Source organism: Phyllobates terribilis, unplaced genomic scaffold (assembly GCF_046119375.1).
Source record: "Phyllobates terribilis strain yellow unplaced genomic scaffold, ASM4611937v1 Scaffold_9__5_contigs__length_417890890, whole genome shotgun sequence".
Taxonomy (NCBI): domain Eukaryota; kingdom Metazoa; phylum Chordata; class Amphibia; order Anura; family Dendrobatidae; genus Phyllobates; species Phyllobates terribilis.
The window spans coordinates 356126764-356198852 of NW_027362769.1; positions in this window are offsets into that span (position 1 = coordinate 356126764).

Below are 72089 nucleotides of genomic sequence, written 5' to 3' on the forward strand. Positions count from 1 at the left end.
CTTCAGTTCTCGCGCGCTTTCGGAGTCCACGCCCCTCTTCTTCCCGCGCGGCGTCCTCAAGATGGCGCCCAATGGCGGGAAAACTCCACAGATGGCGGGAAGAAGGCTGAAAATGGCGCCGGATGGCGGGAATCTTCACCGATGGCGGGAAGAAGGCTGAAGATGGCGCCGGATGGCGGGAATCTTCACCGATGGTAAGTTTAAAAGTCTCTTTTTTCAGGCACGCAGTACCCGGTGGTTGCGGGCACGAAATCCTGCCAACTACGCCAAAAGTTGACGCGCCCCTGGGCCTTCTATGTCGTGCGGCATCGCGTGCACGGGGGCTTACCCGGAGCCGGATCAGATGGGGGTAGTAGTCTCATGGCGGTGACCCGGTCCGTGCCCAGGGAGTCAAACTAAGTGGCGAGTCTATGGCAGTAGATGTTAACTTGATCGACTACGCCACCCGTTGAGTGCGGCTTTGCAGCCGCCGCTGCAGAACAGTCCTCTGAGGCCGGTGGTATGGGTGCAGCGATGATGTTATAACCCCCAACGGGAGGGGTATGGCCTCAGGGCAGCAGGGATAGATGATGGGGGTGATGGTGGTACACGAGCGCAACAAAGACAACTCGGAGTCTTGGTGGTGCAGTTCAGGGTCTTTACTCACGGTTACTCGGTTACTGCTCCAGGTCACCGCTGCAGAGGTGGCCGCCGGTGTCGCGCTGTGCTCACCAGGTGAGGGGCTCGGTTAACTCCCAGGTCTTTCTGGAGTGCTTTGCAGGACCCCCTTTATGTCCCCTGTCTCTGGTCTTCAACCCCACTAGTGACCACGCTTATGTCCAGCTGCCTCGGACCTTCTTGGTGGGCAAACGTTGGCCTGCGTTTCCCAGGTCCTATGTGGTGCCTTTCTAGCGGGTGTGGTGAGGGGCTGCTCCACATGTAATGTCGCAGCCTCCGGTTCTTAGTTGAGGGTAGTTTCTCTCCTCCACTAATTTGGGATCCGGTTCCCATCTTCTTGACCTGACCCCCCTACTCAGGTAGCGGCGGGCGTGTGGTGGCTACCAGCCAGTCCACACCCCTGGGGTCCCCTCTGTCCTTCCTGGAGCCCAGTCTGCTCCTCTTCCTCCTCCAGGCTCAGGCCTCCTGACAGGGCCTGCCTGTGGAGCAGAGCCCATAAAGCAGCTCTGCTCCCTGTCTTCTCCTCTCTCAACTCACTCCCTTTCCAAGATGGTGCCTCCCTTTATACTCCTGTACAGAGTGCACCCAGGATCTACTTCCCCCACGCACACACTACCGGGTTCCCTTCTCTAGGTGTTCCCTCCCCCCACTCCAGCCAGGGACATGCTCACTCGTGCCTGCATAACTAATGGGAGCACCGTCGAGCTGTCCCCCGGAAATGTGGTGTAGTGCATGTGGGTGTTAGGGTCCTGAGCCACACTCCATCCTTACCTGGAAGTGAGATATCGCACATCTGGGTGAGATGCAATACCTCTGTAGCAACCGAACCCTCGGGGTGCTACATATGCACAAGAAATGTACATCCAGTGAAAACTCAGCTCCCACATGTCCAAGTGCACCACAATCGATGCTGTACCACCTGGATTGTGCAGCATTTTGCAATATGATGGAATGCATTTTGCCTCAATGGAAATTATCTAGCCACAATATCTTTTGAAGAAAGCCATCTCTGCTTCACCATTATTTTTGGTAAAAATAAGAAGTTTTGGGGCATCAACTGGGGTGAGTTTTCCAGTTAGGACTCTGTATAATATAGGACTAATGTGCAGGGCTTGACATAAAAGGCAAAAAAAAATTCTCAAGTAAAAATTAATAGGATTTCATGACTAAAATGTTCTTTACAATCTCTGCTTCTCCATTAATGTTAGTAAAATTAAGTTTTTGGGTATCAAATGGGGTTGATTTACCCAGAAGGACCCGGTTGTGCTGAATTGGAAACAAAAGGCAAACATTTTTCTCAAACAAAAATTAATGGGCTTCCATGCCTACAATATTCTTTACAGTGATTACTTTTTCTTCATTTTTAGTTAAATTAAATTTTTGGCCATCAGTCCTGATTGAATTCCTCTTCTTGGACCCTTGCAGGATTGGGCACAAAAGGCAAACATTTTTTCAAGCAAACATTTTTGGTCTTCCATGACTGCACTTTTATTGAGCCAAATTCAACTTTTTTTTGTAAAACTGAGGATATTTTTTGCACTTTGACTTGTGTTAAGGTTCTGCAAAGGTGGAACTTTGTGCAGGATGGGTCCCTTGCCCCGGACCGGTAACATAAAATGCTGTAATAGTGTTACTCACGGTGGCTCAGTGGTTAGCATTTCAGCCTTTCATCACTGGTTTTCTGGGTTCAAATCCCACCAACGACAACATCTGCAAGGAGTTTGTATGTTCCCCCTGTGTTTGGTTGGGTTTCCTCCAGGTTCTCCGATTTCCTCCCACACTCCAAAGACATACTGATAGGGAATGTATATTGTGAAACCCAATGGGGACAGTGATTATATTTCTGTAATGTGCTGTGGAATTAATGGCGCTATATAAGTGAATAAATTAAATAAATATAAATAATTAAGTCTAATGGCTGGAGAGGGTGATCAAAACAGGAATCGGACCCTGACTCTTTGTTTTCTGTGGTCTATAGACAATATTAGGCAAAGAAAGCAACGTATGAAGTGGATAAGACACACAGTGAAAGTGATACCAGAATGGATGGCTGTAATCAAGTTCAGGACCCTCCATTCATACTTTAGAAAATGCATGGTCAACTAGGTTTGGCGTAGACCACAGATATAGGAAGATTAATTTTTAGTGGGCCCCATGCGCAGGAAATTTCAGTTGTTCTCTTGGTCTTACAGGCAGCGACAGAAATATCTTTCTGATCACAAAAGACTATGGGCCTAATTCATCAAGCTTGTACTCAAGTATTCTGGCGTGAAAAGCTTTGAAAAGTTGCAGAATTTTGGCACAACTCGAGGCTGCGCTAAAATTTGGCAACTTTCGGCTTTCCCATGCTGTTTTTGCCCAGCTCCTCCAACAAGTGACCACCATTTGTCGTGAATCCTAGCACAGACTGGAGTAAGATTTATCGCAAGCCACACTCGTATGCGAACGCCACTTGTCCAACGCTCCAAGAGGATCATGCCTCTTAATGAATCAGGGGTCTCTGACATCAGCACACCTCCTTATCAAGACTGACGTGAACAATGCCGGTCTTGATTAATCCAGGCCTAAGAGGGATAATTTTTGGACATTTTTTTTACCTTTAAAAAGCATATTATTAAAAAGGCTATTGATTACCACCAGCTACTATCAGTTTAGTGAGTTATTGTCTTTGTGTTAAAGGCTCAAAATGAAGATCATTACAGTACTAGGAAACTAGTTATACATCTTTTCTGGGTAAATAAAGGCTTTAGAAAAATTAGATGAAGCTGACAGATATGAATCTCAAAAGATTTGCTCATCTCTACCTTTATATGTATTGCATGAACTGCTTAAAAGGTCACTATTGTTCCATCAAACTATGTATAAATGAATAGTATCAGTGAATATAAGAAACTATACAATATGTATTTTTAGAGAGATGCTATATGTTTCTTTCTCTACTTGTGAGCTACTTTTCCTTCTGAACTCATTATTCATTCTAAAGAAAAAGCTAAAGTCCATCTTGGTCCAAACAAAAGAGGCTGCTAGTTAACTGAGGTGTCAGATTACAGCTGCCCATTGAAGTCTAGGGAGAAAGAAAGAGGGTAAAATGAAAGAGAGTGGCACATAAGGTGCTTCTGATTCTAGTAAGTGTTTTAACTCTCTCCAATGCTGGATTCACATTTACACTGCTCAGTACTGCTGTATAATATCCTGTGCTGGATTCACGTTTACACTGCATAGTACTGCTGTAAAATATTCTCCATACTGCTTCAGCTTATGAATATGTGTTACAAAGAGTGACGAAAGTAAGAATCATGACCATAAATAGTGCTACAAAAACAGGTGACAGCATATTTTGAGTTGTCACCTGAAATAACAGGTTCACTTTAAATCTGCAAGAAAGAACAACACTGGTCAGACTCAAACTAAACAATTTGAAGGAAAGTTAAGGTTGACTAAGTGTTATGTCACGAATAATGAACATATCATTAAGTCTGGTGTAATAAGAGTGTCCTCATACATAGACTTGACAAACAAACTCAATGAGTAAGATTTATTATTTAAGAATGACATATGGCGAATAGAGAATGTTTTCAAATACCATATGAATCGATAACCGTTCTCCCCGCAGCATGACATCATTCACATCCATTTAAATACATGACTTAAGTATTCTGCAAAGACGTCTACTTATCATTGTCACTACAACACTATTATAATTTATTAAAAATAGTTGGGTCTTATGTTCTTGTTCTGTTTCTCTTCAAGCTCCCATGCTCAGGTTACAGCTGTGCACACTGACCTGTCTGACACTACATGGAGTCCCTACTGTTCTGTACTTCCGAGCTGTTGGCACCCTGTGTACTTCTGGATGAACTATGCATATTTTATAGCGCCAAGTTATGGAGCTGATCTCCAACAGAAGCAATGTTTCCAACGGGAGAAAACCTCCACACTTTGGCACCCAACGGAACAAGCTAGAGTTTAATTTGTCTAGGATACTGTAAGAAATAGAAGTATAATATCGGCTTATGAACCTTTATAGGTGTCATACAAATGTGTCCAGCTTCTTAAATGCATATTCCTTTCTATAAATGTAGCCCTTTCATATCATCTTAGTAAAAGTGATATTTATGCCCCTATATGAAGATACAGTTAAAATCAAAATGCTTGTTGGGGAAAGTGTGGCAGTGTCGTGAGGCTCCGAGCACCCTCAACTTATCGACCCAACTCGGCCAAATGTCTGCTTCTATTGGTGTTATGCCACTGCTACTACCTGATGGACACAAATAGAAAAGGGCTGTTGTTCAAGAACAATATAAGGCACCTTTGAAGTCCTCTAACTCATCCTAACACTCAATTACCCATGTTTTGGAGGTGGAAATGGTCCCCTTACCTCTTGCGCCTCTGTATGGCTGCACAGGTTGCACCAATAGTGTCCATCCCTGCTGCTACTAATATATCTCCAACTTCAAATGTTATCACATCAACTAGTTCTGAGCTTTAAAGCTCTTAAAGGAAACCTGTTCTGAACAGGCAATAGGATCTGTGTGCAAATGTTTAAGATGCTGATTACATAAATGTTTTTTTTTGCTGGAAAAAAAATAATATTTGAATTTTTTCCATCTTAATTTCAGCACTTTCTGGGCCTAGGAGTCCAGCGGGAGGTTCTAATCTTAAGAGGAATGTTATCAATCACTGACTAGGACAGCCCACTGGACTCCTAAGCCCAGAATAAATAGAGATTTCACGGAATAAAATACAAGTTTCACTGAATCTTTCTCATAAAACTGTACGTCAATTTGTTCTGTTTTTCCTGATTTATTAATGGGGTGCCAACAGATTGGTCTGACAGCTAATTTACATAATATTCCTTCTTTGAGAACAATACTTTATATGTTCTCTAATTTTTTATTGGTGAATTCTAATTTAATAGCGCAACATCCCCTGTTCAGGACTTCTGAGAAGAAGAACTTCTCTCTCTGTCTCTTTCTCTGGAGTTAGGACAGGTCATCAATGTCTGATCGGCTGGGGTCCAACACCCTACACCCCCACCGGTCAGCTGTTATCGGCAGTCGCCGGCAGGAAGTACTCATTTGCCAAGCTGCTCCGTCTACTTGTTGTGGCTGCCGCAGGGTACTTCACCTCCAACTCTTATTGATTTGAATAGGAGGCGGATGTGCAGTAACCTGCAGCAGCCACTATATGTAGAAGGAGCAGCTTGGGAAGTGAGCACTTCCGGCCGGCGGCCGTCACCAATACTGATAACAGCTGATCGGTGGGGGGGCCGGGTGTCGGACTCTGGCCGATCAGACATGGATGCCATATCCTATGGAGCGTCAATGTAAAAGTAGTGGACCACCTCTTTAATTTCTCTATCAGCTCCATTCTGTGAGTCGGCATATATCGGACTGCACTCGTATGACATCCGATATTGTGTTGCACGCACGCTGCTAGGTTCAGATAGGGGCGAGACAGGTTACATGAATTCTTTGGAATCCTGGGGGAACCATTACTCAGGGTGACCATAGCGTCTCTCTCAGGCACACAAGGGTATTGACCCTCAGGCACAAACACGTAGGTTGTTTCACTTGCTGACCAGACACACTTGACAAGAGTCCTCATAAACATTAGAACAGTAGCATTTAATAAGAAGCCGCACAGTCAGTGCAAGTTAAGTCTTATGAGCAACAGGCTCCAGTGACATACAGTACAGTTTCCTTAGCAGCACAGCAGTTCACAGTCTTCCCAGTAGTACAGGACAGCACAGTTCTAATGCAAAGGCACATTAATGAACACACCATTCTTTACAGCACAGTGAGATGGAGGAGGGGGGGGAGGGTTTGCTGAGGGAGATGATCCCTGTGACACCATTTCTTCCAGTCCTTTTCTTTCTTCCTGACAATACTCTGCACTGTTAGTTCAGGAACTCTACCTGACCTGTGCTTAGCTTCACTCCTGACTTGAATCCTTTTCACTTGTATGGGCGCTTCTGTGAGATACAGAACACACACACACCTCCTTTCTCTTCGGCTCCAGCCAGACAGTAAACAACTTCCCCACAATCCACCTGGGGCTCTGCTAAAACACTCCCCTTCTCCTGTGACTGTGTTAACCCCTCTAGTTGCTGGATGCTTGTGGGGCACAACACTTCCTGTCTCATGTGCTAGTGTTACTTCTATTAGTTGCTGAATGCTTTTAAAGCAACATCACTACTTCTGCATGTCCTACTTGTATGGGTGCGCATCGTCCGATGTACACTGCTCATCACAGCTTCTTAGTTGGCACTGCTCTATAGTATAACATTGGAGCAAGTGTTATCCGATGGATCATTGGATAGCATTCGTCCGAGTTATTCGCTGGCTACATGCCAGTATAAATGAGCCCTGAATGTCTCTATAATACATCTCCGGCATTAAAATATTATAATGTAAGACTGAAGCTCGGTTATAAGCAGTTCTATTGATTGGGAGAATTGTGCAGGTTAACAGCGGCTCAGTGTGATTTCACTCTCTGAGTTATAGCTATGATTTTCCAATAATGTCTATTCATCTTCATTAATGATGTGTTAACATGGTGCTGCCGTTGTTCAATATTGCAATGTATAAAAATATTGGAGCTGTTTAGAGCCTATTAAACCGCCATATACCCAGCTCGTTAGTAAACACAATCAGGTACGGAGTGCGGAGACGGGGGAGGGGTACGGTTGGAGAAAATGAAGTGATTTAAGCCAGAGCAATGGTTTCTTCTAATCTGTTAAATTAGGATCTAATCACAAATATACATTGGGAACGTGTCTGAAGTTGTGTGTAAATTATTTTCCCTAAAATGTATTTATATACGGATGCAATTAGGAACCTTGTAGACATATGACATGAAAAGCAATTAGATAAATGAGGCAATGATGAGTTTAAGAAAGAGTCAAATACAAACATCTTTTGGGGTTTATGTTTTGCACTAATAATGGATCATATTCCGTTATGGAAGACTAGGAAAAGCCTAAAAAAATTAACAAATGCGCCAAAAATTGCAAAGGATTTCCTACATTTATAAGATGGGATACAGTTCCTATCCCAAACATAGCTTTAATTTATCCAAATGGAGTATGCCTTAAAGGGGTGGTCCTGCACCCAAAATGTATTTTCTAAATATCTATCGTTATACCCTAACCACTTTTGTAAGTGGGGCATCACAGGAAACTGGGGCTGCACTCATTCCCTGCAGTGTCCATAGTCCCTCCTGGAACAGGATGTCACAGGAGGCAGTGCTGCAGTTACTTGCTAGCTTCTTGCACTGCTGCCCCCTCTGTAAACATCCTGCATACATGCTGATAGACCCAGTGGGGGATACGAGTGCAGCGCTGGCAGTCTGCTTCTATCTCCGCCACTGCCATAGCTTCTAACTGAAAGAAGATGTCATCAGGGGCAGAGATAGAAGCGGTGCGTGACAGCAGCGCTGCCCCACAGCTTCTAGCACCACCCTAAAACAAATTCTCATTAGCGGGCCACACTGGCATCATTCACTGCTTCTAGCACTGTCACCCTGCTGACGAATAATTTTAGGTTGGTGTTAGAAGCAGTGAGTGACAACAACACGGCCTCCTGATGACAACTCATTTGAATCGGTGCTAGAAGCTGTAGGGGCGAGGCTGGTGTCGCTTACTACTTCTTTCTCCACCCCCTGATGATGTCTTCTTCAGTTGGAAGCTACAGTGGCGGCGGCGATAGAAGTAGAGTGCTGACCCTGCACTTACATCTCCCACAGGGTCTATCAGAATGGATACAGGACATCTTCATAGGGGGCATTGATGCAAGAAACTAGTGAATATTTCAGTGCTGCCCCCTGTGACGTCCTGTTCCAGGAGGGGTGATAGACGCTGCAGGCAGTGAGTGCAGCCTCAGCCTCCTGTGACATCCTATTTGAGACTCCTCTCAAACAAAACTTCACCGGATACACAGCAAAAAAAAAACACATTTAGGAATTAGCTGCATTAGGAGAAGTGTAAGGTGTTGTATAATAAAACAAACTACAAAATTGGTTAGGGTTAGTGATGGGCGAGCACTAAAATGCTTGGGTACTCGCTCGCGTTGAGCAAATTGGAATGCTCAAGTGCTCGGACCGAGTAACAAGCCCAATGTAAGTCTATGGGAAACTCGAGCATTTATCCGGCGGCTCCCCCCTGTGGTCTGCAGAGCGCCTAATATTTGCCCAAATCGATGGGAACAGTGCTAAAATGACATGGGAACAGCATGGGGAAGACCCCAGGAAGCATTTATGTCTCCCAGGTCACTGTTGTCAACAATGTTGTCAAAGGTATTACGCCACTTTAACAGACTCACAAGAAAATATACAAAAATGAAACCAAAATGGATTTTCCTGGGAAATATGTTAAGGAATATCCTTTCCGGGGTAATAACTTGTATATAAGGCAAAATAAATACACAAAAACAAAAATCCTCCACACCTTGCGCTGTGTTCACACGTAGCGTTTTTGATGCGTTTTTGCACTTTTACATTGCTTTCAACCAACACAAATGCATTCCCCGGGAAATGTCATTTTTGAAATTTTACTACTTTATCTGGCCATGTGGTGTGTGACACATCATCAGACACATCCTGCTTCATTTATGAAGGAGGGACTCTGAAAGTCACAAAGCCTATTTTTCTAGGGCCATCAGCCGGCCCTTACTATTCTTAAAGGGCCAGCAGTCGGCCCTCGCTATTGTTAGAGAGCCATCAGGCAGCTATGCTTTGTTGTTCCAATTATTAATGAGTGGGTCTCCTATACTGTTATTGCATATGCAGTGACTGCAACGGCTGCCAAAAATTTGAAGCCAATGCCCTTTGCAAGAGACAAAGAGGTTGGGGGGCCTCCTGCAAAAAATACTCCCATTATAAGGAAGTGGGTCTCCCATAGTGTTTGCCTATGCAGTGAAGCAACGGCTGCCAAAAAATTGGAGGAATTCTAATGACCCTTGCAAGAGACGTAGAGGTCAGAGAGCTTCCTAAAAACAATATTGCCATTATTAGGAAGTGGGTCTCCCATAATGTTTGTCTATGCAGTGAAGCAACGGCTGCCTAAAATTTGGAGGAACTCCAATGCCCCTTGCCAGAGACGTAGAGATCAGAGAGCCTCCTAAAAGCAATGTTCCCATTATAAGGAAGTGAGTCTCCCATAATGTTTGCCTATGCAGTAAAGCAATGGCTGCCAAAAATTTGGAGGAAATCCAATGCCCCTTGCAAGAGATGTAGAGGTTGGAAGGCCTCCTGCAAAAAATGCTCCCATTATTAGGAAGTGGGTCTCCCATAGTGTTTGCCTGTGTAGTGAAGCAACGGCTGCCAAAAATTTGCAGGAACTCCAATGCCCCTTGCAAGAGACATAGAAGTCAGAGAGCCTTCTAAAAACAATGTTCCCATTATTAGGAAGTGGGTCTCCCATAGTGTTTGCCTATGATGTGAAGCAATGGCTGCCAAAAATTTGAAGGATTCCAATGCCTCTTGCAAGAGACGTAGATATGTTGGTATGGTACATATGGTGGTGATATGGTGGTGGAGGATGAGGATGCAGAGAAGGAGAAGGAGGAGGACAAGAACAAATAGACAAAATCAGGAAGCGTATATCCATGTCTGGGTATGAAGACAGAGGTGCATGGGAATAGAGTTAGATCTCCCCAACGAAAAACATTGTATTTGAGTTTGTTACGCTGCTATCATTCGGTGGTGTTGAGAAGTCTGGGTGTGAAAAGGTGTATGTGAATACACCTCCCAAGAAAAGACACTGGACTTGAGTTTATGTTATGCTGCTATCATTCAGTGGTGTTGAGAAGTCTGGCCCAATCCAGCCCTTGTTCATTTTTATAAGAGTCAGCCTGTCAGCATTTTCAATTGACAGGCGGATGCGCCTATCGGTTATAATTCCACTGGCGGCACTAAAAACCCACTCTGACAAAACGCTAGCGGCATGGCAGGCCAGAACTCCAAGGCATAGAGAGCCAGTTCATGCCACGTGTCCAGTTTAGATACCCAATATTTATAAGGTACAGAGGAATCATGGAGGACGTTGGTACGGTCGACAAGGTACTCCCTCACCATCTTCTGAAACTTTGCACTCCTTGTGAGAACATCCCCCGCCTCAGGACCTGTGCGATGGGATGGTCTGAGAAAACTGTCCCAGAACTTTGACAATGTTCTCCTGCCTCTTCTGGATTGCATTTGTGGCTCTCTCGCCTGTAGTCCTTGGTTGTCCAGCGAACTGTGACCTCTGCTGACAGCGTTTTCAGATGGGAATTTTGTCACTAATTCCGAAACAAGGGCCTTCTCGTACTGCCCCATTTTATTAGGCCTGTCCTGCAAAGGAATAAGAGATATAAAGTTCTCGCTGTAGCATGGGTCTAGAAGCCTCACCAACCAGTAATGACTGTTACCCAAAATTTGGACAACGCAATGGTCATGGGAAAGGCAGCCTAACATAAACTCAGCCATGTGTGCCAGACTACAAAGAGGCAAGACTTCCGTGCCCTCACCAGGAGGATGACTGACTATGCTCTCCTACTCATCCTCCTCCTCTTCCTCCTCCTCCCTGTCCTCAGGCCATCCACGCTGAACAGACGGTATGACAGTTCTGCAGGTAGTACCATCTATAGCTCAGGAAACTAGCTCCTGTTCTTCCTCCTCCTCCTCCTTTTCCTTATTGTCACATAAAATCCACGTTGGGATGAGATGAGGCTGGGCTGTGTGTAATCACCCTGTGTGGTTCCTTGCTCCATCTCATCGTGCTCCTCCTGCAATGCATCCTCTTTAATTGAGAGAAGAGAGCATTTCAGAAGACAGAGAAGCGGGATGGTGATGCTAATTATGGCATCATCGCCGCTCACAATCTTGGTGGAGTCCTCAAAGTTTTGGAGGATGGTACATATCTCTGACATCCATATCCACTTCTGAGATTTTATGTGTGGAGTCTGACCTGAATACCGACGGCCTTGTTAATGCTGGTAGTCAACAACTGCCCTCTTCTGCTCATGAATCCTTCCCAACATCTGCAATGTAGAATTCCAACGTGTGGGGACATTGCAGATCAGTCGGTCAGCTGGAAGCTACAAACGCAGCTGAAGAACTGCAAGAGCGACGGAAGCTGTAGCTAGCTTTCTAAAATGGGCACACAGGCGGCGTACTTTGACAAGTAGATCCGACAGATCCGGGTAGGTTTTGAAAAACCGCTGAACCACGAGGTTAAGCACATGGGCCAGGCATGGTACGTGTGTGAGCTCACCTCAGATCCACCACCAGGTTTCGGCCATTGTCACACATGACCATGCCTGGCTGTAGGTTCAGCGGTGTGAGCCACAGATCCACCTGCTCTTTCAGAGCTATCCATAACTCTTCAGCATTGTGCGGTTTGTCATATAGGCATATTAGCTTCAGCACAGCCTGTTGCCTCTTGGCTAAGGCAATGCTTCAGTGCTTCCAGCTTGTGACTGATGTGGTCATTTCGAAAATGGAGGCTGAAATGGAGGAGGAGGAGGATGAGGTGCAGGAGCTGTAGACTGTGAGGGCAACCCTGATTGACCCAGGTTTCACAATCCTTGGCGTCGGGAAGACGTGTTCCCTCCCAAGGTCCAACTGGGTACCAGCTTCCACTATGTTAACTCAGTGTGCCATCAGCAAGATGTACCGCCCCTGCCCACAAGCACTTGTCTGTGTCCGTGGTTAGATGGACTTTCCCTGTAACGGCATTGTTGAAGGTACGGCTAATGTTGTGGTGGGACACGTGCTTGTGTAATGTCGGGACAGCACACCGGGAGAAATAGTGGCAGCTGGGGACCGAGTACCCACTGACGGCTGACGTCATCAGGTTGTGAAAAGCTTCTGTCTCCACGAGCCTAAAAGGCAACATTTCTAGCGCAAGCATTCGCGAACTGTGTGAATTTAGTAGTGTGGACTGTGGGGCGTTGGCTGCGTATTTGCGCTTTCATTCTAAGGTCTGGGGTAGGAACAACTGAACGCTGCACTGGGACAAGGACGTGGATGTACTTGTTGATGGTGCTACTTGAGAGTGTGCAAGGACTTATGCAGGGCGGGAGGCATCTTGGCATGTGCCATGGACAGGAGATTGGTGTGCACGCACAACAGCGGCAGAAGAATTGGTGTCAACTGCAGACACTGTTCGGCCCACTAGTCGGGTGCTTTGCTGCCATGTGTCTGATCATGCTGGTGGTGGTCAGGCTGCTAGTTTTAATATCCCTGCTGATGCTGGCCTGGCAGGTGGTGCAAATGGCCTTTTTGGGGTTATCTGCAGAATCTTAAAAAACAACCAGACTCGGGAAGACCTAACAGTTGTACTGCATGCAACTTCCATTGTGTTGGCATTACGAGGAACACCTTCCCGCCTTCTGTCTGCGGCCACCACACTGCTTCTTCCAGCCTGTTGTGGTGCTACGCCTCTCTCCCCCTGTGTGCTGCTGTCCTCGCTCTGTGTGTCCCCCTACCAGGATGGGTCAGTTACTATATCATCCACCTCCTCGTCTTCCACTTCCGCACCCTGGTCCTCCTCCTGACTTTCTGGCAATTGTGTCTCATCATCACCCACCTCTTGTAACAGTTTCCCACCATCGTCTTCATTTGACCGTGGCTGCTCAAATATTTGAGCATCTCTACATGCGATCTCCTCTTGCTCCGCTTCAAGTGGACCGAGCAAGAGGCCCTGATCGATAAATGGAAAAGTGAACAGCTCTTCGGAGTGTCCAAGTGTGGGATCAGTTGTCTCCGGGCACTCGGCATGGTGGGAGGAAGGAGAATCAGGGTGAGGAATATGCACTCCAGACTCATGGCTACTGAGACTTGTCTGTGTGGAAAACCGAGTGGTGGTTTTGGTGGGTCAGTGACTGGAAGCATTATCTGCTATCCAATCAATAACCTTTTCACACTGGTCTGTGTTCAATAGTGGTGTTCTGCGGTCCCCTATTAATTGGGACAGGAAGATCGGGCGAGAAGATGTGGGTGTTTGTTGTGGCACAATTTCAGCTTGCCCACGGCCTTGGCATCGGCCTCTGCATGCACCATCACCATCATGTCCACTTCCCCGTTCCTTGCCACGCATCTTGCCCATTTTAAATGGAGGAAAATATTTTCCACGTTAACTACAAATGGCTGGATTTGAACCACAGTGATATGTGATATGTGTGATGGAAAAGTACAATTTTAAATACCTGGCCTGTAAGTTACTATTTTTCACAGCGACCTGGTGTCAATAACTTCACTGACACACTGCAACTAAATTTAAATGGAAGCCAATATTTTCCACGTTCACTACAAATTTTCGGGATTTTTATCGCTGTAATATGGAAAGGATCTGGATGTATTCTGTTGTGGCTTTTTAAGCAAATAAAAAGGATTAAGATCAAAAAAATAATTATCCCTGGCCCCTGATACCTGGGGCTATTTCTAGAAATATCTGTAACAGCAGCAGCCGACAGAACTGGAATGGACCCTCTTGTGCTGTATGCACTGCAGTCTGCTTTATACACTGCCTGCCTAGCTCCTGCTATCACCTTCACCACTGAAAATATGCAGCTGGATTAGTCCTCAGAAGGACTGTTAGTTCAGATGGATATATATAGATGTTGTGGTATACTTACACTAACTAATAAACAACCAAATAAATCTCTCCTTAGCTCAGCAGCAGCTCTCCCTACACTGTCTGTTTCCGGAGTAGACTGATGAGCATGGCGGCTGCAGGTCTGATATAGACCTGATGACGCTGTGCGGCCAGCCAATCACTGTAATGCCACAACCAACATGGCTATGGCATTACAGTGAGTGGCAGGAAATCCCTGCATGTTCATTGGCTCTCTAAAGAGCGCCAAACATGCAAGGAGAGGACCCAAGTTTCCGCCGAGCAACCTGGAAATACTCGCAGAGTCCCGAGTATCTCGAGCAGTGAGATGCTCGGGCGAGTACTGAGCAGTGGCGAGAATGCTCGCTCATCACTAGTTAGGGTGTAAAAGTTTGAAGAGACATCTTTGGTGCCAAACCACCCCTTTATAATATATACCTATCTTATAACATAATGTCTTTAGGTCCAAAATTCTAAAACTCTTCCCCTAGATTATGCTGTTCTCAGATTAAATAGAAAAAACCTGCTGACTGATTCTCTTTCATAAAAGGCTAACTGACAAGCGGGTTCACCTTCACCCTCTTACACAGATCATGCCGCTGCCCAGCATATGTAATATGTGAATGGCTTTAGACAAAATTGGCAGAGGATAATGGAAACTATTGGTCCTGAGAGAAGGAGTCGGTCAAGTTGAGTCGGTCAAGAGATTTTGAGTTTTTGCATTTTTTTAAATGAGGAAAACAACCAGCAAAAACTGATAGAAATTGTGTTGTTATATTTAGGGTCATTGGGATGAATCACCTACGAAATTGCACGTTTAGTGCATGCAGCTAAAATTCTCCAAGTTACCTTTGCTCACAGTGAACAGCTGACTGCTGTGATTCTAAAATACCCTGTCTGAACCCAACCTTATGGTAATCCATTCTTCAGAAATCTGATACAATTTGTGGCTTTAGAAAGAAAGAAAATTTTGAGCAGTATTGTTATTTATTTTAGTAAAGTATTGTATATTTATAATTATGACATTTTTTTCTGGGTAGAAGAGAGAGAGAGGGAATGAAGGAAAGAAAGCAAGGCAATGAGGAAATAAAGTAGAAGAAAGAAGGAAGGAAAAAATAAAGGAGGAAAAGAAAAAGAAGGAAAGAAAGAAGGAAAGAAAGAAAGAAAGAAAGGAGGAAATAAAGAAAGAAAGAAGGAAGGAAAAAGGAAGGAAAATAGAAGAAAGGAAAGAAAAAAGGAAGAAAAAAAGTAAAGAAGGAAAAAGGGAAAAAAAAGGAATGAAGGAAATAAGGAAAGAAAGAAAACAGGAAAAAGGGAAGAAAGGAAAGAGAAAAAAAGAAAGGAAAGAATGAAAGAACGAATGAAAAAAGGAAAATAGGAAAGAAGTCAAAAAGGAAAGAAGGAAAACAGGAAAAAATGAAAGAAAGAAAGAAAGAAAGAAAGAAATGAAAAAAAGAAAGAAAAAAGGAAGGAAAGAAAAATAAGAAAAGTGGAAAGGCAAGGGAATGAACAGTTAAAACTCATAAAAGAATAGGCAAAGAGAGAATAAATGAAGGAGGAAAAGTCAGCAGAAAGAAGGAAAGAAAGAGAAAAAAAGAACTAAAGAGAAGAAAAGAAAATAGAGAGAAGAAAAGGGAAAAAATAAGGGAAGAGAAAGAAAAGAAAAAGAAATGTAAGAGGTAAAAAAGAAAGAGGGAATGAAGAAAGAGAAAAAGAGGAAAGAAAATGAAAAAAGTACTGAAGGAAATGAACAAATGAGGAAAGGTGAGAAAAAAGAAGGAAAAAAAGAGAATGAAGGATGACAGAAAATGCAAAGAGGAAATAAAGGAGGAAAATTGAAAGATGAAAGAAAGAAAGATAAGTAAATGTTACAGTATCCAAAAAGGGATTATTTATGGATAATGGCGGGAAGAGTGGGGAGTACAAGATAAGAAACAACAGTTTTGTGGTGAAGAAGGTAAGAAAAGAAGCAAGGAAGAAGTAAATTAAGTAAATAAAACTACACAGGAAGGATGCATAAAAGAATGAAGGAAAATAAATTGGGAGTGTTATTAGTCAGATACAGTAGATGTGAAAAGTGCGAAATAGAAGGAATATTTATTTTACAAAGGATTGGATCTTATGACTGCTCTGTGGGAATCATTACTTACCTCCCTACATTACTTACGCATCTGTCATAATCTCCATGACGCAGAGCAGAAAAATCTTAGCACTTAGATTAATAAAACTAGAGGAAAAGAAATCTGCCCAGAGATACAATTTAACAAAATATATCACTGTGTCAGGGTTGCCAACCGTCCAGAAATTCCAGGACAGTCTGTAAGCATAGAGCACCTTTTTGCCCAGTCCACAAAAAAATAAGGTGTCTGTGATTTTTTTGTAAGCTAAAGAAACTTATATAGATTACGAGCTTTTACCCGAGGCTTCGCTCGCGTGGAATTTGGTCTGCCACATTAAGTTTTGTGACAGATCATTTTAATAGTAAAAAAAAATAATCTTAATAGTAAAAAAAAATAATCGTATTTAGTTACTCGTACATCCAAAATTTCAGATATCTAACTTCAAAACTGACGGATTCCATACAATCTTTGAACCCCTATAATATGAAGAGGGAAACTCTTGAGGGTGGAATTATCAAAATTCCTTTCTTAGTGCTCATTTAAGCTATAATAGAACCTATCTGCAAATTTCAAGATGCTAAGTTCAGTGGTTTCGGCTGTGCGTTGACCGCTAGGTGTGTCAGTCAATCAGGTTTACAGTTTTATATAATCTTCGCCTGTATGGTGTGTTTATAAAAAGTAGCCCCATGTCCTTCCCCAGGCTTGAAATTATCCATATCAAATTTCATCACAAACGGATTACTAAACACTGATTAATAAACAGGACGGACTGAAGTTACTTGCGTTTAATAGTGCTCGTGTTAGTAAAGAATTAGTATGTAATTGGAATAATGGACATCTGCAGGTAATTTATCTATGTGTTTTTACTGCAATATACTCCTGTAAACTATGCTATTTGATTTCTTTCGTTCAGCGAAAATATGTAGATTTTGCGATTTAGAAACACGTGAGCAAGCTACGTATAGCTGACCGTGGGAAAAACAGGGCGTGCCTAAATGTATCCCCGCTACCTTCAAAGTTTGCCCTTGCGATTTATTGTTGGCATTGAAAATGCAACTTTAAGTGGGAACTGCAAACGTTTGAAATTAAAGGGTAAGTTATTGGGTATTATTGGGATGCGTGGTATAAGAATATTTTCACCCTTAGCTTCTCCAGTTAAAATTGTGGCCTTTACAATGTGCCTGCCTAGTTCAGTGACTCGCAATCTAGTGCCATTACATAATCTCGGGGCGTCCAAGTTGCGCATTAACAAAATGGGTATACCGACCTTTAATTCAAGCTTATGAGATGGGACCCCGGATAGCTCCAAAGAGTTAAGAAACTCCACGGGGTAGCTTGTACAGTCTTCAGATGACATGACTGTGTCGATGGAGTTGTAGGTTGTTGCATCGCTGGTTACTTGGTCCAAGATAATTTTATTGATTTTCGCAACTGTTTCATTTCTTGGTGCTAGTATAGTTCTTTCACATAGCCAATTTTCATCGTGGATGTTTTGTTGCAAATTTTGAAAAACTTGAGCAATAAGTGCGTCTTCTGAATCCACAACATGCCAAAATTGGTTAGTGAATAGAACCATACCTTCTTCATCAGTTTCGATTCGACCTTCACCGATCTCGAGCAGTTTCTCAGCGTACGCGCCCGACTCTAGATCACTGAATAACTGGACACGCATGTTGGTGGTGAGGTGCAGCTTTTCAACTTTGGTCCATGAATACGAGGATTTCAGACCTGCATTAATTTCGTCTGCTGCAGTGCCTCGCTCGATGACAGACAAAGTTTGCCTAAAGTCCCCAGCCAATAAAACAACCACACCACCCATTATTGTTTGTTTACTGTGTAAGTCTTGTAGACAACGATCAAGAGCTTCGATGGCGTGTTTGTGTGACATTGTGCACTCGTCCCACACGATTAGTTTGCACTGTTGCAACAGGAGGCCACGGGCGCTGCTCTTGCTGATATTACACGATGGGGTTTCTTCGTTAACCAGATTAAGAGGTAATTTAAAGACTGAATGTGCCGTCCGTCCACCGCTTAGCAATGTTGCAGCAATTCCAGAGGAAGCCACAGCTAATGCAACGTTATGACCGCTACGAATTTTTGCTAAAAGTAAATTAAGCAAGAAAGTTTTTCCTGTACCACCCGGGGCACCAAGGAAAAAAAGTCCGCCTTCACCATTCTCAACTCGTCCTACTATTTTGTGATAAATCTCTCTTTGATCAGGTATCAAACGTGGCTCAGTTTTGCAAACGTGAGCGTCTAACTGGTTGGTATCATAGCTTAGCTCTTTTATCAACTCGTTCGACAGCTCTCCTCTACGCCGCGGTGAGGATAGACCAAAATCGGACAATTTCTTTCCAGAAATTATTAATATTTTGTCCTCGATAAGCCCCAACGCCTCATTGAAACAGAGATCATCGTTAACGTGATCCATTCTTTGAAATCTGTGCATGATATCCTCTGATAACGCAGTTTTATACTTGTGCCAGAGTTGTAGAGGATTGGATAAACCGCAAGTGCATATAAATATGGCAAACAGCTCTCTTATTTGCGCCGGGGAGCGACATAGCACGACCTCTTCTAAGGTGGTATCCCAGTGGTTATCATCTTCCAACAACCCCATCTTCTCACACACCTGCCGAAAAGTTGCAAGTTCTTGACCTTAAAATGTTTTTAAATCCGAGAAGTTGGTTGGACCCCTTATTACATTCAGCAGCATACGCAAGCAATAACATTCAAAATTGCTAACGTGCACCGTGTAAATGCGACCTAGAGCGTCTCCTGCCTTCACACCTGGCCAGCCATCGACAGGTGTTCCTTGTAAACGACGTTTCCATTGCTTCCGTGCCACATTCCAAGTATAGTAGCAAGGCACTTCAATGTAAAGTAATGTTTTTGCAAACGTATCACTTTGGCACAACAGGAAAAATGCAGTTAGTGTAGTTTTAGGTGGTGCTTCTATTCTCTCTCTAAAATTATTTTCCGTAAAGTAAACCCTCTCGCCATTGGGTAAATGAATCGCGAGATGAGTGACGGTTGGGTGTCTCTCGTGCAGAGGCAGACCTAAGATCCGCCACGCTGCTTCGTTACTACTAACATATCGGCCGGTTCTAAAGGTCTGCACCTCATCTCTTGGGTCAATGTTAACATTCCCTTGCTGGCGGATGTTAAAAATAGCCTGGTCGCTACCCTTATCAATATATTTACAAATATATTTTATCGCCTGTACCGTATTACAGAACTCTACATTTAAATGAGAATTAAAAATTTTTGATAAGAGTGGAGAATATGGGACCACCCAGCTATTGTCCACCAATATTTCCCGTGTTCCTCTACGGGTTTTTATAATCGTTGTGCGTCCACCATTCTCTGGTGCTCTGTGCCTGTACAAAGGATAACCTTTGTCATTGGTTTGAGTATCTTTTAAAAGCTTCCTCGGATATTTTTTGGTACATTTTCCTTCCTTCATGCATGGCGATGAAGAACTGAATGTACCACATGGCCCGTGAATCATATTCTTTGTCACTGTATCATAGAGCTTTTGATCGGTTTCTGGGTTTGGTATCTCAGCACATATGATTTCGTCAATTTGGTTCGGATGCAATTTTTCCTTTAACCACAGCAGTAAGTGCACATGAGGCAAACCTCGCTTTTGCCACTTGATCGAGTACATGAAGCATTGCATATCACCAAATATGTTACCTTTTGTAAGTAGAGCTACAAACTTCTTTACTTTTATTCTAAATACTCGAGCTCTTAAGTCATGTCTGTCCGTTGAATTTTGACCAGCCATAAGCTCTTTGGTGATTTCTGGCCAAGCGGGGTTGCAAGTCATTGTAATAAATAAATCAGGCCTCCCATAATTACGTACGTATGTGAACGCATCTTGTGTGTATTCGTGTAGGTATCTCGGGCTATTTACAAATGATGACGGGAGAATCACCATCTGACCTAAGTTATTTGGATCCAAATCCGCATCATTTCTTATTGCATCTTGCAAGTGAATAGAATTTTCTGCGCGCAGTTTTTTTTGATTAAAGAAATGAACCTTAAGCGCTCACTTTCCATCTTTACATACATGTCGACCAGAAACTGATGAAGTAGGAGCCTACACTTAAGCATCAAATTAAAATTGCTGCGACGGACCATCAAGTGAAAGTAATAAAAATCTTTGCAGGACACCTTTTTGCTTGGCATTGCTTGTTTGGTAATTGGATTTATCTGAGGAATGTCAATGCTGTACCCCTCTTGTCCTTTCCAAAAAATTATTGGGTACTCGAGAGCGTCATAGAATCTATGTGTATCGGGAACCCTAGTGAGCATGCCATCGCGCGGCTGCACAACGATGTCCCGAGACATAGTTTGTTCGCTACTAACTATTACAGCAGCTATTTAATTTGTAGTAGGGGCATTGAATCATCTCTCATGTTGACCACGTGGTACACGATCTGGGTGAATCACTACTTTGAAATGATCGTCATTGATCATTCTGTCTCTAGCCGTTTTAAATTCATGCACCAAAATGTTGTGGTCGTGAAGTATTCGTTGTAATTTTTTAACTATGTTTCTATCTACGCTTTGCACGTGTTTCTATCTACGCCTGTTGATTTGTTCTTCTTCGTCACCTATGAAATAAACTTGTAAAAATTGTGGTTGCGAAATGGACGTAGGAATTAAAGAACCGATATGGTGGTATACTTGTCCTTGTATTGTAAAGGTCGGGCAAAACCCTGGCATTGAGACAATTTGATCTGCTCCAAAAGACGTCATATGAAAGCGCATGTTGTATTTTCTTATATTATTTAGAAAAAGGCGAGATTCATCAGTTTCATTAGAGAAAAGCTCTTTTAAAGGTTGAACTGGCTCGTCTATATAAGGAAGAGCTACTTTCCCGCCCAAACAACACATACCTGCTGCTTCCTCTTTCCACTTAAGAGCTCCGCAATATTTGCAATCTATGCTCATTGCTTCTATTTTTATAAGCTTGTGAGTTTCATAATCGAGAGTCTCGTCATACTCAAATGCAGCTTTATTAAACAATATCCATGTATTTCTTGTAAATGTTTGACGTCGCTGTGCTGCCCTTTCAGCAACAGTGCGTCTGCGAGATTCAGCCATTTCATAAGTTTCAGTGGCTCTTTGGGACGCCATGTAAGTCGCTTGCTGCTGACGTCGAGCTTGGGACTGTTCTGGAGTTTCAGCAGCCTGTTGAGATGCCAGATACTCTGCATGCTGTTCATGTCGGGCTTGGGACTGTTCTGGAGTTTCAGCAGCCCGTTGAGACGGCAGATACTCCGCATGCTGTTTACGTCGGGCTTGGGACTGTTCTGGAGTTTCAGCAGCCCGTTGAGACGCCAGATACTCTGCATGCTGTTCACGTCGGGCTTGGGATTGTTCTGGAGTTTCAGCAGCCCGTTGAGACGCCAGATACTCCGCATGCTGTTCACGTCAGGCTTGGGACTGTTCTTGAGTTTCAGCAGCCCGTTGAGATGCCAAAAACTCCGCATGCTGTTCACGTCGGGCTTGGGACTGTTCTGGAGTTTCAGCAGCCCGTTGAGACGCCAGATACTCCGCATGCTGTTCACGTCGGGCTTGGGACTGTTCTTGAGTTTCAGCAGCCCGTTGAGATGCCAAAAACTCCGCATTCCGTTCACGTCGGGCTTGGGATTGTTCTGGAGTCACTGCAGCTCTATGTGCCGCACAACGCACCGCCTGCTCAAGCCTTCGTTGCTCGGCTTGTTGAGACTTCTCATCACGTCTAATTATTTTCATAGCTCGGGCTTTATTAGAGCTTTGCGAAATGTTAGACTTACGCTTTCGCGGCATTTTTATAAGTAATAATTACAAAATAGGTACTTAGTAAAGTTCAAACAAAATACTAGAACAATCTAATTAGTTATATTACGATCGCTGTACAGACGATATCAGTGGTATATGACTGGTCTATGAGGAGCAGCTGTGGTGCGGTTACCCATAGCAACCACTCCCAGTGCTCTGTGGGAGCTGAGAGCAGCCTGCTGGTGCTGTGGGTGACATGCTGCGCTGCACACACAGGGCTGTGCTGCACACAGGAGGGGAGGACGCCATTTGTGTAGCGCTGCTGCCGGTGCTGTCAGGCTGCAGTGTGTGCATCCTCCATGGAGCCGCGCTCAGGTTACTGCCCCTCCCCGTGTGTGAGTAACTTTCCCTCCGCCCAGGTGAGGCGCTCTGAACTTTCCCGGCTGCAGCAGCTGGCGCAGGTGAGCGCATGTTTTATTATACGGTGTTATGTGGAGGGACAATGGCGGCGGGGACCCCCTGTATGAGGACAATGACGGCCCGGTGCCCCCAGGCAACCTGCAGGAGGAAGCCTCACACTCCCCCCGGGCTGTGGGCGCGGGCAGGCCGTGCTGGGACGTGTAGTTCCCTATTAACCTGTTCCTGACATATGGGCTGTTTTCTGTGTTTTTTTTTTTTAAGTCTGAGAAAATGTCATAAATTATCCTTCTCCCTTCAGCTGTTTCCAGAGTGTAATGTATCAGGGTGAGCTCAAGACTGACAGCTGCCAAAGTTTCTAGGAAATGTCAATCCCTGGGGGTCGTGTGTGAACCCCCTGTGCCACACTTGTACCTGGCCACGGTATATGATCACCCCTGTATTCTGACTGTGGACAGGCGGCAACTGTGACCTCACTATACAATGATCCACTATGGGCAAATTATTGTATTATAAATCTCTTCTGACTGCTGTAAATCAGCCATTTAAATATCACCTGTGTATGTGTGTATATAAGAGAGCTCTCAGAGGCCAGATTTTTTTCCGACTTAATTGACATGTATCGTTATATTACGACCAAAATTACATAAAATCATTACAAATTGTAGCCTATATGTTATTCCGATGTATAATCTATATTACTGTAAAGTTTCATGCAAATCCGTCCAGTAGTTTTTTTGTGAAAGAGTAACAAACATACATACTCACAAACTTTCGCATTTATAATATTAGTAGGATTTTGACTGTAATTATCATTTTACAGTGAATGCAGCTGATGTGTCTTCATACCAGAATTATGGGCTGTACACATGAATCACTTATAATCATCATCATTTATTATGGTTTTTCAATGTGTCTATACAAAAATATTGTCTGTCCATGATTTTTTGATAAAACTGTGCAGAATAAATAAAAAGTCAAGTTGGCAACCTTGCACTGTGTCATTTGGGTGTATTGGAGCAGAAGGCTTCAGTACATATTTCAACCACTAGGTAGAGCTTTACAGTGTTGTTTTAAGCTCTTCACAGCACACCATGTGGTAAGGCAGGTGTCACGCAAGGTGTGGGAAAGACTAAGTGCAACACGAAGGGATGAGGGGAAGGGAGCCCAGACACTAGGGAAAGGGGGAGTTGAGACCTTCTAGGCTGATCTGATATAACACTCTCTCCCCTATTGTCCCTATATTGGTTCCTCACTAATCCCCGCACAGGAACCTAAAACCCTGTATCTCCCTAGAGCTAGTCCCTGGCTAGGGAAGGGGGAATGAGCACCAGTCAATCCCCACTAACTAAAGACAGCAAGGGGAGACAAGCATGGGGGGAATAACTTAGCTTGAGCTGACTTAAGAGAGATTACGCAAAAAATCCTCCAAACACCAGAGAGGACATAAGCAGACTGCAATAGCTCAATGCCTTCACAGGGAAACATGTGAATATCACCGGCGCCTCCCTATAGCAAACTGAAAGTATTTAAACACCCAGTCCAGGGTGTTAATTAGAACAGGAGGGAGGTAACCGCTGGGTCCTAGAGTGAGACAGATTCTAAGAAGGTGTCTGGAATGCCAAACGAAGAGATATCCTGCAACCAACTGCAGGGCGACTGTCACATCTGACACACCCGTGACAGCAGGGTACTGCAACTACTACTTTTTAATAAATTGAATGTCACCTATAATCTACCCAAAGTGGCATAATTAGATAATATTATATGCCACATCTTACTCCCTTCTTTCATACGATGACCCTAAAATCTACAAGTAAACATAAAATGTTTGGAGATATACCCATCTGTGCAAACAAGTCAACAATGAAAAACAAAAAAAAAACGTCAGAAAAAAAAAATGGTGACGTTAATCACTTTTGATACCAGCGAGAGTGGAAAAGTAATTGATAAAGATGAGTTAACATTAAAAGATATGAAAGCCACATGAAGATCGCAGATGAAAGCGGACAGGGAGACGTCGGGAAATCAGAAGATAATGTGGCTCTGGCAGAATGAGAGTGCTGATAAGTAAAAGTGCTTGTGATCAGCGAGGATGTAAAGAAAGGATCTGTCTGAAATACGTACAAGCTCATGTCACCCAGCAGTGAATATAGGAAAAAAAATACGCCAAATAGAGCCCAAGTTTAGAACTCCAATTTAGAAAATGTTAATAGGGAGAGTGATTTGAAGGCTTTTTAAATGTTTTGACACTGAAGCTCACCAGGGGGGTGTAATAAGCTCTGACAGAGCTGTTTTCTATGGTAATGCACTTTACTGACTGAAATGTTGTTTACTGTAAAAATGTCTGTTTATGCAAATAATGTTCCCGGCACCAAGGCGCGGAATCGCAAAAATCCATTTATCCCATTTTTAACATTCCAAAAAAAAAAAAAGTATTTTTTTTTTTTTTTTAATTCGAGGCTGAACTTAAATTCTGCAGATCTTTAGCGAACGGTATCGATGACTTTCAAGTGCCAGCTTCCATATTTTATCATTTACAATGAGTTCTCGCAATGACGCGGAGGCAAGCGACTTGACAGTTTGTCTGCTATAAATTTAGCCCGGTGTCGGGAAGTGTTTTGGCACTGTCTGCTTTCTAAATGTTTGCACAGTAAGGAAGCAAAAAATAAAATAGAATTTCGGAGTCAATTTTTTTTTTTTTTTTTTAAATGTGTTAAAAAGTTTAGAAACTTTGTAAATAAACAGACTTGTTTTTTTTTGGGGAATGAACTAAGATCTAACAACTTTCATAAAGTTCTAGAGCAAAAAAAATAAATAAAAATAAATGGGAATGGTTAGAGTTATCACTTAGAGTTAAAATGGTAAAAATTCTAGTTGACAATCAGTAGGTTCCCAATTGGAGGTTGTCACCAGCTTAAACTCATCATACACATTAAATACATTTCTTTTGGGGAAAGAAGGATAAGCCATCTTTGGTTTTAATATCCTGAACCTGAATTGGTGCTTAAATTGGTTGTCCACTTTGGATTCTTTTTTTAATGAATATTTTACCAGGTTTTTGCTATGTAATTTAATCACAGTATGCTATATGGGAAGATACCCTGATTCCAGCTATGTTTCACTTACTGGGCTGCTTGGTGTAGTTTTAATAGAATCCCTGTTTTCTTTACTGTAGATGTAACAGTGCTGTGACTGCTGAGCTGTTTATGACCCCGCCCACACTGCTGATTTGCAGCTTACTGTGTACACTGTATATTGTCAGTCAATCAATGGTGGGGGCAGGGTTACATAGATTAGCTGGACTACCTGGAAAGTGACACTTACGGTAGTCCTGCAGTGATAATCTCCTGCTGATAAAACACTGATTGTATTGAAACTACAGCAAGCTACTGACCAAGTGACACCTCTGGAATCAGGATCTCTACTTCTACATTATGCTGCTCTCAGATTAAGTACTGCTGATAGACTCCCTTTAAGAAGAATGCAGGAACAATTTTTTTTATTATTATTCTCTGCTGCTAAAACCTATAGTGATTGGTTGCAATCACTGCAAAAATTTGGTAGTAACTGTTAAAATACCCTGCAGGTGAAATGAAGCATTACTCAGTTTCAAAGTGAAATCCATAGCCTCTCCATGTAATGTATGGACATGCTGGTTCCTCCAGAGTAAAACTTACTCTACTCACAGATAAACAGATGAAGTGGAAACACATACTAGGGGATTGCTGTTTATTAATGCCGTTTATTATATCAGAATTTCATGTTAGCGTTTTTATGTTTTCTATGTTTTCTATCAAGTTCCCTTTACAGGGCATACAGTTTTCTTATTATCTTTTATTTTAGAGTTTGCGTTTTCTACTTGCTACCTGGAAACCATCAGCAAGCAGGGGGAATTTTTATTGATTGATTTTAAAGTTGAGCAGAAAGATCAGCAATTGGGTGATAGTGAAAGAAGTTCACGCTGCCCTTGTCCAGCAGCCACATATTACTAGCGTGGACAATGGACCATGGTTTTGCTCAACTCTATGTTAAAAGTAGAAACACACAAAGTTTTCATAGCCAAAAATATTAGATTGTAAACTGTCACGATTTTCAAATGGTTTTAAAAGTAAATTTGCCTTTTACCTGCAAAACCACATGGTTATCAACAATCAACGGTGCATATTTGCTGTAGGCTATGTTCACACGTTGTGTTTTTGCTGCTTTTTTTTTCTGCAGGCAAAACCTGCTCTCTTGGCAGTAAAGAAGCTGCTAACAAAAATCGGGTTTTGCTTCATTTTTTCGCTCCGTTTTTGCTGCGTTTTTCAGCTTTGCTTCCACCACAGAAGCATGAACACAGGTCACCAATGCAAGACATATGTAAAACCATAAAACCATTTTTGGGAAAAGGGCAAACTATTTAGTGGAAAAAGATTTTTATGTCTGAAAAAATATTGACTAATCTGAGCAAAAAAGTTTATGAAAAAATATAAAATTACAAATGTAACAGCGAGGGTAGGTGAATAGGTCAGGAATAATTTACCTAAGACATTGACAGAGGCTTAAGTTTGTAGGACCCTGTTTACTAATAAACTTTGGTCGGCCATAGGCATTGTTCAATTTCACATCTTTGTCGGCCAATGTTTACTTTGTATACATCAATAATTTAATTAAACTGTATTAATCCTAACTGCCATTCTCGGGTGATGTCACCAAGACTTTATAGTTTAAACTTGGGAAAATCACAAAAATAAATGTGTTTCACATCCTGGATGTACCTGCTTACCTTGATACCTGCGTTTTTTGCTGTGTTTTTGCTTTTTATGAGTGAAAAATGCTGAAAAGGTGACATGCTGCAGTTTGCAAAAACACAGCAGTTTTCCATATCAGTCAGGAAAATTTATGTGTGTGCATGAGTTTTCTGAAATCTCATAGACTTTGCTGGTACTGTAAAACGCAGCTTAAAATTTGCATAAAAAAGCATAAAGAAAATGCTGCAAAAACTCAACGTGTGAACATAGCCTAAAACTCCATGGTAGGGAGGTCACTATAAATCTAGTTGTTAAAAGCCCTGGTAATCAGAAGCTATCATCTGAGACCGTTATTGCCAGCCACACAATTTCCTTTCATTAGCCACTACAGGAGAAATGAAGGGTATTCTGGTTTGGAAACTATCTTCTATCCATGGGATAGGGGATAACTTCTTGATCGCTGGGGATCTGACCACGGAGACCATCACCAATTTTAAGAACTGGAGATCTGAAGAGCCCTGTGTGAATGGAGCAGAGGTCAATCAGGCGCACTGACTCTCCATTCTTTCTTATGGGAGGATCAAAGATCCACCAAGTGCTGCGATGGGTTATATCTGCAGCAAAACTGATCACTGGCAGGAATTCAGGTTTTGCTGCGTTCTTTGATGTGTTTTTTTCAGCATTTTTTTCACTGTTCTTCTGTCTCTATTTATGCATGTACATAAAGTTTTGTGAAAAAAAGAACCCCATTCTATTTTGCCATCAAAAACGTTGAATAACACTGAAAAAAAAACACTGATGCAGATTTTGGTGCGTTTTTGATGCGTTTTTTTCCACCACCCATTACTTCCTATGGGTGAAAAACACTGAAAGAAGTGACATGCTCTATTTTACAAAAACCCAAGCAAAAAACATGATGTGTGAACAGAGAATTCTGATTTCTCATTGACTTATAATAATATAATAATAATAATAGTTTTTATTTTTATAGCGCCAACATATTCCGCAGCACTTTATAAATTTTAGGGGGGACATATACAGACAATACAGAATAAGCATATCTCATATCGAAAGGAGTGAGGGCCCTGCTCGCAAGCTTACAGTCTATGGAGGAGACACAAAAGGTAAAAAGTACAAATATTATATAATGCAGCCTTGATATACTAAATAGAATAAATAATAATACATGGACTGGTCGCCTGCCAGTATGTGTGCAGTCCTGACCGAGGCTATTAAGTGCATGGTTGGTATGAACCTGAAATTGAAGAAGATTTTAATATGGGGGAAAACTGGGACGGACAGAGTGTGTTTAGGCGATACGCCAGTCTAAAGAAATGTGTTTTTAGGGTTCGCTTGAAACTGTGGGTATTGGGTATTAATCGAACTGTCCTGGGTAGTGCATTCCAAAGAATTGGCGCAGCACGCGAGAAATCTTGGAGACGGGAGTGGGAAGTTCGGATTATGGAGAATTTTAGTTTTAAGTCATTTGCAGAACGGAGGGCACGTGTAGGGTGGTAGACTGAGACAAGAGAGGAGATGTAGGAGGGTTCTGAAGCATGGAGCACTTTGTGGGTAAGCGTGATAAGTTTAAATTGAACTCTATATTGGATGGGCAACCAATGCAATGACTGGCACAGGGAAGAGGCATCGGTACTTTGCTGGTACTGCAAAACACAACTGAAAATTTGCATAAAAATCTGCAGCAAAAAACGCTGAAAAACACAACATATGTGAACATAGCCTAAATTGGAACTTAAATTTATTAATATTCTTCAAGTTACTTTTTTGTAACTTTGTGCCCACAATTTCATATTAAAAATGGGTTCTACTGCTTTGAATATGAGAGCAGAGTAGATAAATATAAAAAATATACAGTGGTGGCCAAAAGTATTGGCACCATCAATGAGTTTCTTACAATGCTCTACTGGAATTGTAGACCATTCTTCTTTGGCAAACTGCTCCAGGTCCCTGATATATGAAGGGTGCCTTCTCCAAACTGCCATTTTGAGATCTCTCCACAGGTGTTCTATGGGATTCAGGTCTGGACTCATTGCTGGCCACCTTAGAAGACTCCAGTGCTTTCTCTCAAACTATTTTATAGTGCTTTTGGAAGTGTGTTTTGGGTCATTGTCCTGCTGGAAGACCCATGACCTCTGAGGGAGACCCAGGTTTCTCACACTGGGCCCTACATTATGCTGCAAAATTTGTTGGCAGTCTTCAGACTTCATAATGCCATGCACACAGTCAAGCAGTCCAGTGCCAGAGGCAAAAAAGCAACCCCAAAACATCAGGGAACCTCCGCCATGTTTGACTGTAGGGACTGTGTTCTTTTCTTTGAATGCCTCTTTTTTTTTTTCCTGTAGACTCTATGTTGATGCTTTTTCCCAAAAAGCTCTACTTTTGTCTCATCTGACCAGAGAACATTCTTCCAAAACGTTTTAGGCTTTCTCAGGTAAGTTTTGGCAAACTCTAGCCTGGCTTTTTTATGTCTCAGGGTAAGAAGTGGGGTCTTCCTGGGTATCCTACCATACAGTCCCTTTTCATTCAGACGCTGACGGATAGTACAGGTTGACACTGTTGTACCCTTGGACTGCAGGGCAGCTTGAACTTGTTTGGATGTTAGTCGAGGTTCTTTATCAACCATCCGCACAATCTTGCGTTGAAATCTCTCATCAATTTTTCTTTTCCGTCCACATCTAGGGAGGTTAGCCACAGTGCCATGGGCTTTAAACTTCTTGATGACACTGCGCACGGAAGACACAGGAACATTCAGGTCTTTGGAGATGGACTTGTAGCCTTGAGATTGCTCATGCTTCCTCACAATTTGGTTTCTCAAGTCCTCAGACAGTTCTTTGGTCTTCTTTCTTTTCTCCATGCTCAATGTGGTACACACAAGGACACAGGACAGAGGTTGAGTCAACTTTAATCCATGTTAACTGGCTGCAAGTGTGATTTAGTTATTGCCAACACCTGTTAGGTGCCACAGGTAAGTTACAGGTGCTGTTAATTACACGAATTAGAGAAGCATCACATGATGTTTCAAACAGTGCCAATATTTTTGTCCACCCCCTTTTTTAGGTTTGATGTGGAATTGTATCCAATTTCTCTTTAGGACAATTCTTTTTGTGTTTTTTCGTTGAAGACAAATTAAATGAAGATAATAATACCAAAGAATTTGTGATTGCAATCATTTTCAGGAAGAAACTGAGTATTATCTGACAGAATTGCAGGGGTGCCAATACTTTTGGCCACCACTGTAGTTTTGTAAATTGTGGCAAATTGGAAATAACACTGAGATTAGACACGTCCTTTCCTCTGTAGCACTCGCAGACAACATTAATTATGTTTTTCCATTTATACGATTTTAAATATAACTAAAACGATCAAACACGAACCGTACAGAAGACCGTAAACAGTTGATTATACATCCAAACCACGGACGCCATTAAATTGGACATTAATAATTACCAATTGATGGCGTTATACAGTAAACACTAAGAATAATAAAGTTGAAATCCTTATATTTTCGGGCTCGTGTAGACGAGCGTATAAATCAGACCAGTGCTATCCAATTTTTTAGTGTCACCTGAGTGTGATCCGATTCTCTCGCATGAGAGAATCGCAGCACAGATGCGAAGAAGGCGGAGAACTTAATTTCTCCATCTTCTCCATTGTCTCTGTGAATTGGCGTATATCGAACTGCACTCAGATGACATCCGAGTGCAGTTTGATGTTTCACACGCACCCATAGACTTGTATGGGTGCGCGTCATCTGATTATCAGCATGTAAAAAATTGCAGATCTGTACTGCCCCATAGTAGAACATTGGGCCGAATACTATCCAATAAAACATCTCATACCACTCTGCCGTATTTTACGCTCGTGTGAGTGAGCCCCGAATCTCGGATGAGGCTCCCACATTCCAGTCTGCATGCGGGAAAAAAATTGCAGACCATCAGAGTGGCATCCAATTTTTAGGGATAGATTTTAGTGATGAGCGAGTATGTTTTGTTAACCCTTACGCCGAGTATGTTCAGGCGAGCACCGAGTAGTTACAGCTGCTCGGTGGTATGTTTGAATCACTCCCGTGTGCATGATTTGCAACTGTTTGACAGCTTTAATACATGTGAGGAATGTCTATTTCTTACACATTCCTCACATGTAATAAAGCTGTCAAACAGTCGCAAATCATGCACACGGGAGCGATTCAAACATATCACCGAGCAGCTGTAAATACTCGGAGCTCGGCCTGAGCATACTCGCCGAAAGGGTTAACAAAACATACTCGCTCATCACTAATAGATTTCTATTATCATCCTGGGAAAATGTATGTGATCATGTATATGTAATAATGTATGAAAACGGATCGCACATGGATGTAAAATCCGGCATACAGATGGCACATGGATGAAAATTATAAAAAAAAATTTACAAATTTTTCTGGATGAAGTTCGGATGAATTATTATACGCTCACTTGCCGGCGCCCTAAAGATAGGTTCAGGCAACCTTGTAGAAAAAAATCTTTTTTTTTTTTTTTACAGCAGCTATTAATCATTTACATTTTTAGTTTCCTATGTTAAAGAATTGCAATGCAATCGAAAAAAATCAGATGTTATACTGTGGCTCTGTACGACATCCGCTTTTTGTCTCACACCCTTAGACTTGAATTGATGAGTCTCCTATGATTTTTGGAGGAAAATTGTGCATGCTGAGATCTTTTTCACATGCTGATTCAGTAAGTGAAAAAAATCATTCTTCTGCACTGCCCCGTTGAATAACATTGGTCCAAGTGAGAACCAATTTTTTGATGGATAGCACTTCGACCAAAAATATGGTCGTGTGCAGGAGCCCTAACTGCTAGAAAAACTTGCAAATGTTTCCAATTACTCAATGGTGATATCCAAGGAAGAATGCCAAGTTTTCAATTTGTTTGTACTCTTCCAGGAGGAATAATAGAAAAATAACACAATTCTCAATTGTAAACAATAATGCTCCAAATTTTTCATTTAATAGGTGTAGGGATTTGTTCTCACTGAGCCGCGTTGGTGGTAGGCACAGGTTCACACAGTGATGCAGTCCACGGGCTCAAACAAACTGGTGGTTTATTTAGTGTCCATACACCAGAGAGGAAACAAAAGTAACAGCCTTTTCCTGGCACAAAAAGGAATAACAGAACAAAGCTCAAAACAAGTCCATGCAGCACGGCCTCAGCCGTTTAAAGAAAGTCCTTTTGTCTTCCTCCTGACGATACTGAGAAGCACATGCAAGGTGTGCTCACCTTGCCCAACACACACAGACAGACAGAGACAGGCGCAGCTGTCTTAAATCAGCCTTCCAAGACCTGGACTGGAGGTAAGTGAGCAGCCGTTCCCCACCAGCTCTTTCAGCTGCTTGTAAAACCCGGCCCTGTAATCCAGGCCCATTAAATTCCTCTCAGCACTATGTGTGCTGGAGCCTGCTTCTCCGGGTCCTACATCACCAAAGCTTGGCACTTCGTGGACACATACCTCCCATCCACGACCTGTCCGGCAGCCACCTTACATAGGGAAACATTTACTAAAATTATCATGTCAACATAGCTGATTGATAATCTGTCAAGGGAGAGTCGGAAGACCACTATGCAGATTTGATGGTCAGCCATACTTTAGTCTAATGTGTACAGAGCCATTTACAGTCTCGAAAATGACTTCTTGGCGATATGGTAATTTGAAGCCTACCATGGAATGGCGGCAATCAATAATGGCACGGTCTTTTAGATGCACCTGTCACGGTTGTATCAAGTTTGACAGATGGTCGTTGTGGATCCGGCTGTAGAAGATTGCTGCACGTGGCTTTGCAGACACCTTCTTGATCCATTCATCTCTGTAGTGTAGTGGTATCCTTCTCTTGCTAGGATCCAGCAGTGATCTCCACTTCCAGCTGCTGATTGAAACACCCTTGCTTGATATATAAAAGCCCTCAGGGTGTCCAAAGAGTCTCCAGTGATAGAAGTATTTTCCTCTGCTCTGAACTGGAGCTCTAGCAGTCGGCTAGTTTCTTGTTGGAGTTTCTTGGTGGATTGTTGTCATCTTCTCTCTGGTGTCTTCTCAAAGCTAAGTGTATCCCCTTGCTTGTTTTCCTTGTTTGTCTTTAGTTGCAGTGGGGCTGACTAGTGCTTACTCCTTCCCCTCCCTAACTAGGACCTAGCTCTAGGGCCAGTTAGGTATCCTACTTGGCGATAGGTGGGGAGCCTATTTAGGGATGGTAGGGGAGTCAGGGTGTTTTAAGATCTGCCTAGGGGTCTCCACTCTCCCTTTCCCTAGTTGTTGGGCTTCCCCCCCTTTTCCCATTGTTGTACACTTGGTCCTCCCCTTATCTATCATGACAGCACCGTTATAGGGCCATGTCATGATTGACAGCCGCGGCTGGAGAAGCAGAGCTATCATTTTTCAACATTGTAGGTTTGTTTTTTGCTACATACTGTACGACACAGTAAAAAAATTTAATCAAATTGAGAAGTAGGTGCATTTAGTCAGGACCTCCTTAACACTAGAACTACCGGAGGGGTCATTTTGACCCTTTTGCTATTTATTTTTCCTATAATTTCTAAAATTTTAACAAATGAGTTCTGAGTTTTTGTGACTTTTATTTATTCATGGTAGTGTATATTTTAGGACACAAAAATGAATTGTAATTTGTTCAGGGGTCCAGATTTTACAATTCATACCTATACGTACTGAAGGGGTCAATTTGACCCCATACATAAAAGTAGTAGTAGGCAAGTCATCTAATATTACAGAGTACAGAAAATCACAGTGCTTCTCCCTAGTTGTAGAGTGTAATTGTGTCTTTGCATATCAGGGATGATTCAGCATTTTGTTTTGTCTAAACTTGTCTGAACATGTTTGATCCATGTCTCTTCTAGCGATTTCTGTCTGCACTTCAGTAGCAAACATTACAGTTGAAGCTACAACTCTGCATGCTTGTACAGTGTCGTTTTATTACTTCTGCGATCTTACAAGTCCCTTTTTGCAACGTATATTTGAAGCATGAGTAAGCAGAGGGGTCTGACAAGTGATGAAATTTGGAAATGTCTTCAGAATTTATCTGAAAATGAGTCAGAAGAAGAAAATTAGGAACAAATAGACACAGAGTCTGATGAAGAATATTTTCCTCATGATATTTCCGAAGAATCAGATTCAAGTAGTAACAGTGATATAATTGACGATACCGAAGATTCTGGAGAGGATGATGGACGTCCTACTACGTCAACAAGATGTACGGCCACACCACAATTGCGGAGAGGTAGAGGAAGAGGGACCCAACCACAATATTTTGGATACGGAGGGAGAAAGAAAGGTACAGTGGACATTCCACCTGCTGTGGGTCATAAAGAGACTTGTCGCGATGGAACTGTGTGGGAAGTTGTTCCAATTGCTTCTGCATATACTGGCCGACTGTCCCAACAAAACATTCTACAAGAAACAGCTGGACCCACCCGTTATGCCAAACGGGAGATCATCAATGGGAATGTATCAAGTGTATGGATGTTGCTAATTGATGAACCTATTGTTAGAACCTTGCTGTTAGGTTTTTTTTCCTTTGCTGATCACATGACCTTGTTGGCCTATTTAATCCTGCTCCGCCCTTCTGGCTTTGCTGGACTTCATTGTATTTCTACTTTCTAGCTAGCCTGTGCTCTGTGCCTTGCTCTGTTAGTTTGCTTGGTTTACTGACCTCTATGTTCTTTATATTTTGTTTGTTCGTCTGTCTGCTACTATTTCTGTTAGGAGGTGTCCCATATTCCTCCCAGTCCTTAGTACTTGTAGGGATTCCTCCCCCACATCTATAGGTCTTCGTACAGACTAGCTTAGGACTTTAGCAGGTCTGATCGCAGGATCAGGTTCCCTGTTACATCGTAGGGATTCAGCTGAGTTCTATCGTAGGGACAGATCTCCTCTCTTTCCTTAGCTCTGGTAGCAGAACATAACAGTAAGTCCAGCCAACAAATTCTCTAAGGAAAGATTTTTCTGTTCCATCATGGTGTCGGTTCAGGATTTGGCTCATCGCCTGCAGGGACTCTCTCTGGAAGTGGCCGAGCTCCGTCAGCACGTGAGTAACTGTTCTGGAGCACATTTCTTGGAGCCTAAGGTATGTTTGCCGGATTTATTTTTTGGTGAACATCGAGAATTTTTTTCATTTAAAAATGCTTGCTTATTGTATTTTCGTTTGAGACCCAAGTCCTCTGGGGATGAATCCCAGCGCGTAGGGTTCATAATGTCACTTTTGCGCAAAGAGCCTCAGGAGTGGGCCTTTTCTTTGCAACCTAGTGATACATGCTTCAGATCAGTGGATAGTTTTTTTTCTGCTTTAGGACTATTATATGATGATCTTGACCGTGTCGCATCAGCTGAGACTGAGTTGAGACGTTTAAAACAAGGATCAGGTAATGTCGAAAAATATTGTACACATTTTCGTCGTTGGTCCACTCAAACAGGGTGGAACGATTCTGCTCTGAAAAGTCTATTTCTTGCTGGGCTCAGTGAAAGGGTTAAAGACCTGCTAATTGCTTATCCTACACCTGAGGATTTGCAACAGGCTATGCAATTAGCTATACGGGTGGATAGAAGACTGCGTGCTAGGGTTAATGAGAGCAAATCCTCTGCTATGTCAGTTTCTGGTTATGATAATGTGTGTACTAACAGTGGTGAACCGATGGAGATTGGATCGGTGGCACCTCGCTCTCAAGAAAAAGACCGTCGTTTTTCGAAAGGCTTGTGTTTCTATTGCGGAAAATCTGGTCATTTGATTAAAGGCTGTGAGCTTCGTATGAAGAAAGAAAAAAAAAATGGTCAGTCACGCCCGTATTGCCTGTTTAAATTCCAAGGGTATATTTTTAGCTGCTTCCACGATTGCTCAGGAAAAATTAATAGAATTTCGGGTGTTTGTTGATTGCGGGTCTACACTGAATGTAATTGATGGGGGATTCGTGGAAAAACTCAATTTAAAACCTGAACCTTTATCATCCCCCATTGCTGTGGTTTCTGTGGATGGCTCCCCTTTGAAGAATATTACTCTCAAGGTCTGTGAATTTCCTCTCACTATTAATGGTGTTCACCATGAGAAATTGGATTTGGTAGTGTTGAATAACTTGCCTTCTCCAGTAATATTGGGATTGCCTTGGTTAAAATGTCACAATCCTGTACTGGATTGGTCTACCAGTGAAATTAAATCCTGGAGCCATAAATGTTATGACAAGTGTTGTAACGGGCGTATTGCAGCTTTGGATAGGGGAGAATTGCCTGTTCCTATTCAGGATTTTTGGAGAGTTTTTTCTGAGAAGGAATCGCAGGTTTTGCCTCCCCATAGAGACTATGATTGTTCTATTGAATTTGTCCCTGGAGCGACTCTTCCTAAAAGTCGTTTATTTAACCTTACTATTCCTGAGAGGAAGGCTTTGGAGGAATACATACAGACAAGTTTGGCCGCCGGTCACATTAGGCCCTCTAAGTCTCCTGTGGCGGTTGGATTTTTTTTTGTAAAAAAAAAGGACGGCGGTTTACGTCTTTGTCTGGATTTTCGTGAGATTAACAAAATTACGGTACGCAATCCTTACCCACTGCCATTGATTCCTGATCTGTTTAACTAGTTATTGGGGGCCAAGTGGTTCTCTAAAATTGACCTTAAGGGGGCATACAATCTGTTGCGCATGAAGGAGGGTGATGAATGGAAGACTGCTTTTAACACTCCTGTGGGTCATTTTGAGAATCTGGTTATGCCTTTTGGTCTTACTAATGCTCCTGCATTTTTTCAGAATCTGATTAATGACATCCTTAGACCTTTGATCGGTAAAAATGTGGTTGTGTATTTGGATGACATTTTGATTTATTCGCCAGATCTGGAGTCTCATTGGCGGAGCGTGCGTGAGGTATTACAGTTATTAATGGACAATTCGCTTTTGGCTAAGCTGGAGAAATGTGAGTTCGCTGTACAGAGAATTAGTTTTTTGGGCTACATTATCTCCAGCAAAGGTTTTGAGATGGATCCGGTTAAGGTTCAGGCTGTGCAGGAATGGCCTAGGCCTATTGGTTTGAAATCGATACAGAGGTTTTTGGGTTTCGCCAATTACTACAGAAAATTCATAAAAAAATTTTCTAGTATTGTCAAACCTCTGACTGATCTCACCAGGAAAGGTGCTGATGCGGTTCAGTGGTCTTCTGAGGCCATTGAAGCTTTTGTGTATCTCAAGGAGAGGTTCACCTCTGCTCCCATCCTTATGCAGCCTGATGTTACTAGGCCGTTTTTGGTTGAGGTTGATGCTTCCTCTGTGGGGGTTGGCGCAGTATTGTCTCAGGATAACGGGGATGGATTACATCCCTGTGCCTTTTTTTCAAAAAAATTTTCGGAGACTGAACTGAATTACGATATTGGTAATCGGGAATTATTGGCTATTAAACTCGCATTTGAACACTGGCGCCACTTCTTGGAAGGTGCGGAATTTCCCGTTCAGGTTCTTACGGATCATAAAAATCTGATATATCTTGATGCTGCCAAGCGCCTGAATGCCCGTCAGGCTAGGTGGGCACTGTTTTTCTCGCGGTTTAATTTCTCCGTTACTTACATCCCTGGTACTAAGAATGTTAAGGCGGATGCCTTGTCTCGCAGTTTTTCTCCCATAGTCGGTGCTGAGAAAGAGGAAAACATTTTACAAGAAGGTGTTGTGATAGCTGCTTTAGACTCCGTTTTGGAAGATGAGATTCTTAAAGCTCAGGAGAATGCCCCATCTAACACTCCTCATGGGAGGTTGTTTGTGCCTGGGACCTTAAGGAGAGATTTGTTTGTTGAGTGTCACGAATCTCGGTTGGCAGGTCATCCCGGAATCTCTGAGACCAAGAGACTGGTGGGTCGCAGTTTTTGGTGGCCTGGATGGCAGAAGGAAGTCATTAAGTGGGTGCGCCAATGTACTATATGTGCTAGATCTAAGTCCTCACATACTCCTGCTGCAGGGTTGCTTTGTCCTTTGGAGGTTCCCAGTGCTCCTTGGACACATTTGGCTATGGACTTTATAACTGACCTTCCCCCCTCTGAGGGTTTTACTGTCATCTGGGTGGTCGTGGACCGTTTTAGCAAGATGTGTCACTTGGTTCCCTTCGTCAAACTGCCCTGCGCTAAAACTCTCGCTAAGGCCTTTGTCAAGGAAATTGTCAGACTTCATGGCGTTCCTACTGACATTGTTTCTGATAGGGGTCCTCAGTTCGTGGCTCGTTTTTGGCGTGCCTTTTGTGACAGGTTGGGAATTCATTTGTCGTTTTCGTCCGGATATCATCCTGAATCTAATGGCCAGACAGAAAGGAAAAACCAGGATGTTGAGCAGTTCTTGCGTTGTTTTGTGGCAGACAATCAAGAGGGGTGGTCTGAGTTTCTGCCACTTGCTGAATTTGCTCTGAACAATCATACATCTTCTTCTGCTGGTTGTTCGCCTTTTTTTTGTTGTTCTGGGAGACATCCGTCGTTTGGGTCGTTCTCCAAGTTGGGATCTGCCGTGCCTGAGGAGGAGAATTTTTCCGGTGATTTGGAAAGAGTTTGGACGGATGTGCGTGGTAATCTTCAGGAGGCCAACAGAAAATCTAAAGACTACTTTGATAGGAAACGACAAGAGGTTTTGTTCGCTGTTGGTGACATGGTTTGGTTGTCCTCTAGGAATCTGCGGTTGAGGATTCCTTCTAAGAAATTGGGTCCCAAGTTTGTAGGGCCCTTTAAGGTGCTTCAGGTTGTCAACCAATCTGCTGTTAGGTTGGAGGTTCCTACCTCCTGGAGAATTAATCCGGTCTTTCATGTCTCTCTGTTAAAAAAAGCTGTTGTGTCGGATGGTGACGCCTCTGCCTCTGTTCCTCCGGTGGTGGAGGACGGGGAATATGAAATTTCTCGCATCCTTGACTCTAGACGGTATAGAGGTAGTTTGCAGTATCTTGTGGCCTGGAAAGGTTTCGGACCCGAGGATAACTCTTGGGTGAGGTCAGATGATGTTTCCGCGTCCAGACTTATCAGAGCGTTTCACAGGAGATTTCCTGATAAGCCTGGTCCTAGGGGATCCGGAGGATCCTCTTAGAAGGGGGGGTACTGTTAGAACCTTGCTGTTAGGTTTTTTTTCCTTTGCTGATCACATGACCTTGTTGGCCTATTTAATCCTGCTCCGCCCTTCTGGCTTTGCTGGACTTCATTGTATTTCTACTTTCTAGCTAGCCTGTGCTCTGTGCCTTGCTCTGTTAGTTTGCTTGGTTTACTGACCTCTATGTTCTTTATATTTTGTTTGTTCGTCTGTCTGCTACTATTTCTGTTAGGAGGTGTCCCATATTCCTCCCAGTCCTTAGTACTTGTAGGGATTCCTCCCCCACATCTATAGGTCTTCGTACAGACTAGCTTAGGACTTTAGCAGGTCTGATCGCAGGATCAGGTTCCCTGTTACATCGTAGGGATTCAGCTGAGTTCTATCGTAGGGACAGATCTCCTCTCTTTCCTTAGCTCTGGTAGCAGAACATAACACCTATACTTTGCCACATAAAAAAGTGTACAGAAATGGTGGTTTATAAGAAACTTGAAGATGATAAATGGACAGTTTCTCTAATCGAGCTTGATGCATTTACTGCAATATTATATGCGAGGGGCACATATAATGCAAATGGTCTTTCTGTAAAAACCTTGTGGTCAAGTACTTGGGGTCCTCGCTTCTTTCAAGACACTATGCCGAGAAGTAGGTTCGAAGAATTGATGCGATTTGTACGATTTGACATCAAATCCACCCGATCTAATACATTGAAGAATGACAAGTTTGCTTTATTTTCTGAAGTGTGGAATCGCTTCATTGGAAATTGTATACTGTGTTACAAACCTGGACAAAACCTGACAGTTGATGAACAGCTTTTTCCAACTAAATCAAGATGTCCTTTCACCCAATATATAGCCAATAAGCCGGACAAATTTGGAATAAAATTCTGACTGGTAGCTGACGTAGAATCCAAATACCTCTGCAATGGGTTTCCATATTTGGGAAAAGATGAACAACGACCGGCTGATCGGTCTCTTGCACAACACATTGTTCTCAAACTAATGGATCCATTTTTGAACAAGGAAAGAAATGTTACTACAGATAATTTTTTCACGTCATTGAAACGTGCCAATACGCTGAAAGCCAAGAGAACAAGCATTGTGGGAACGATGAACCGTGCAAGAAAAGAGATTCCATCTTTGGCAAAAAACCTACGAACAAATACATATGAGACTACTCTGATGAAGAATGGTGACATCACTCTTACAGTTTACCAAGGTAAACCAAATAAGAATGTCATTTTGCTCAGTAGTCTTCACCCAGATGTAGCAGTTGAAAACGACAAGAAAAAAAAAACGGAAACGGTAACATTTTACAATAAAACAAAGGTTGCAGTGGACACAGTAGACCAGATGGCTCGAAAGTACACCACAAAATCTGGAAGCCGCCGATGGCCTGTTCAGGTGTTATGTAATGTACTTGATTTAGCAGCTATAAACGCAACAATACTCTATAAAACAGCAACTGTGAGTCAAATTAGCAGACGGGAGTTCATTCTTCAGCTGGCATTAGACCTTCGCAAGAATTATTTGGAATCAAGAAGTGGCCCATCATCCGCAATGTCTGAACCACAAACAAAAGGACAAGAAATCCGCAAGCGTCGAAATTGTGGAGTTGGAAGATGCAACGAAAACAAATCAATTAAAACTTGCGCAAGCTGTAACAAACCAGTTTGTGGAAAATGCACTGGGAAAGTGGAAGAAAGTACTGTTTGTGTTAACTGTTGGACACCGCATGCTTTGACCATGTAAAAGGAAAATGCGTTTAAACTGCTGTACTTGTTCTTAACACCGTTCCTACTAAGTTAAAATAAATGTTCTTTAATTTGTTGGCAAAAAAAAGTTATTTTTACTCCAGAGTCAGTACTTTTGAATGGGAGTCAAAATGACCCCTAATGGTAGTTATAGGTAATATGAAACATGCGGTAGTTCTAGTGTTAAATCATGTTTGCCAAAGATACCAGGTTGCATGGTCTTAACGAAAGTAATTTATTTCACTAAAGTATCCAAATGAAACAAAATATATTTCCTCCTCATCTGATGATTGTAATTGAATTAGTTGCTTAAACTAATAAAAGTATTTTTTTTTCCATCAAGGAACAGGAGAGATTAATATTCGAAACACTACAAGAAATAATAATCTCAAGATTAATATTAATTTATTCTCTTATTATATTTCTTTAACTAAACTTCATAAGTTATAGTTATGGAAATTGTGTAACTATATAAAACACTCAAAAAATCCATGAATATTAATTACAGAAATCATGTAACTTAATGGTTATACAAGGTTCTGTAATTCTCTTCTCAATCTTTTCATTTTAGTCTTTTCCAGAAGGAAACATATTCTAGACATCAATCTTAAACTCTGCCTTTGTAATCCATGTTTTCTAAGGGGTAACGTTTCTCCTTGTGAAGAGTGTCATGCCAGGCCTGGCATGTCAGAGCGAGGAAACTTATACGCCATGCATGCTCCTCTGGGAAATTAAATATGCAAATTACCTCTTCAGAGAGGAAGAGAGCTAAAACTCTAGTGCGTCCTACAGACAGTAGCAATCCTAAAAGTCAATATCGACCCTTTAACAAGCCTTGTCACATGACTTAGGAAAAAAGCCAAATTGGAATCACAATTTGCAGACATTGTGTTTCGGGATGTTGCTCCTCATCAGTGCAAAGTATGAGATCTGATTTGGCTGGGTGAGAGGCTTAAGACTGGGATCTAAGAGTTAACATACAGTGGTGGCCAAAAGTATTGGCACCCCTGCAATTCTGTCAGATAATACTCAGTTTCTTCCTCAAAATGATTGCAATCACACATTCTTTGGTCTTATTATCTTCATTTAATTTGCTTGCAAGGAAAAAACACAAAAGAGAATGAAGCAAAAATCAAATCATTGATCATTTCACACAAAACTCCAAAAATGAGCCAGACAAAAGTATTGGCACCCTCAGCCTAAGGCTGTGTGCCCACGTAGCGTTTTTCAAGCGTTTATGCTGCGGAATTTCCGCAGCGGAAACGCTTGTAAAACGCTAGGTAATCCGCACCCCATGGTCCCCAAGGGGATTCCGCATGTTCTATGCACATGCTGCGGATTTTTCCGCAGCGTTTATGCTGCGTACAAAAATCCGCAGCATGTGATTTAATTTTGCGGAAGCGCAGCGGAACTCCCGCCATTGACTTGCATTGAGACGCACAGAAACCGCGACTGTACATTTTTACAAGCGGCTTCTATGCGTCTCTATGTGCGGATGGTACCCAGTTCTGGAGGAGAGGAGACTCTCATCCAGACCTGGGTACCATTGTACCTGTAAAAAAAGAATAAAATAACAAAGTTTATACTCACCTGTCCGGCGTCTTCTCTCTGAATGCCAGCAGCGCTGAAGGACCTTCGGTGACGTCACAGTCATGTGACCGCAGGCCCTTCACCGCTCTGTCTCGCGATATGCCGGCAGTCGGGAGCCAGCCAGGAAGCAGCGCTGCAGCCACGCCGGGGCCTCGGGGGTGAGTATAGCTTTATTTGTTTTAATTTTTACGGTTCACACTGTATAAATCCATGCTGTTTGCATGGATTTATACAGTGTGACCTAGTTGTCAAGCACTTTCCAAGTGATGCTATCGCCTGGAAAGTGCTTGTCAATCTGCATGCGGAAACGCATGTGAACCCGCATGTGGATCCGCATGTATTCTGCAGGAAAAACGCATGCACAATCTGCATGCGTTTTTTTCTGCCAGGGAGATGCAGAAATGCTGCAGAAATTTTCTGCTTCATTTCTGCATCGTGGGCACATAGCCTAATACTTGGTTGCACAGCCTTTAGCCAAAATAACTGCGAACAACCGCTTCCGGTAACCATCAATGAGTTTCTTACAATGCTCTGCTGGAATTGTAGACCATTCTTCTATGGCAAACTGCTCCAGGTCCCTGATATATGAAGGGTGCCTTCTCCAAACTGCCATTTTGAGATCTCTCCACAGGTGTTCTATGGGATTCAGGTCTGGACTCATTGCTGGCCACCTTAGAAGTCTCCAGTGCTTTCTCTCAAACCATTTTATAGTGCTTTTGGAAGTGTGTTTTGGGTCATTGACCTGCTGGAAGACCCATGACCTCTGAGGGAGACCCAGCTTTCTCACACTGGGCCCTACATTATGCTGCAAAATTTGTTGGTAGTCTTCAGACTTCATAATGCCATGCACACGGTCAAGCAGTCCAGTGCCAGAGGCAGCAAAGCAACCCAAAAACAACAGGGAACATCCGCCATGTTTGACTGTAGGGACCGTGTTCTTTTCTTTGAATGCCTCTTTTTTTTCCTGTACACTCTATGTTGATGCTTTTTCCCAAAAAGCTCTACTTTTGTCTCATCTGACCAGAGAACATTCTTCCAAAACATTTTAGGCTTTCTCAGGTAAGTTTTGGCAAACTCCAGCCTGCCTTTTTTATGTCTCGGGGTAAGAAGTGGGGTCTTCCTGGGTATCCTACCATACAGTCCCTTTTCATTCAGACGCCGACGCATAGTATGGGTTAACACTGTTGTACCCAGGGACTGCAGGGCAGCTTGAACATGTTTGGATGTTAGTCGAGGTTCTTTATCCACCATCCGCACAATCTTGCGTTGAAATCTCTCGTCAATTTTTCTTTTCCGTCCACATCTAGGGAGGTTAGCCACAGTGCCATGGGCTTTAAACTTCTTGATGACACTGTGCACGGGAGACACAGGAACATTCAGGTCTTTGGAGATAGACTTGTAGCCTTGAGATTGCTCATGCTTCCTCACAATTTGGTTTCTCAAGTCCTCAGACAGTTCTTTGGTCTTCTTTCTTTTCTCCATGCTCAATGTGGTACACACAACGACACATGACAGAGGTTGAGTCAACTTTAATCCATGTTAACTGGCTGCAAGTGTGATTTAGTTGTTGCCAACACCTGTTAGGTGCCACAGGTAAGTTACAGGTGCTGTTATTTACACGAATTAGAGAAGCATCACATGATTTTTCAAACAGTGCCAATACTTTTGTCCACCCCCTTTTTTAGGTTTGGTGTGGAATTATATCCAATTTGGCTTTAGGACAATTCTTTTTGTGTTTTTTCATTGAAGACAAATTAAATGAAGATAATAATACCAAAGAATTTGTGATTGCAAACATTTTCAGGAAGAAACTGAGTATTATCTGACAGAATTGCAGGGGTGCCAATACTTTTGGCCACCACTGTAATAGGTGGCACACGAGTTCTAGTCCTCTTCCTTTCTGAAGAGGCAATTTGAATATGTAATAAAGGTTTTAAAATGAGGTAACTTTTCATATTGTCTGAATTAAGTCTCTTATTGCTTTGTGTATATAGCTCCCACACAGGCCGGTTGTCCCTGAGCAAGTCTCTTGAATTGCCCTCCTGACACTGTATCTTTACTTTGTTGTTGAGCTGTATACCATCTGACGATACATGTGAATTTTTTTCATACTGTAGTTTTTTGCCTTGTTTTTAACCTTTTGGCTTTCCACTCGCCTTGTCAATGGCTCTGGCTTGGCTTATGACTAGTGTTGAGCCACCCCCGTAGTGTTCGGGTTCGGTTCGGTTCGTCGAACACCGGGATGTTCGAGGAACTGTTCGTCGAACTGTTCCTCGAACACCTTAGAACACCGTCGAACACCGTTAAAACCAATGGCAGGCAAACAAAAACAAATAGAAACACATAGAAAACACCTTCAAAGGTGTCCAAAAGCTGACAAACTGCTCAGAAGACGCTCTCTTTAAAAAAGCCGGCCGGCAATTCAGCAGCGGCATACACCGGTACCCGACAATTTAGACAAGAAGGAATAGAGCATCACACATAGATTAGATAGATAGAAACATGTCAGTCACATATATATGAAGTACAGTGACAGTGTTGATTACTGTACTTGTCATTTAGTGTAAAGGATTTATTAAAAAAAATAATAGTGTTTTCGTGCACCGTCTCTTTAAAAAAGCTGGCCGGCAATTCAGCAGCGGTACCCGACAATTTCTAACAGAAAGAATAGAGCTTCACACATAGATAGATATAAACATGCCAATCACATATATAATAAGTACAGTGATAGTGTTGGTTACTGTACTTGTCATTTAGTGTAAAGGATTTATTAAAAAAAATAATAGTGTTTTCATGCACCATTTCTTTAAAAAAGCCAGCCGGCAATTCAGTACCCGACAATTTAGAATAGAAAGAATAAAGAATCACACATAGATTAGATAGATAGAAACATGCCAGTCACATATATATGAAGTACAGTGACAGTGTTGCTTACTGTACTTGTCATTTAGTGTAAAGGATTTATTAAAAAAAATAATAGTGTTTTCATGCACCGTCTCTTTAAAAAAGCCGGCCGGCAATTCAGCGTCTGTACCCTACAATTTAGAACAGAAAGATAGAGCATCACACATAGATTAGATAGATAGAAACATGTCAGTCACATATATAAGAAGTACAGTGACAGTGTTGATTACTGTACTTGTCATTTAGTGTTAAAATAAAGGATTTATTAAAAAAAAAATTGGCGTGGGGTTCCCCGTAATTTTAGGCTCTAGCGGAGGTTAAGCAGACGGCTGGGGCAGATGTTTGAAGCCTGGGAAGGGGGTAATACCCACGGAGCTTCCCAGGCTACTAATATCAGCCCCCAGCTGAATACCTAGCCTTTACTAGCTATTAAAATGGGGGACCCCCCCAAAAAAATGACGTGGGGTCCCCCCTATTTTAATAGCTAGCAAAGGCTAGGCAGACAGCGGGGGGCTGATATTAATAGCCCAGGAAGGGTGCATGAATATTGGCCCCCTCCCAGGCTAGAAAGACCAGCCGTCAGCCGCCCCAGAAATGGCGCATCCATAGGATGTGCCAATTCTGGCACTTAGCCTCGCTCTTCCCACTGCCCTGTAGCGGTGGCAGTGGGGTAATAGTGCTGGGGTTGATGTCAGCTTATAATGCCAGCTGACATCAAGCCCAGGTTAGTAATGGAGAGGCGTCTATAAGACACCCCCATTACTAACCCCATAGTCAAAGTTACAAAAAAACACAAACACCCAGAATAAAATCCTTTAATTGAAATAAACACACAATTCTTTATTGTTCTAAATTAAACTATACTTACCACCACGCCCATTCCAGCTGAAGCCAACGATCTCCTGCAATAAAAGAAAAATAATAAAGCAACCTCATCCTTACCTTTCCATGGATCCCACAACAGCTTCAGCTCTGCTACATCGAGATGACAGGCTGGACCGCAGCAGAACGCTGCCATCCAGCCTGTCATCCCGCAGACACTGAGAAGCGCAGGCATGCTTGCGCTCCTCAGTGTCTCGCTGTGACGGCATAAAGATGAGCCGACAATGAACTCGGCTCACTTCATGCACGTCACTGACAGCGTGGGAGAATTCTCCTGCACTCAGCGCTTCAGCGTGAGAATTTTCCCACGCTGTCAGTGACGTGCATGAGGTGAGGTCATGTCCAATGAACTCAGCTCACCTCATGTACGTCACTGACAGCGTGGGAGAATTCTCACGCTGAAGCGCTGAGTGCAGGAGAATTTTCCCACGCTGTCAGTGACGTGCATGAGGCTGATATTTAAATTTGGCGCACAAATCGGTGATTGGTCGCGGGCAGCGTCCGCGACCAATCAGCACGGTAGTGTTTAACTTTGGCGGCAAGATCAGTGATTAGTTGCGCGCCAAGACCGCGACCAATCACTGATTTGGGCGCCACATTTAAATATCGGCCGCGACCAATCAGCACAGCGTTGTTTAAATGTGGATCCAAGATCGGTGATTGGTTGCGGCCGATATTTAAATTTGGCGCACAAATCTGTGATTGGTCGCGGGCAGCGTCCGCTACCAATCAGCACAGTAGTGTTTAACTTTGGCGGCAAGATCAGTGATTGGTCGCGGTCAAGACGGCGACCAATCACCGATTTGTGCGGCACATTTAAATAGAGGCCGCGACCAATTGGATGTCAGCGCCGCTCCCCGGTACTCCCTTCACACCCTAGCCGCATGGATGTCAGCGGCGCTGCCTGTGCGGATACTTCTGCTGCGAGAACCCGGGACATGAGCGGGCGCTCGCAGCAGAAGTATCCCGACCCGCAGTGCCGCTCCCTGGTCCTCCCTTCACACCCTAGCCGCTGATGTCCCCACAGTATCCGCATGGTGTTACAAAGGTCCGGACATTTGTGTTAAAAATCGCTGATTGGTCGCTGGCGCTGCCCGCGACCAATCACCGATTTGGGCGCCAAATTTAAATATCCTCCGCGATCAATCACCCATCTTGGCTCCACATTTAAACACCGCTGTACTGATTGGTCGCGGACGCTATTTAAATGTGGCGCCAAAATCGGTGATTGGTCGCGCCCAGCGTCGGCGACCAATCAGCACAGCGGTGTTTAAATGTGGAGCCAAGATTGGTGATTGGTTGCGGCCGATATTTAAATTTGGCGCCCAAATCGGTGATTGGTCGCGGGCAGCGCCAGCGACTAATCAGCGATTTTTAACACAAATGTCCGGATCTTTGTAACACCATGCGGATACTGTGGGGACATCAGCGGCTAGGGTGTCAAGGGAGGACCGGGGAGCGGCGCTGCGGCTTGGGATACTTCTGCTGCGAGCAGTCGCTCATCTCCTGGCTTCTCGCAACGGAAGTATCCGACCAGGCAGCGGCACTCCCCGGTCCTCATCAATACGATTAGCTGATTGGTCGCGCTCTCCGCACGCGACCAATCAGTGATCTTGGCGCTAAAGTTAAACACCGCTCTGCTGATTGGTCGCGGACGCTGCCCGCGACCAATCACCGATTTGGGCGCCAAATTTAAATATCCTCCGCGATCAATCACCCATCTTGGCTCCACATTTAAACACCGCTGTACTGATTGGTCGCGGACGCTATTTAAATGTGGCGCCAAAATCGGTGATTGGTCGCGCCCAGCGTCGGCGACCAATCAGCACAGCGGTGTTTAAATGTGGAGCCAAGATTGGTGATTGGTTGCGGCCGATATTTAAATTTGGCGCCCAAATCGGTGATTGGTCGCGGGCAGCGCCAGCGACCAATCAGCGATTTTTAACAAAAATGTCCGGATCTTTGTAACACCATGCGGATACTGTGGGGACATCAGCGGCTAGGGTGTCAAGGGAGGACCGGGGAGCGGCGCTGTGGCTCGGGATACTTCTGCTGCGAGCAGTCGCTCATCTCCTGGCTTCTCGCAACGGAAGTATCCGACCAGGCAGCGGCACTCCCCGGTCCTCATCAATACGATTAGCTGATTGGTCGCGCTCTCCGCACGCGACCAATCAGTGATCTTGGCGCTAAAGTTAAACACCGCTCTGCTGATTGGTCGCGGACGCTGCCCGCGACCAATCACCGATTTGGGCGCACATTTAAATAGCGGCCGCGACCAATCAGCGAGCTTGGCGCCAAATTTAAACAACGCTCTGCTCATTGGTCGCGGACTCCAGCCGCGACCAATCAGCGAGATTGGCGCCAAATTTAAACCCCGCTCTGCTAATTAGTCGAGGATGCCGGCCGCGACTAATCAGCATTATTGGCGCCCAATTTAAACACCGCTCTGCTGATTGATCGCGGTCGCCGTCCGCGACCAATCAGTAGTATTGGTGCCAAATTTATACCCTGCTCGGCTGATTGGTCACAGTTGCCTTCCGCGACCAATCAGCGATTTTGACGCCAAATTTAAACACCGCTCTGCTGAATGGTCGAGGTAATGACCAATCACCATTATTGGTGCCAAATTTAAACACCGCTTTGCTGATTGGTCACGACCACAACCTATCAGCATTATTGGCGCAAAATTTAAACCCCGCTCTGCTGATTAGTCGCGACCGCCGGCCGTGACCAATCAGTGATATAGTCGCCAAATTTCAACACCGCTTTGCTGATTGGTCGCGGTTGCTGGCCGCGACCAGTCAGCGATTTTGGCGCCAAATTTAAACACCGCTCTGCTGATTGCGCCGGGTCTGCCGCATACATATTCTAGAATACCCGATGCGTTAGAATCGGGCCACCATCTAGTTTCATGAAATAATTTTAAAAAAAATTGACGTGGGGCTTCGCACTATATTTGTGTCCAGCCAGGTACAGCAGGCAGGAACGGGCTGCGCCCAACCACCAGCTGCCTATTTGTACCTGGCCGGACACAACAATATAGGGAAGCCCTTTTTTCCTTAATTATTTCATGAATTTCATGAAATAATAAAAAAAAAAAATACGTGGGGTTTCGCCCTATTTTTGTGTCCAGCCAGGTACAACTAGGCAGCTGGGGCTGGAATCTGCAGCGCAGGGAGGCCCAAGCTTTCTGGGCCCCACCCACTGCAAATTGCAGTCCGCAGCCACCCCGGAAAATGGCGCATTCATAGAAGCGGGCGCTGTACCCAACTCATCCAGGGCCCTGGTGCGGTGGCTCACTGGGTAATAAAGGGGTTAGGGCCAGCTTGGCATTATCAGCTGGCCCTAAGCCCGAAATTCATGGGGTCACGCCAATATAAGACATGACCACTATGAATTTCTAGTAAAGTATTTAAAAAAAACACAACACCCAGAAAAAAGTCCTTTAATTGAAATAAACACACAATTCTTTATTGTTCTAAATTAAACCATACTTACCGTCACGCCCATTCCAGCTGAAGCCAACGATCTCCTGCTATAAAAGTAAAATAATAAATCAACCTCATCCTTACCTTTCCATGGTTCCCACGACAGCTTCAGCTCTGCTACATCGAGATGACAGGCTGGACCGCAGGAGAACGCTGCCATCCAGCCTGTCATCCCGCAGACACTGAGAAGCGCAGGCTTGCTTGCGCTCCTCAGTGTCTGGCTGTGACGGCATCCAGATGAGCCGAGGTCATGTCCAATGAACTCAGCTCACCTCATGTACGTCACTGACAGCGTGGAAGAATTATCCTGCACTCAGCGCTTCAGCGTGAGAATTCTCCCACGCTGTCAGTGACGTACATGAGGTCAGCTGAGTTCAATGGACATGAATGAGCTCACCTCATGCACGTCACTGACAGCGTGGGAAAATTCTCCTGCACTCAGCGCTTCAGCGTGAGAATTTTCCCACGCTGTCAGTGACGTGCATGAGGTGAGCTCATTCATGTCCATTGAACTCAGCTGACCTCATGTACGTCACTGACAGCGTGGGAGAATTCTCACGCTGAAGCGCTGAGTGCAGGAGAATTCTCCCACGCTGTCAGTGACGTGCATGAGGTGAGCGGAGTGCATTGTCGGCTCATATGGATGCCGTCACAGCGAGACACTGAGGAGCGCAAGCATGCCTGCGCTTCTCAGTGTCTGCGGGATGACAGGCCGGATGGCAGCGTTCTGCTGCGGTCCAGCCTGTCATCTCGATGTAGCAGAGCAGAAGCTGTCGTGGGAACCATGGAAAGGTAAGGATGAGGTTGCTTTATTATTTTACTTTTATTGCAGGAGATCGTTGGCTTCAGCTGGAATGGGCGTGGTGGTAAGTATGGTTTAATTTAGAACAATAAAGGATTGTGTCTTTATTTCAATTAAAGGACTTTATTCTGGGTGTTTGTGTTTTCTTTTAACTTTGACTATGGCGTTAGTAATGGGGGTGTCTTATAGACGCCTCTCCATTACTAACCTGGGCTTGATGTCAGCTGGCATTATAAGCTGACATCAACCCCAGCCCTATTACCCCACTGCCACCGCTACAGGGCAGTGGGAAGAGCGAGGCTAAGTGCCAGAATTGGCGCATCCTATGGATGCGCCATTTCTGGGGCTGCTGACGGCTGGTGTTTCTAGCCTGGGAGGGGGCCAATATTCATGGCACCCTTCCTGGGCTATTAATATCAGCCCCCAGCTGTCTGCCTAGCCTTTGCTAGCTATTAAAATAGAGGGGACCCCACGTCATTTTTTTGGGGGGGGTCCCCCATTTTAATAGCTAGTAAAGGCTAGGTATTCCGCTGGGGGCTGATATTAGTAGCCTGGGAAGCTCCGTGGGTATTACCCCCTTCCCAGGCTTCAAACATCTGCCCCAGCCATCTGCTTAACCTCCGCTAGAGCCTAAAATTACGGGGAACCCCACGCCAATTTTTTTTTAAATAAATCCTTTATTTTAACACTAAATGACAAGTACAGTAATCAACACTATCACTGTACTTCTTATATATGTGACTGACATGTTTCTCTCTATCTAATCTATGTGTGATGCTCTATTCCTTCTATTCTAAATTGTCGGGTACCGCTGCTGAATTGCCGGCCGGCTTTTTTAAAGAGACAGTGCATGAAAACACTATTATTTTTTTTAATAAATCCTTTACACTAAATGACAAGTACAGTAAGCAACACTGTCACTGTACTTCATATATATGTGACTGACATGTTTCTATCTATCTAATCTATGTGTGATTCTCTATTCTTTCTATTCCAAATTGTCGGGTACAGATGCTGAATTGCCGGCCGGCTTTTTTAAAGAGACGGTGCATGAAAACACTATTATTTTTTTTGATAAATCCTTTACACTAAATGACAAGTACAGTAAGCAACACTGTCACTGTACTTCATATATATGTGGCTGACATGTTTCTATCTATCTAATCTATGTGTGAAGCTCTATTCTTTCGGTTCTAAATTGTCGGGTACCGGTGTATGCCGCTGCTGAATTGCCGGCTTTTCATGTTTCACTGTTGGCACTGTTCCCATCGATTTGGGCAATCACTGTAATGCCACAACCACCATGGCTGTGGCATTACAGTGAGTGGCAGACAATCCCTGCATGATTGGTGCTCTAAATAGCGCCAGACATGCAGGACACGCTTTTGGTGCACGAACAGTTATCGAACATAACCTCGAACAGCCGAATTTTTTGCAAATCGTTCGGGTTCGTCGAACAACTCGAACACCGCCCAAAACAGCTCGAATTTGAGATTGGCGAACAGTTCTAGTCGAACACCGCTCATCTCTACTTATGACTTCTACTTTGCTCAACCGTCTCCTTACTGTCTACGATGGTAGCAACAACCTGGTGATTTATTGCATAACAGACCAGATTCTTGTGTAAAGGTAAAAGAAAGCCAAGGGATCCCTAAAGATTCCCATATACCTTAGACAACTGTTGGCTAAATTATTTTTTGACTGCCACTGCCAGTTCTCACTCTCACCACCTCCATAAACATGAACTCACAGCTGACCATGTACTCTTTGTGGGGAGAGAGAAGTATTATCCCTCCATAAAAGGAGGACTACCTCCTACCGGCCCAGACTACAAATGGCAGACTGCTAATTCACAATCAACTCAGTGACTCACTCACCCCAGAACTCATTGAGCAATACAGACAAGTCGACTTCTGCTAAGAGGTCAGCCTTCATTCCAACAGATATTTGCCCATTGGTGTCACTTTGGTGATGGTTAAGATGTCTCATTAGCCTGACTATTTAGCTCTGGAAATCTGCTGGGGCTGTAATATGGCCAGGGCATGGCCATGGGGCGCCCGTGTGGGTAAGAGTGGTTGAGACAATCCTTGTATGCCACAAGTAACTATGGTGGAGGTCTGTGTACCTGTAGTCCTAAGACATAGTCTGTAGGCACAGTCCTGGATGAAATTGGACTATGGTATATGAAAAATGATTACCAAGGTGAGAAATGTTGCTTTGGTGAAGTATAAAGAAGTGGAGGAGCTGTTGACACCCTCCATTAAGGACCTTATTGTTATGTTATGCATTGCCATGTTTTGTTATTTTATTTACTTTGTGACCTGAAACAATGAGTTAGCTGCAGATAGGGTTAAATATTGGGGCCAGCCCAGGATGGGAGGAGCTACGTGGGCAAAAGAAACTCAGTACCTGTTGTTAAGCAGAGAGGGAACAATATTGAGAAGTAAAAGAGCTATGGTCCTGCGTGATGCTGCGAGTCCCATCCCAGGCTGGTAGAAGGGGGTGCTTGGCGGTACTCGGCGGTGTAGGGGCTCCGCCGATATTTTGTGAAAGCCCGGAGCCCCCGCACTTCCATGGGTTCAATGCAGTGGAGTACGGGAACATGGCTGCCAGAGGCGGTGCATGCGCAGATTTTGATATCTCGGCGCCAAGATCTCAACCTGCGCATGCGCTGCCTCCAGCGGCCATTTTCCCCGAGTCCACTGCATAGAAAACATGGAAGTGCGGGGGCCCCGGGCTTTCACAAAATGTTGGCTGAGCCCCCGCACAACTGAGTGCCACCAATCACCACTGAACATCACCTCCATTCACCCTTGGACTCGCAGCGTCAACCCACAGCATTGTACTTCCGAACACCCACTCCTCCAAGCCCAGGGCCCGCAACATCGCCTGACTCCTGCCGTCACCACTCCCAAAGCTACATTTGGTCTATAAGATGCACTCCCATTTTTGGAGGAAAAAACGTGCTTCTTATAGTCTGAAAAACATGGTATATACTTCTTTCTCATCAAGATGTTCTTAAAGGAAAGTTTATTTTTGGTCACCCTCAATCATATCTAACTCATTGCGTCCTGGCCTGCCATGTCAAGCAACAACATGACTTATCACTAAATTATATGCCATGATCCCCCTTTTTCTGTAGCATGGCGGGGCGCGGATGCCTTTGCAAGAGTTTTTTGTCTAGTTTTGTGTGTGTGTTTTGTGCCTTTTATTTGTTTGCACCCAATTCATTCTTTTATTTGCCCTTTTTTAAGTCTATTTACATGTGCTTTCCTTTGTGGTGCAACTCCACTCCAGTCCCCACACTCCCTGGTGTATTTTTGACTACACCACAGTTTTTGCCACAATTTTTGCGACTTTTGGTGCCAAAAGACGCAAAAACAATTCAAGACAAGAAGAAAACCCATTTTTGATATTGTGTCAAATTCATGAATCGTGTGTGCCATTTTGATGAATTTGGTGAAAAAACTAATTCCACAAGACAAAAAAGGAAAATGACTTAAGAAAACCCAGCAATGATGAATCGGGGCCTTAGTGACAGAAGGATATAGAAGAGGAAAAAAAGGCTGAACCCATAAGGCTACTAACTAGTGTTGAGCGAATGTGCTCGGATAAGGTGCTATCCAAGCACACTCGGATGCTAACCGAGGAGCTTCGGCGCAACACATGCAGGGATTGTCTGTTTGTTAGGCAATCCCTGCATATGTTGCAGCTATTTAACAGCCGCGAGACATGCAGCCGTGGCGACTCGAACATAGTATTTGAGCACGTTGAAGCTACTCGATTAGCACTCGAGTGTGAGCACGTTCGCTCAACACTAATAGTAAACCTTTGAGATGCAAGGACAGTGACTTAGGGAATTACAAGACCCAAGAAACCAGGGTCCGAAAGTGGAAGTGGATGGACCAAAAACTGAACCGAAGTTCACAAATTAGATTTGTACATAATTATCATTGACATCCAAATGTTTTAAAATTGTGTGCAAGGGGACAACGGCGTATCTGGCATAAGAATGTAGCATAGCTCGCTGAAGGTTTTAACAACCATGAGCAAGGATGTGTCTGCCCTAGAGCATCTCTTCTGCCATAGCCTCTAGTGCCGAAATATCAACTGTACCCTACAAATTGATACTAGACGCAGGATGAAATGTCCAGCTGAATAAATGAGTCAACGATAACATGAGTTAATGCATTAGTCAATACATTAATGGTAGTAAGCTTTGACCTCGGCTTCTGAAGCCGCCGGTGGCCGCACAAATTTGCTTCTGCTGCAAATCCAGATGCAATGTCATCCTAACTCCCCATGATAGATTCCCAAATGTAGCGATTGCACTTACATTTAAATTATTATTGCAACCCACTCATCAATCAAGACAACGGGATGAATAATGAGACGTTATTATTGACATCCCCGTGCAGCTGTAAGTGGTTAGAGCAGGAAGCAATGGAGTAATATGTGTCAAACCTGTATATTATTGGTGATCACCCACCTTTCACTGCAGACATCAGAAGACTTGACCTGGCTTGTTTGCGTCTGCAATTCACATCCTCAATGATAATCAATGGGGATACCTATAAATAAACCTTAAGTAGACAATACGTCAGGACAAGATGGACAGCTTTAGCTGTGTTTGCTTTTGGCTTCTAAATCATAGCCAAAAATGTAAATGAGAGACCGCAACTGAGAAAAGGATCAATTCTGGAAAAAGATTTAAGCTTTAACTATATTCTAAAAGCCCTGTAACTCGAGAAGAGCGAATTTGAACGGTAAAGTTCTGGATTTGTACTGGTGCTGAACTCCGAACACGGACTTCTCCTGGAAGTCCGTTTTAAAGTTCGGGAGTCTGGAGAGAGAGAGACAGAAAGAGAAAGAGAGATTTTCAGCTCCAAAGTTTGGGTCCCCTTTGATCTCAATGGGGTTCAGGTACAGGTTTAAGCTCGGGTAGAGTTCTGGTACCCAAACCAAACTTTGGACTAAAGTTTGATCGGGTACTAGAACCCAAACGTCCACAGGTCCACTCATCCCTACCTATAACCACTCTTAAAAAGAGAGTATAAACTAGCATTGTGAGGGACATAGTATTAGGATTGGGGTTAACCTCCTAACCTTAACTGACATGTAAACTAAGACACAGCCTTGTAGGGGATATAGCTTGTATAAAATCATACCTTTAGTGCTCAAATTGCTGCAAAAACTGAAGATTAATCAAATATGCTAAGTAGGGTGCACCTTTGGTATGGCCAAAAGGCTCAATGCACCTTTCAACCCACTGTTTTTGCATGCACCCACCTCCCTCACTGGTGATTGACAGCACGTACTAGCCTTAGATTTCTAAGCAGACATTGATTGCTACAGATGAACTAATGCTGTCAATCACCAGTGAGGGAGACTGGGACATGCAAAACCAGTGGGCGGAAAAGTGCATTGAGCTTCTTGCCACACCATGGGTGCACCGAGCTGGTGTAAAGCTATTGCTATTATTTAATGACCATTTCATTGTGCTCCTTCTGGATTGTCAAGTGTGGATAATTTATTTCCTTTTATTTTTTTTCAATTAATTTATTAGATATTGATGAGTTAATAGATCGGAATGGGGATACACTGTTCAAGACTCTTGCTTATTACACTGTAAATGGACTGCAAAGAGACAATACGCCTGTACATGATCCATTATGTCCATCTACTACGTTGATAGCTTATTTTAATGTGAACAGTGTCTTACATCATTTCTCCTGTGATGACGCTATGGCAGAATTCAAACTGTAAATCAGCTTCTGCACAAAAAAATAATGGCAGAAAATTTTGTAACATAAAAATATATATATACAGTACAGACCAAAAGTTTGGACACACCTTCTCATTTAAAGATTTTTCTGTATTTTCATGACTATGGAAATTGTACATTCACACTGAAGGCATCAAAACTATGATTTAACACATGTGAAATTATATACTTAACAAAAAAGTGTGAAACAACTGAAAATATGTCTTATATTCTAGGTTCTTCAAAGTAGCCACCTTTTGCTTTGATGACTGCTTTGCACACTATTGGCATTCTCTTGATGAGCTTCAAGAGGTAGTCACCGGAAATGGTTTTCACTTCACAGGTGTGCCCTGTCAGGTTTAATAAGTGGGATTTCTTGCCTTATAAATGGGGTTGGGACCATCAGTTGTGTTGTGCAGAAGTCAGGTGGATATACAGCTGATAGTCCTACTGAATAGACTGTTAGAATTTGTATTATGGCAAGAAAAAAGCAGCTAAGTAAAGAAAAATGAGTGGCCATCATTATTTTAAGAAATGAAGGTCAGTCAGTCCGAAAAATTGGGAAAGCTTTGAAAGTGTCCCCAAGTGCAGTTGCAAAAACCATCAAGCGCTACAAAGAAACTGGCTCACATGAGGACTGACCCAGGAAAGGAAGACCAAGAGTCACCTCTGCATCTGAGGATAAGTTTATCCGAGTCACCAGACACAGAAATCGCAGGTTAACAGCAGCTCAGATTAGAGACCAGGTCAATGCCACACAGAGTTCTAGCAGCAGACACATCTCTACAACAACTGTTAAGAGGAGACTTTGTGCAGCAGGCCTTCATGGTAAAATAGCTGCTAGGAAACCACTGCTAAGGACAGGCAACAAGCAGAAGAGACTTGTTTCGGCTAAAGAACACAAGGAATGGACATTAGACCAGTGGAAATCCGTGCTTTGGTCTGATGAGTCCAAATTTGAGATCTTTGGTTCCAACCACCGTGTCTTTGTGCGACGCAGAAAAGGTGAACGGATGGACTCTACATGCCTGGTTCCCACCGTGAAGCATGGAGGAGGAGGTGTGATGGTGTGGGGTGCTTTTCTGGTGACACTTTTGGGGATTTATTCAAAATTGAAGGCATACTGAACCAGCATGGCTACCACAGCATCTTGCAGCGGCATGCTGCTCCATGCGGTTTGCGTTTAGTTGGACCATCATTTATTTTTCAACAGGACAATGACCCCAAACACACCTCCAGGGTGTGTAAGGGCTATTTGACCAAGAACGAGAGTGATGGGGTGCTACGCTAGATGACCTGGCCTCCACAGTCACCAGACCTGAACCCAATCGAGATGGTTTGGGGTGAGCTGGACCGCAGAGTGAAGGCAAAAGGGCCAACAAGTGCTAAGCATCTCTGGGAACTCCTTCAAGATTGTTGGAAGACCATTTCCGGTGACTACCTCTTGAAGCTCATCAAGAGAATGCCAAGAGTGTTCAAAGCAGTCATCAAAGCAAAAGGTGGCTACTTTGAAGAACCTAGAATATAAGACATATTTTCAGTTGTTTCACACTTTTTTGTTAAGTATAGAATTCCACATGTGTTAATTCATAGTTTTGATGCCTTCAGTGCGAATGTACAATTTTCATAGTCATGAAAATACAGAAAAATCTTTAAATGAGAAGGTGTGTCCAAACTTTTGGTCTGCACTATATGTATATATATATATATATACAGTCATATGAAAAAGTTTGGGCACCCCTATTAATCTTAAGCTTAATGTTCTATAAAAATTGGTGTTTTTGCAACAGCTATTTCAGTTTGATATATGTAATAACTGTTGGATACAGTAATGTTTCTGCCTTGAAATGAGGTTCATTGTACTAACAGAAAATGTGCAATCTGCATTCAAACAAAATTTGACAGGTGCATAAGTATGGGCACCTCACCAGAAAAGTGACATTAATAGTTAGTAGATCCTCCTTTTGCAAAAATAACAGCCTCTAGTCGCTTCCTGTAGCTTTTAATGAGTTCCTGGATCCTGGATGAAGGTATTTTTGACCATTCCTCTTTACAAAACAATTCCAGTTCAGTTAAGTTTGATGGTCGTCGAGCATGGACAGCCCTCTTCAAATGATCCCACAGATGTTCAATGATATTCAGGTCTGGGGACTGGGATGGCCATTCCAGAACATTGTAGTTGTTCCTCTGCATGAATGCCTGAGTAGATTTGGAGCGGTGTTTTGGATCATTGTCTTGCTGAAAGATCCATCCACTTTGTAACTTCATATTTATCACTGATTCTTGAACACTATTGTCAAGAATCTGCTGATACTGAGTGGAATCCATGCGTCCCTCAACTTTAACAAGATTCCCAGTGCCAGCATTGACCACACAGCCCCAAAGCATGATGGAACCTCCACCAAATTTTACTGTGGGTAGCAAGTGTTTTTCTTGGAATGCTGTGTTTTTTTGCCACCATGCATAACGCCTTTTTGTATGACCAAATAACTCAATCTTGATTTCATCAGTCCACAGGACCTTCTTCCAAAAAGAAATTGGCTTCTCCAAATGTGCTTTTGCATACCTCAGCCAACTCTGTTTGTGGCGTGCTTGCAGAAACGGCTTCTTTCGCATCACTCTCCCATACAGCTTCTCCTTGTGCAAAGTGCCTTGAATAGTTGACCGATGCACAGTGACACCATCTGCAGCAAGTTGATGCTGCAGCTCTCTGGAGGTGGTCTGAGGATTGTCCTTGACTGATCTCACCATTCTTCTTCTCTGCCTTTCTGATGTTTTTCTTGGCCTGCCACTTCTGGCCTTAACAAGAACTGTCCCTGTGTTCTTCCATTTCCTTACTATGTTCCTCACAGTGGAAACTGACAGGTTAAATCTCTGAGACAGCTTTTTGTATGCTTCCCCTGAACAACTATGTTGAATAATCTTTGTTTTCAGATCATTTGACAGTTGTTTTGAGGAGCACATGATGCCACTCTTCAGAGGAGATTCAAACAGGAGAACAACTTGCAAGTGGCCACTTTAAGTAGCTTTTCTCATGATTGCATATGACGCACCCCCTGGGCCATGTTCAGGGAATACCCGGAGCCGGATCTGACAGGGGTAGTAGTCCTCGTGGCGGTGACCCGGTCCGTGCCCAGGGTGTCAAACTAAGTGGTTGGCAGTCTTGGTAGATGTTGTTTCAGTGTAGACTACGCCACCCGTTGATTTGCGGTCACAAGGCCGCCGCTGCAGAACAGTCCGCTGAGGCCGGTAGTATGTGTGCAGCGATGGTGGTATAACCCCCAACGGGAGGGGTATGGCCTCAGGGCAGCTGGTGCGGATGATGGAGGTAGTGATAGTGCAGAAAGGAGAGTCAGAGACGTGAGATGCAGTTTCAGGGCTTTTACTCACAGGTGTTCCTTCAGTCACTCTGGCCTTGAGTGACCACCCGAGCCGTGCTGCATTCACCAGGTGTGGGACTCGGCTAACCCCCAGGCAGTTCTGGAGCGTGATCCTGAGCTCCCTTCTCTTTCTCTCTCTGCTGGCCGTCCCCACCAGGGATCCACCTTTGTCCGGTTCCCTTGGGCCTTCTATGGTAAAACCTTCTCTGGCTTTCCTGACCCTACTCTTGGTGTACCTTCCTGGTGGATGTGGTGAGGGTCGTGGCAAAGTTTGACCACGACCTCCGGTTCCTGGTTAAGGGTTACTTTTGCCTCCGCCAGCTTGGGATCCGGTGCCCTCTTCTGCCAACCCTTCACCCTTCTGGCTTAATTCTGGGATCTCAGGGTTCCCTCTTGGTCTTATGTCTCCGGGCCTTTCTTCCTCCTTCTCTCTGCTTCAGGCCTGGCCCTGGAGCTGGGCTCAGCCGGAGCCACAGCTCCCTGTCAGCCCTCTCTGGCTGAGCTCCTCTCTGAACTCTCCTGGACTCTCCCTGTCTCAAGATGGTGCCCACCATATATACTCCCTCTATGTGTGAGCCCAGGTGACCAGCACCCAATGGGCTCCTACCTCTATGCCCAGAGTCCCTCCCCTATCTGCCCCTACACTACTGGGATGTTCCTCCCCCCCTCCCACTCCAGCCAGGGACAGACGCTGTCGTACCTGCACATCTACTTGGTGGGAGTACCGTAGTTCCGTCCCCCGGAAATGGGATGTATGTAGTGCATGCAGCCTACTGAGCTCAGTCCCACACTCCATCCTTACCCGGGAGTGGAATACCACACCTCTGGGTCGAGGTGCAATACCCCTGTAGCAGCCGAGTCCTCAGGGTGCTACATTCCCCCCCGGTAAATCACAGCACGTCCTCGGGCTGTAAAAGAATAAAACATACCAAAACATACCAACTTTTTCAAAACATACACGAACATATAAAACATTATAAACATTATCAGATTCTAGCAATATAAACTTTTTCATATAAAACTCTTTTATATAAAATGTTCTTGTTCTTCTGGCCACGGTGCACTTGTGACCAGGTAAAGTGCTACAGTCACTGGGAGGAAAACAGTAATCCTCCTATAAAACCGGTAGGGGGCGCTTTAGGAAGCGCAACTATTTACAAGGGTATGGCCGCTCTCAGTCCTCGGCCAGGTAGAGGGAAAGAACGACCGCTCTCAGTCCTCGGTCAGTGGGAATAAGGGATGGCTGCTCACAGTCCTCAGCCTGTTAAGGGATAGGGACACACGGGTAACAGTTTGCTGGTCCCTACGGGGACTATACTTTACTGGTAACAGTTCTTGTACCCTTACGGGTAACTATTTACAGCTTCACTGTACCGTACTTTAATAACGGCATCCTCCTGCTCCTTCTTGAGGGTCATCTTCAGACCCGTCCGGGTCCTCTTGACCTTCCTCGAACTGCAGCTCTTCCTCAGTCAATCTGTGCACATGGAGAGCATATGGACCTTTGGCACATTGATGCCGGGTGAAGGTGACCTCATCACCCAGGTAAAGATCACGTCCTCTGTGTCCCTCCGGCAGATGGCTCTCGACGTCCCTGCAGGTGACAAAGACGTCGCCGGGGGTTCTGTGGTCCCGGATAAAACCCCAACCGTGCTGCAGTTGAAACTTGATTACGGTCCCGGTGGCGCGGGGACCATGGGCTGCACGGGGGTTTCGTCTGGTCCGGCTTTTCTGTTCCGCACTCTGTACTTGCAGCCGCTCCTCGCGGACCCGCCTCTCTCGCCGTTCCCGGTCGAAGACCTCCAGCTGTTGCCGGCAGCACTCTGCTCGCTGGGCTGCGGCCGCCCGGGTCTCATGGGTGAACCCAATGAGGTTTTCTCCGGTGGGGTCCCATTCGAATTGGGTTTCCTCCAACGGGAGCGGGACGATCTTGACAGGCGCCGGAGCCGGGATCAGGGGCTCAAACAGGGGCCTTTCCTTCCGGAATCGGGGATGGATGTATTCCGGTGGCCACTCAAAGGGCTGCCCATCCGGGCAAGTATGCTGGGCGTACAGATCTTCACCCAAGGGCAGGACTTTGAGGGTTGAGGGCGCGGTGGTGGCAGCGGCGCCCGGATTCACCAGGCCTTGCGACCAGGCTGGGGGCACCCTGAAGGTAAAGGGCACTGTGGAGACGGCGACGCCCGGGGGTACTCGACCTTGCGACCAGGCCGGTGGCGTCTCCTGCTTGGCCGCGCTCAGGGTTGCGGCGCGTGACGTCACAGGGGGCGTGGCCGCGGCTCCTGCTTGAGGCCTAGTCTGGAGCGGTGGCGGTGCAGCGACGGGCACGGTAGGGGGAATTTCGGGCTCTGCGACGGGGAGCTGGGGCAGGCTCACGGTTTCTAGGCTTGGGGTAGTGACGTCCCCTTTACCAGCCTCCGTCTCTTCAGCTCCTTCCACGGCGTCGTCTCCGGCCTTCATTCCTCCTGCACCATCCTCAGAGGCAGTCAGACTCCTCGTCTCGGGTGGCGTGCTCCGCTGGCGGGTTCCAGCCTGCTGGGCCATCTCCCGACTCCATTCAGTCAGCGTTTCTCGCTGCACCTGGGCCATCCTCCGTGCGAGGCCCTCTAGCGCAGTCTGTGCACGCTCCCGGTCTCGGGGGAGCTGTGCCAGGATCTCCACCAGGTCTTGTGGGGTGGTGGCTTGCAACAGGCTCCTGACCACAGGGTTGGTGCTGCCTGACTCTCCCTCCATCTCCAGGTGCGACCTCCCCAGACTCCTCCAGGCTGCACCCATCCTCTCTCTTTTGTTCTTGATCCGCCCACACTGAGGGTGGTCCCGGGGCAGCTTGGTGATTGTCAGTCCCAGGGGCAGACCCCCCACGCTGACGGACATCTCAATCATTACAGTCTCTGATGGTGGGGGCGGTCTTCGCTTTTGGCGCCATTTTTGGACCTGGCCCACGATGGGAGGTGGTCTCTTGCCACCCTCTGGCACGCCCATAATGGCGTCCGCTCTGCCAGGGCGGGAAATCTTCTCTGATGGCGGGAATCGTCTCCCAGTGGCGGGAAACTCCGTGGATGGCGGGAAAAGGCTGCAGATGGCGGGCAACCGGCGGGAAATGATCCGAGATGGCGTCCGATGGCGGGGACCCTCCGGAACTGGCGGGAGACTTCTTCTTACGGTACTTATAGACTTTTCTTCAGGCACGCAGTACTCGGTGGTTGCGGGCACGTGATCCTGCCGACTACGCCAAACTTGACGCACCCCCTGGGCCATGTTCAGGGAATACCCGGAGCCGGATCTGACAGGGGTAGTAGTCCTCGTGGCGGTGGCCCTGTCCGTGCCCAGGGTGTCAAACTAAGTGGTTGGCAGTCTTGGTAGATGTTGTTTCAGTGTCGACTACGCCACCCGTTGATTTGCGGTCACAAGGCCGCCGCTGCAGAACAGTCCGCTGAGGCCGGTAGTATGTGTGCAGCGATGGTGGTATAACCCCCAACGGGAGGGGTATGGCCTCAGGGCAGCTGGTGCGGATGATGGAGGTAGTGATAGTGCAGAAAGGAGAGTCAGAGACGTGAGATGCAGTTTCAGGGTTTTTACTCACAGGTGTTCCTTCAGTCACTCTGGCCTTGAGTGACCACCCGAGCTGTGCTGCATTCACCCGGTGTGGGACTCGGCTAACCCCCAGGCAGTTCTGGAGCGTGGTCCTGAGCTCCCTTCTCTTTCTCTCTCTGCTGGCCGTCCCCACCAGGGATCCACCTTTGTCCGGTTCCCTTGGGCCTTCTATGGTAAAACCTTCTCTGGCTTTCCTGACCCTACTCTTGGTGTACCTTCCTGGTGGATGTGGTGAGGGTCGTGGCAAAGTTTGACCACGACCTCCGGTTCCTGGTTAAGGGTTACTTTTGCCTCCGCCAGCTTGGGATCCGGTGCCCTCTTCTGCCAACCCTTCACCCTTCTGGCTTAATTCTGGGATCTCAGGGTTCCCTCTTGGTCTTATGTCTCCGGGCCTTTCTTCCTCCTTCTCTCTGCTTCAGGCCTGGCCCTGGAGCTGGGCCCAGCCGGAGCCACAGCTCCCTGTCAGCCCTCTCTGGCTGAGCTCCTCTCTGAACTCTCCTGGACTCTCCCTGTCTCAAGATGGTGCCCACCATATATACTCCCTCTATGTGTGAGCCCAGGTGACCAGCACCCAATGGGCTCCTACCTCTATGCCCAGAGTCCCTCCCCTATCTGCCCCTACACTACTGGGATGTTCCTCCCCCCCTCCCACTCCAGCCAGGGACAGACGCTGTCGTACCTGCACATCTACTTGGTGGGAGTACCGTAGTTCCGTCCCCCGGAAATGGGATGTATGTAGAGCATGCAGCCTACTGAGCTCAGTCCCACACTCCATCCTTACCCGGGAGTGGAATACCACACCTCTGGGTCGAGGTGCAATACCCCTGTAGCAGCCGAGTCCTCAGGGTGCTACACATACACCTGGCTATAAAGTTCAAAGCTCCATGAGGTTACAAAACCAAAAAAAGTGCTTTAGTAAGTCAGTAAAAAGTAGGTAGGAGTATTTAAAACAAGAAAATGATAAGGGTGCCCATACTTATGCACCTTTCAAATTTTGTTTGAATGCAGATTGCACATTTTCTGTTAGTACAATAAACCTCATTTCAAGGCAGAAACATTACTGTGTCCAACAGTTATTACATATATCAAACTGAAATAGCTGTTGCAAAAACACCAATTTTTATAAAACATTAAGCTTAAGATTAATAGGGGTGCCCAAACTTTTTCATATGACTGTATATATATATATATATATATATATATATATATATATATATATATAAAAGAAAACCACTATCCACTTCTATTACCTGCCAATCTAGTTCAAATGTTCCAGCTTCACATTCAGTGCTGAGCTCTGATACCGGTAAAGTAATTCACATCTTGTTTTCTGGCCAATAGCATTACTTGTTACAACCTCTGTATGAATTTGTAATTTTTTGCATTCATGTAGCTTGATGATGTTATAAAATTCTGGAAATCAGATGACATAAGTGTAAAATGCAAACAAATATTAAATTATAATAAGAAAACAGAGGACTAAACAGGTTGTCCTCTACTGGATGACCCGTTATTAATGGCTCCATGGTCTTGGATAATGTTAGAAAAATATATGCTGTATGTACTTAACTCCCAGACTGGCACTGGTGGTCTGCTCTCAGCCACATGTCCTTATCTCATATGACTGTTGCAACCAATCATCAGCCAATGATGGACACAGGACTGAGAGTAGAGAAGTGGGGTCAGTCCCAGAGGAAGTATATACTTATTTACTTTATCCAGCAACCCAGAGCCATTGATAAGGGAATGTTCAATAGAGGACAGCCCTTTTAACTTAAAAGCTCAAGGGTCCTAATGTTTTGGGCCTCTTAAGGCAACAGGTGCAACTGCTACCATTGCCCTCCCAATAGCTGAGCCCTATCAGACAATATTATTAGAGATTCAAAGCTCTGGAGCTCCTTACCTATGACCTTCCAAAAAAATAGACCCTGCAACAGAAATAATTTGTAATGTGGTCTTACTTTATTACAGCCAAGTGGATCTATTTTAGTGTTCAGGGATGCGACAAAGCCTCAGTATCAAGGCTGAGGCACAACATTGTCTTGGTGGTTTGTTCATGGGTGGTTTTAGAGGTACGGTCAACTAATCAGGGGTGGGGTAAGGATTGGATTGACCTCCAGCATTTTGTTACTTGATACACTCCCAGAAAGGGTGGCTTTATTGTCAACCATTTTTTTTCTAATCTATTACAATCCTTTCATTGGGGATGTCATGGACATTGAGGTACATTCTTGGCCAACATTTGAAGTATCATCTACAGAACACTGTACTTTCTTCACCTGCTGAGTTGAATTTTCTCACATGGGATGGCGAAGTACTAAATCCTTCTCCTTACAGGCTGAAATCACATAAGTAAAATGAAGTAACGTGTCATAAATTATAACAGCATACAGTATTTATAGTGTTAACCCTATGCCAAGTGTGTGACACAGGTGAAGATGCCTCCAGTGTCGAGAGTCAGGAGGTGGAAATACTTCATCAGCATCCATTCTACATTCTATAATTACTGTGACTATGTATAGGTGAGAATTACAGTAGAAACACCTAGAAGGGACCTTCAGTGATATCCCATTTTTTTATGTAAATTCATTTGAAGATGGCAGAAAATTGGATATTTTTAAAGATTTTTAAAAGAATGTGAAGTTGAAGGTCTTACAGGGCTTAGCACAAGCCTTTAATGCACCTGAAAGAAAGTTAGGGAGAGAAAATTCTCATTGAATGGAACACATTAAACTATCAATTTTGTTATTCCTGGACCACCTCTCTTGAATGCCTTCAGTGTGCTTTGTTAAAATTAGAAAAAAAAAACAACATATTTACTGCCCAGTTTGGCGCAGCTTCTCCGCACCTCGATGATTTCATGACATTATGTCACGTGAGCTTTGCAGCCTATTAGGTTACAGTGATGGGCTACAGTCTTCACAGTCCTGCCAGATAGAACTGTAAAGGCAGCAGCTCTTTGGAGGGAAATGCAGCCCATCAGATAGAACTGTGACAGCTGCAGCCCATCAGATAGAACTGTGAAGGCTGCAGCCCATCAGATAGAACTGTGAAAGCAGCAGCCCATCAGATAGAACTGTGAAAGCTGCAGCCCATCTGATAGAACTCTGAAGGCTGCAGCCCATCAGATAGAACAGTGAAGGCTGCAGCCCAACTGATAGAACTGTGAAGGCTGCAGCCCATCTGGTAGATCTGTGAAGGCTTCAGCCCATCTGCTAGAACCATGAAGGCTGCAGCTCATCAGATAGAACTGTGAAGGCTGCAGCCCATCAGATAGAACTGTAAAGGCTGCAGTGCATCTGACAAAACTGTGAAGGCTGCAGCCCATCAGATAGAACTGTGAAGGATGCAGCTCATCAGATAGAACTATGAAAGGTGCAGCCCATCAGAACTGTGAAGGCTGCAGCTAATCAGACAGCTGTGAAGGTTGCAGTGCATCTGACAAAACTGTGAAGGCTGCAGCCCATCAGATGGAAATATGAAGGCTGCAGCTCATTAGTGGAACTTTGAAAAGTGGAGCCCATCAGTTGAAACTGTGAAGGTTGCAACCCATCAGCATGAGACTGAATTGCGAAGGCTGCAGCCTATCAGATGGAAGTGTAAAGGCTGCAACCCATCAGACAGAATTTCGAAGAATGCCGCCCATCAGATGGAAATGTGAAGGCTGCAGCCCATCAGACAGAACTACGAAGAATGCAGCCCATCAGACAGAAATGTGAAGGCTGCAGCCCATCAGACAGAACTACGAAGAATGCAGCCCATCAGACAGAAATGTGAAGGCTGCAGCCCATCAGACAGAACTACGAAGAATGCAGCCCATCAGACTGAAATGTGAAGGCTGCAGCCCATCAGACAGAACTACGAAGAATGCAGCCCATCAGACGGAAATGTGTAGACTGCAGTCCATCAGACAGAACTACGAAGAATGCAGCCCATCAGACAGAAATGTGAAGACTGCAGCCCATCAGACAGAACTACGAAGAATGCAGCCCATCAGACAGAACTACGAAGAATGCAGCCCACCAGACAGAACTACGAATACTGCAGCCCATCAGACGGAAATGTGTAGACTGCAGTCCATCAGACAGAACTACGAAGAATGCAGACCATCAGACGGAAATGTGTAGACTGCAGTCCATCAGATAGAACTACGAATACTGCAGCCCATCAGACGGAAATGTGTAGACTGCAGTCCATCAGACAGAACTACGAAGAATGCAGCCCATCAGACGGAAATGTGTAGACTGCAGTCCATCAGACAGAACTACGAAGAATGCAGCCCATCATATGGAACTATCAAGGATACAGTTCATCAGCGGCCTCTGATAGGCTGTATCACTCACATAAAATAAATAATGTCACAACATTGCCAGGAAACAAAGAGCTTGAAGAGGAGGAGCCGCATCAATCCGGAGGTTAAGTATTCTTTTTTTCTTATTTTTAAGCACACTAGTGGCATTCAGAAGTGTTTGCCATATCAATGCCTTATACAAGTTGTACAAATCGTAATATAACAACCAAAAACATCTCAACAAATTTTTAGACTGCTCCAATGCATCTGTAAAAAATGAGGCAAATTTGCAAATAGCCTTCATTGTACACAGCTCTCCTTCATACCTATGTGTCTCTGTGGTTACAGACTACATACAAACCCTGTGCATAGAGATGATCAGATCATTTGAAATCTGAATTAATCAGCTTTGCCAAATTTTCCCCAAAGATTCCCCCAATGATTGTAAGATTATCTGCTCTATAACCTGGGACCACGTGATAATGTGAATAATAATAATAATTTTATTTATACAACGCCAATATATTCTGCAGCACTTTATGATTAAGAGAGGACATATTCAGACAATAAAAACACCACAAAGTAACACATAGTTCACCTGTTACAGGAGGATTGAGGACTCTGTTTGCGACATGCCCCCTGGGCCGTGGGGTACTCGGCAGCCGGGCCTCTGGTTGCTGGGGGGATATCACGGTAGCTGGCCTGGTCCGTGGCCCAGGGCGGTCAGTGAAAGGGGGAATAGTTTATAGGGGATTTGGGAAAGTGTTCGTGACGCCACCTGTGGACTGCGGCTAAAGGGAGCCGCCGCTGCGGAGCAGGTCCTCTGGAGCTGGTGTTACGGCAGCAGGGATGGTGTGGCTCTCCACAGGTAGAGCTAGCTCCAGGGCAGTGTAGGAGTGAAAGGTTGCGCTGGGCGTTGTAGTGCCGGGAGGGAGAGATGGCGCAGATGAAAGAAGGGACGGAGGCAGTATGGTGCAGTCATCCGAGTTTTTACTCACAGTTCTTATGACAGTTCCACTGGTGAACTGTACGGGTGTCAGCCTCCCACGTCGCGCTGCGTTCACCAGGCAGGGGTTCAGCACTTCCTCAGGCAGATCAGGAGTACCTGACAGAACCCCACTTTCTTGTGTTCCTAGCTAGACCGTCTTAACGCTGGGTCTTTCTCCCTCCTGCCCTGCGCTTCCCACTCTCAATCCCGCTCGGGTGCTCTGAAGTCCCTCCTGTCTCGTCGGAGTACACAGACCTGCTTGACCCTTACAGGGATTAGAATGAGGATTCGGCAACTGACTATATAAGCCAGGAGCCTCCAGTTTTTCCAGCCGGGACTTGAAGTACACGACTGGGCCAGGGGCTGGACCCCTTCTTGCAGCCTACGATCCCTCTGTCTTCTGACAGATGCGGGGCGTACGAGTGCCGTCCTGCACTCGCCGTACCCCCTAGGATCCCTTCTTTAGAACGGAGCCTAGTCCTCTTCTCCCCACCTAGGCCTCTAGGACTGGGCCCTACTTGTGGAGCAGAGCTCCTAAAGAGACTCTGCTCCCTGACTGACACTCTCTTCTGGTCTGAACTGCCACCCTAAGATGGCTTCCCATTATAGACAGTACAGACCAAAAGTTTGGACACATCTTCTCATTTAAAGATATTTCTGTATTTTCATGACTATGAAAATTATACATTCACACAGAAGGCATCAAAACTATGAATTAACACATGTGGAATTATATACTTAACAAAAAAGTGTGAAACAACTGAAAATATGTCTTATATTCTAGGTTCTTCAAAGTAGCCACCTTTTTCTTTGATGACTGCTTTGCACACTCTTGGCATTCTCTTGATGAGCTTCAAGAGGTAGTCACCGGAAATGGTTTTCACTTCACAGGTGTGCCCTGTCAGGTTTAATAAGTGCGATTTCTTGCCTTATAGATGGGGTTGGGACAATCAGTTGTGTTGTGCAGAAGTCTAGATGATACACAACTGATAGTCCTACTGAATAGACTGTTAGAATTTGTATTATGGCAAGAAAAAAGCAGCTAAGTAAAGAAAAACCAGTGGCCATCATTATTTTAAGAAATGAAGGTCAGTCAGTGCAAAAAATTGGGAAAACTTTGAAAGTGTCCCCAAGTGCAGTTGCAAAAACCATTAAGCGCTACAAAGAAACTGGCTCACATGAGAACCGCCCCAGGAAAGGAAGACCAAGAGTCACCTCTGCTTCTGAGGATAAGTTTATCCGAGTCACCAGCCTCAGAAATGTCAGGTTAACAGCAGCTCATATTAGAGACCAGGTCAATGCCACACAGAGTTCTAGCAGCAGACACATCTCTTCAACAACTGTTAAGAGGAGACTTTGTGCAGCAGGCCTTCATGGTAAAATAGCTGCTAGGAAACCACTGCTAAGGACAGGCAACAAGCAGAAGAGACTTGTTTGGGCTAAAGAACACAAGGAATGGACAGTCGACCAGTGGAAATCTGTGCTTTGGTCTGATGAGTCCAAATTTGAGATCTTTGGTTCCAACCACCGTGTCTTTGTGCGACGCAGAAAAGATGAACGGATGGACTTTACATGCCTGTTTCCCACTGTGAAGCATGGAGGAGGAGGTGTGATGGTGTGGGGGTTCTTTGCTGGTGACACTGTTGGGGATTTATTCAAAATTTAAGGCATACTGAACCAGCATGGCTACCACAGCATCTTGCAGCGGCATGCTATTCCATGCGGTTTGCGTTTAGTTGGACCATCATTTATTTTTCAACAGGACAATGACCCCAAACACACCTCTAGGCTGTGTAAGGGCTATTTGACCAAGAAGGAGAGTAATGGCGTGCTACGCCAGATGACCTGGCCGCCACAGTCACCAGACCTGAACCCAATCGAGATGGTTTGGGGTGAGCTGCACTGCAGAGTGAAGGCAAAAGGGCCAACAAGTGCTAAGCATCTCTGGGAACTCCTTCAAGATTGTTGGAAGACCATTTCCGGTGACTACCTCTTGAAGCTCATCAAGAGAATGCCAAGAGTGTGCAAAGCAGTCATCAAAGCAAAAGTTGGCTACTTTGAAGAACCTAGAATATAAGACATATTTTTAGTTGTTTCACACTTTTTTGTTAAGTATTTAATTCCACATGTGTTAATTCATAGTTTTGATGCCTTCAGTGTGAATGTACAATTTTCATAGTCATGAAAATACAGAAAAATCTTTAAATGAGAAGGTGTGTCCAAACTTTTGGTCTGTACTGTACCTACTACTATGATGCTCCCCTAAACTTCTTCCTCCACCCACACCCACTACTGGTTCCCCCTACCTTTGGGTTCCCCCCACTCCAGCCAGGGACAGGGCTCAACAGCTGCGCACATGCTTGTTGCTCTTCCAGCCGGCCTGGAGCAGTGTAGTGTTGGATGCAGGTGTTGGGGTTCCGGGCAGCACTCCCTCCTTACCTGAGAGAAGGAGATACCACACCTCTGGTTGAGATGCAGTACCTCTGTGGCGACAGAACCCTCAGGGGCGCCACACTTGCAAGCTTACAATTTGTAAGTAAATAGGGGGGCACAATAGGTAGAACGGGCTTGTCACGTATGGTCGGGTGATAGCCAGAGATGAGGGATAAGATATTGTGCGGTTCAGAACTGTGGAGAGGTTTTTGAGTAAGAGATAAGTTTGATTGTACTTTGTAGCTAATGGGTAACCAGTAGTGATGAGCGAACGCGCTCGCTACTACTCGCTACTCGCCCGAGCATCATGGTGATCGATAAGCTTGGCGCTCGGCGAGTATTTTCGGGTTGCTCGGGCGGGAACCCGGGTCCCCTCCCTGAATGTTTGGTGCTCTTTAAAGAGCCAATGAACATGCAGGGATTGACTGCCATGCACTGTAAAGCCGTAGCCATGTTGGTTGTGGGCATTACAGTGATTTGCTGGCCGCACAGTGTCATCAGGTCTATATCAGACCTGGCGCCGCCATGCTCGTCACAGTCACTCCGGATCAGACAGTGTAGGGAGAGCTGCTGCTGAGCTAGGGAGAGATTTGATCATGTATTAGGTAGTGTAGGGAGAAAAACCGTACATTACACATATCCATCTTAACAAACAGTCCTTATGAGGACTAACTAATCCATCTGCAGAGATATCAGGCAGGCAGGGTATATAGGCAGGCAGTGTATATAGCAGACTGCAGTGCATATAGCACAAGAGGCTCCATTCCAGTTCTGTTGTTAGATATTTCTATACAAAGGCCCAGGTCTCAGGGGCCAGGGATAATTTTTTTTGCATCTT